The following is a 66191-nucleotide window of genomic DNA, read 5'->3' as shown; positions in this document are numbered from 1 at the left end:
CTCGTCCGCATGCTGCGAAACAGCCTGCGAGGCAGCCTGAGTGGCGCCACCTAGCCCCGATGCCTCCGTACGAAGTGCAAAGTGTGCCTTACAAAGCGCCACTTATCGCATCAGCCTGATTATCCCCGATCCCTGGTCCATTGGTCCATGACCCACGGCCCACGAGCCCACGGCCCACAGCCCACGACCCACGACCACGACCCACTAGTACTTATTTGGGATTAATTTAATTATTTAAATAAAAAACAATTCTCGGCTTGCCTATGGCAAGCCTCGAACACAGGACCTTTTGAAACACTAAAACTTTTACTTTCCCTTACGCTACTAAGGATTTCTGAATAATACGAGTAGTTAATAAATATATAGTTTGAAAACTCATTTTTGGGAAGCAGTTTTGACCAAAAAAATCTAACAATCCCTCACAAGTTTTTAAACTAATGTCGTGTAACGTTGTCGTTGTTTCAATCATTGTGCATAAGGTAGATGTCGCAAGAACTTGAATCCCCTTTAGACCAGCTGAATAAAAGATAAATGCATGGTGTCGCAGAGACTTGAATCAGCACATGTCTAAAAATCTAGTGATCACATAAGATCAACCTTATATGTAGTAGTTTTCACTTTGAACCACACTTGCCTTTGTCTTTGCCTTAGCCTTACATATTTATGGATCTATGCATGTCCTGGTTGTTAGATCTTATGTTTATGAGCCTACTATCTAATCTAGTTTTAATGATTAACAAACAATTCCTAACACCATTTATCGAGTGTTTGTATTTACTTGTTAGAAATCGTACACAAAGATCCTTTGTCGAAGGTTGGTTAGAATTGCGTCTTAACGACGATATCTTGGAGGTCAGAGAAAATTAGAATGAATCCATCGCAATTCAAGTCAAGATTCATCACCGCTTCATCCCGCTACCGAGATTGAGCTTCACGAAGATTATATTCTTGGTATAGTGTTTATAGGTTACGTGTTCACTTTCTGTGGTATATTTAGAGCTCAAACCATACACACACATTTTATTCGTTTTTATTGATTTACACATTTATTTCATACTTATCCCATTATACATCTTTTTTGGAAAATTACGTGTTTACAGATTAAAGACTTTATTATACTATTTTACATATTTTATAAATTCTATTAATCCACTCAAAAGAAGTTTTAAACTTGTTTGAAATCATTTTGTTAAAATCAAGTGTTTTGAGATTTCGTATTTTGACTGATTTTGCAAAATGATGAGTTTTCACAAACAGAAAATGATATTTGAAAAAATTCTTTTCTAACATGTTTGTTTTCATGTGAATAAACATTTTCCCAAGTTTTTTAATTTTTGGAATTTATTTACTATTTTTAAAACATATTTGAAAATCAGATTTCTAAAAAATTTTAGTGTCTGGATATCTGTCTTTCGGTCCACCGACATGGTCTGATTAGTCGACCAAAAATAGGTTATCCATCGACCGATGTGGTTCCACCAGTTGACCGATCAATGTGTTTCAGCGTCTGAGTTTTCAGACTTAATAATCGACCAATCACATGTGATCAGTCGACCGATAAGCATCCACTGGTCGACCGATGCGGTATCATCAGTCGATCGATTCTATTTCGCCAGATCAGCCAACGGTAATATTATCAGTCAACCGATCTCTACCTACCAGTCGACTGATCGGGGATTTTCTGCATAACGGCTAGTTTTGGTTGATTCTTTTGAGAGGCTATAAATAGCCCTCAACACTTGGTTTTTTAATAAAAATTTTCACAAGGTTTTAAACTATGTTTACACTAGTTTAAATCTAAGTTTGGGTGTGTTTATTTATGTGAAGAAATTTTCACAAAGAGGGGAATCAAAATTTCATTTTTGAGTAGTTCAACCTCAAAATCATCATCTACAACTCTTTGTCTTTTAGAGAAGTTTTTCTAACTCTTTCTTCTAGAGTTCAACCTCAAAATCATCATCTACAACTCTTTGTCTTTTAGAGAAGTTTTTCTAACTCTTTCTTCTAGCTAATCTTATATTTTGATTCTCATATTTTCTTTCTTCTAGCTAATCTTATATTTTGATTCTCATATTTTTATGCTAGATTGAATTGAGTTTAATTTTTTATTGTTCATTGTTTACACACACAACCATTTGAGCTTAAGTATTTCACATTTAGTATACTTGGGTTGGAGGAGTGTATCTTTAAGTGAACTTCAATTTTGTTCTCATTTGTATTGGAGAACAAATTCATTTATTTGAGCTTATTATTATTAAGAACACGTTATAATACACAAGGACACTTAAAAGAGTGTTTGGGAGAAGAACGGGGTCAATTCTAAGAGGAGTGACTTGGTTGTAAAAGTCTAAGGAGAGGTAATAATTTCAAGCACTTGAGGAAGGTGACACGGGTCGGCCAACACTTAGAGGAGTGTATTGTGTGATTATCAATGTATGATTTGCAAATGTTATCGGTGAGCGATAAAAATCAAATTGTGTACTTACTTGTATTGTGATTAGTGAAGAATCTTCTCGAGGTTGAGGAGCGGAGACGTATGTCAATGGTTGACCAAACTCCGTGATCATATTATTTGTTTGTATTTGGCATTGGCGCACTTATTCTTGTGTATGTTTTCATATCGCCTATTGCCTCATGTTTATATCGCTATTTGTTTAATTCTATATCCTTGCATATATCTCTTGTATACATCATATTGCTAGGATATTGTTAGTAAGTTTTAAATTAGCATCGATATCGGATTAGATTAGCAAATATCCTATTCATCCCCCCCTCTAGGGTACTTTCCTTGTTTTTTCTAAGGCTCTAGGCATCTTTCCACAAGACACCATAGGAAACGACCAAATCTCTACCTAGGCATAGGTTAGTTCTTTAAACATGTTTCCTACTAAACATCCTGCACCCGAGATGCTTTTAAATCATTAAGGCTTTGGAGTCATCCTCTCTCATGATAGGATTCTAGGTGAGTCCTTTAGGCGTGTTTCCTATCTAACACCTCGCATCTGAAATGTTTGGACTTATTAAGGCTTAACAACCATCCCCTTTGTATGATTGGATCATCGGTGAGTCCTTTAGGCATATTACCTATCCAACAGCCTATATCCGAAATGCTTTGGACCCATTAAGACTTAATAACCATCCTCTTTACCATCATAGGATTTCACTTGCAAATCTTACTTGACTTTTGAACCAATCTGTTGACCCTATAGTTTTGATGATGATTTGTCAAACAATTTATCGCTAATATATCCTCTAGTTTTTGTGTTTATGTTTCTCTTTTTAGGTATTTCAACACACGTCAATCAAGCGTTAAAGATTCAAGTTCATATGTGCGCATTTACCTAGGTATACGTTTGGTTTACTTACATATATTGTATGATTATATCTAAGCTAAATATATGTACACTTAACACGGTTTTTGACGTTTTCTATCATATAAATGATTTTTCATCAAATGTTATTACAATAACTTTTATCTCATGTTTACAGCTCTTTCATACTTCATTATATACATATAATATATGCACAATATATATATACATGTTTACAAGCTCTATGTCAATTTTCATGTTCACGAAAAACATGTATTTTGAACACTTTTCAAAAACAGGGAGTTTTCACAAACGAAAATTGATTTTCCAAAAATTCCTTTTCAAACATGTTTGTTTTATCATTTAGAAACTTTCCCCAAAGTTTTACTATTTTTGGATTTGATTTCATATTTTTAATGAATTTTCAAAACAGCCTTAAAACCTGTCAATATGCTTCATGTCAGTTTTCGGTCGACCGGTGCGGTCGACCGCCAGTTGTATTTTCCTGAGCTCAGTTGTTTTGTGTTCGCGGTCGACCACACCGGTCGACCGAAGAACCTCAAGAAACTTTTCCGGTCGACCGAAATTTCCGTCGGTCGACCACCAGCTTTAAAATGTTATTTTCTGAGTTTTTGAGCTTCGCGATCGATCGGACCGGTCGATCGCCGAACTGTCAGAACTGTTCAAACGGCTAGTTTTTTCCAGCTGTTTTCAAACTGGTTTTTTGGTCTTTTACTTATTTTTTGCTGTTGTATTGGGTGCTATATATACCCCATTGCTGCTCTTCTTCTATAGATCCAAGAAATCCAAGTTTGTTGTTTAACAAAATATTAATTGTGTTTAAGAGCTGTTTAATAGTTGATTTCATCAATCCGTTTTCAAGAGAACTTTTTTGTACAACAAGAAGTGGCTTTCAAATCCCATTGGAATCATCTCTACTGTTCTTCTTGTTTGAGAAGTCTTCTAAACTCTTATATAGCTTGTTATTTCATTTTCATTTCATTTAGCTATATTTATTGAGTTTCATTCACTGTTATCACACACACTTATTGAGCTTAATATTTTCATACCATATAGTGTGGGTTGTGGAGTGTGATTTAGTGAGTGTGAGCTTCATTGTGTTCTCACTTGTTATTTGAGAACAAATCATTGTATTTAATTTTTATTTGTGAGAATCACTTGTAATACACTTGTACACCAAGAGAAGTGTGAGGCGAGACACGGGGTCGAATCCAATAGGAGTGGCGTCGATTGACGAACCTAGGGAGAGGTCGTAATCGAGTACTTGAGGAGGAGGACACGGGGTAGATTCCTACACTTAGTATGTAAAGTCTGATTGCATAGTGTTTGTGTAGTGTGAGAGGTTTCGATGATCTTTTAAACCGAGTGTGTAGAAGTTCCGGCTTCCAAACCGGATTGTGATAGTGGATATCTCCTCGAGGTGAGGAGCGGGGACGTAGGTCGTGGTGACCGAACCTCGTAAACATATCATGTGTTTGTGTTTTGCTTAACGTACATTTTATTCATCTTTATTGTTCATATCCGTATCATATTTCTTCTTGCAAGATCAAATTGATCAACATAATTTTAATTAGCTTTTAATTGGGATTAGATTAGCATAAGACCCTAATCACCCCCCCTCTAGGGTCTAACACAATCATCTTATCATTAGTAGCATAAGCTTTGAACTAATAACTTAATATAAATAATAAGTGCTTGTAAGACTCATCAAACTTTGAAAATCTTACTTGACTTTTGAACCAATTATCTTATCATTAGTAGCGTAAGTTTTGAACTAATAACTTGATATAAATGGTAAGTATTTGTAAGATTCACAAAACTTTGAGACCCATTCCAGCAGACATCCTTTTCACTATGTCCTTTTTCAAACCTTTAATCAAAGGATCAACCACATTCTCTGAAGACCGGACGTTAATCACAGAGATGACTCCTTAGCAAATGAGTTCTCTCAAATAGCCATGCTTTAGACGAATGGTTCACTTCTTTCCATTAAACATTAAGTTCACTGCCACAACACTCACCGCCTAATTATCACAATAGATAGTAATTGTGCCTTGCAATTCTATCAATAGAAAGTCTCGTAGAAAATAACTGAGCCACTCAGCTTCATCTCCTACAGCACAGAATGCGAAGAACTCAGATTCCATCGATGATTGTGTAATCATAGTCTACTTCTTAGACTTCCATGAGACAGCAGCTCCACTCATGGTGAAGACAAAACCTCCAGTAGATCTGCACTCATCTGATTCTGAGCACTAGGTCGCATCTGAATAGCCTTCGATTACAGCCGGATACCTAGTGTAGAATAGGCCCAAACCTATAGTTCCTTTCAAGTATCTCATCAATCTTTGGATAACATCCCAATAAAGCTTTGCATGATTACTTGTGAACCTACTAAGCATTCCTACAGTGAATGTTATGTCTGGCCTTGTGCAGCTCATTGTGTACATAAGACTCCTAATGATCTTTGAGCACTTTAGTTACTCTACTGGTCTTCTAGTGCTTGGTCGAAGCTTCTTGTTATAATCATACAGCATTGATAGTTCTGACAGATCGTAGTAGCCATATTTTCTTAGCATGCTCTCAACATAATGAGATTGAGACAATCCAATATCCTCTTTAGAGTATATGATTTTGATTTTGAGAATCATGTCTGTAGTTTCAAGGTTCTTCATGTTGAACTATGCTGAAAGAAAATTCTTGGTAGATGCTTCAAATCACTCCCAATGATGAGTATATCATCCACATAGAGGCAAATAACCACCACCTTTCCTTCAGTGACCTTGATATATAGGATCTTGTCAGATTGACTGACTTGATACATATTGTTGCGAAGAACCCTATCGAATTCTCATGCCAGAGTATCGGTGACTTCTTAAGTCCATATAGAGACTTAACAAGTTTACAAACTTTACCAGCTGGGGCATCAAGTCCTTTTGGTTTCTCTATGTAGATCGCTTCTGTAAAATCTCTATTGAGAAAGGAAGTCTTCACATCCATCTGATGGATGACAAACCTTTTTATCGCTGCCCATACGATAAGCATTCTGATGGTAGTGATCCTATAAACTAATGTATAGATATCAAAAAAATCTATTCATTCTCTCTGAGAGAATCTTTTCACCATTAGTCTTTCTTTTTTACTTCTCAATAGTATCATCAGGATGAAGCTTCTTCTTGAAGATCCACTTATAGCTGATAGGCCTTCAGGTACATCCACTAGCTCCCAAGTATGATTTTGGATCAATGAATCCATCTCATCATCTATAGCTTCTTTTCACAGAAGAACGTCTGTTAATTGCATTGCTTCTTAGAAAGTCTGTGGATTTCCTTCCGCATTATAGGTGATGAAGTCATCTCTAAAATCTTTCTGTCTCCTGACACACTTGGAAGATGGTTCGGTAACTCCTTCATCATTGACACTTTTAATTTCTCGCAAAACTGGCTCCTCTGGTGCATCTGATATACCAACATTCTCTGGTATATCTTTGAGCGAGAATTCTACATCCTGAGCTTCAATGAGCTCTGGTGCATCTGATGTACTAGCATTCTCTGGTGTATCTTTGAGCAATAAACCTTTATCCTTGATAAACTTATCCTCAAAGAATTTTGCATCCCGAGCTTCAATGACGGAGTTGGTTCCAAGGTCTAAGAATCTGTAAGAATCGCTATCTTCAGTAAAGCCAAGAAACACACACTTGTTTACCTTTGGTCCGAGCTTAGGCCTTCTGATATTTGAAACTCGAACATATGCGAGACACCCACACACTTTGAGACTATCCAATGAATCTGGATATCCTAAATATAACTGATGAGGAGTACCATCAGTTTTGGAATATGGTACTCTATTCAGAATCTAGTTTACCATTAGCAAAGCCTCTCCCCAATAGCAGGTAGGTAGACCAGATGTGATTAGCATCAAATTTACCATCTTAGTCAATGTGTGATTCTTCCTTTCTTCAATCCCATTAGATTACGAAGAATACGGAGCAGTGATTTCAGCAACGATTCCATGCTCCTTGAAGTATACTTCTGACTCCTTAGATCGGTACTCTCCTCCTCTACCGCTCCTGAGTCTTTTCACCTGAAGTCCAAGCTGCTTCTCTACACAAGTGTGAAACTCGACGAACTTGTTGAAAGCTTCATCTTTAGATTTCAACAGGTAGACGTGGCAGAAGCGAGAATGGTCATCAATAAATGTGATGAAGTACTTCATGCCACCTCGAGTGACAAAGCTCTTGAAGTCACAAGTATCTGAATGAATCAGACCCAACAGGTTGATGCTCCTGATGACACTTAGAAAAGGCTTCCTTGTCATATTATCTTATGCGTAGACTTCACACTTCTTAGGTTTGTTATCCCCATATTTTAGAAGTAATCCTAACTTCTCCATGCTAAACAATTTTTTATAATTTACATGTCCCAGCCTATTATGCCATAACACAGAGGAGTAAGCAGAAGAGGATATTTTATTTATAACTGAGTTGGGTATAATAGTACTGATCTTATACATGTCATCAGTATGATATGCATTTTCAAAATATATTTTCTTAAATGATAACACAACCTTTCCTCATTGGAAATCTAGCTTCATACCCGCATCACACAGTAGGATTCCAGAGACTAAGTTTTTGGTAATTGAGGGAACATATTACACATTCTTCAATATGAGAGTCTTCCCTGAAGAGAGAGTCAACACCATAGTCCTAGTTCTAAGAATAGGAACTACAGAAAGAATAGCTATTAATACGTTCTATTTGGTAGCAACATAAAAAGAGAACAAATCTTTGTTGGAGCAGACATGGCAAGTATCACCTGTATCTAACCACCAACTAGAGATGTTGCTAGGAGTTATCTCCAAAACAAGCATAGCCACATAATTGTTAAGTTGATTAACATCGTGTGTTATCTCCTTCTTTGGTGCTTTGCAGTCCTTGGCAAAATGTCCTTCCTTCCCACAGTTGAAGCATTTTCCGCTCATCTTGAACTCTTTCTTCTAAACGTTCAGGTTCTTCGGATTCTGGTTATTCTTTTTGTTAAAATACTTCTTCTTCTTCTTCTTGGAAGAAGAACTACTACCTTTCTCAAAGTTAGCAACCACCATTTTAGCAGGCGCCTTCTACTTAACAATGAGCTCAGTCTTTGTGCGAATCTGAATCTCGTCCTTGATCCAAATGAACCTCTTCAAATTAGATAGAGTCACCTATCTTTTTCTTCTAAAAATGTTAGTGGAAGATGACATCTAAGATGTAGGAAGCTTGTTGATAATTGTACCAGAAATGAAGGTTTGACAAAGATTAATTTTTTCATCCTTCAGCTTCATAACAAGCTTTTCAAGCTCTTTGACTTGAGGCAAAACCTCAGTGTCATCTTCGAACTTGAAGTCCATAAACTTATCAATGAGGTGAGACTTAGACAGCATCTTCTCATCCTTGTACTAATCTTCCAGAGCATTCTAGATTTTCTTTGCAGAGAGCTTGTTGGTGTAAGCATCTGCTAGATGATCGACCAGGCAGTTAAGAAGATAACTCATGTAGAAATGATCATCTTTAGCCCAAGAGGCTTTAGACTCAGAAATCTTCTTCAGTGTCGGGTTTCTCCTCAGAAACCACATAGTAGATTTTCATGAGTTACATCCTGAATATCACTTTCCGATACTATGTGTTAAAGTTTGATCCGTCAAAGTTCTCTAACTTAAGACAATCCATTCCAAGAGTCCTCGTAGAGATCAAAAATATTACTTTAAGGTTGTTAGTGCCTGTGGCTAAATCAGTGAGAAATGAAAGCAACTAAAGTGCTGTATTTTAAAACTTTTTCAAGTTAGCTGTTGTGCATTTGTGAAATGTTGTACTTAAAGTAACTTTTGGCCTACTATGGTGTAAGGATCCCAAGGCCAAACTGCTTCCAGGAATAGAGGTACAGTATAATGGTGTCCACCAACCAAGTACTGTCAATATCTCTTTGATCTATAAGACCTTTCGGTCAAGGCAACGATCACCTTGATCTGTTAAAATCTTTCGGTTCAAAATCTTTCGGTTCAGGCAAATATCTATCGATCTGTAAAAACCTTTCGGTTCAGGCAAAGATCTTTCAATCTGTAAAATCCTTTCGGTTCAGGGCTATGTTCCTTCGGACATAGACTAAAGCTTGCACACTTTCAAACTCTGCAGCAACAGCACAACAGCTCGAACACTTCAGTGTTTTTTTTCGTATGTCCCAAGAGCTACCCCGATGGGCACTATTTATAGGCCTCTAAGACCATCTCCAACCCCGCGTTATTTTGAGGCAAAACGTCATTTTGCCGCTCCGATTCCTCTCCAACCCAGCGGCATTTGTCGCGCTATTTTAGCGGGGCGTCGCGCTGTTCATCACCGCATTACTGTTCATTTATTATTATTATTATTATTTTGTTTAACCTCATACTTTTATGTATTTACAATTTATCCTTCAGCTTCATAACAAGCTTTTCAAGCTCTTTGACTTGAGGCAAAACCTCAGTGTCATCTTCGAACTTGAAGTCCATAAACTTATCAATGAGGTGAGACTTAGACAGCATCTTCTCATCCTTGTACTAATCTTCCAGAGCATTCTAGATTTTCTTTGCAGAGAGCTTGTTGGTGTAAGCATCTGCTAGATGATCGACCAGGCAGTTAAGAAGATAACTCATGTAGAAATGATCATCTTTAGCCCAAGAGGCTTTAGACTCAGAAATCTTCTTCAGTGTCGGGTTTCTCCTCAGAAACCACATAGTAGATTTTCATGAGTTACATCCTGAATATCACTTTCCGATACTATGTGTTAAAGTTTGATCCGTCAAAGTTCTCTAACTTAAGACAATCCATTCCAAGAGTCCTCGTAGAGATCAAAAATATTACTTTAAGGTTGTTAGTGCCTGTGGCTAAATCAGTGAGAAATGAAAGCAACTAAAGTGCTGTATTTTAAAACTTTTTCAAGTTAGCTGTTGTGCATTTGTGAAATGTTGTACTTAAAGTAACTTTTGGCCTACTATGGTGTAAGGATCCCAAGGCCAAACTGCTTCCAGGAATAGAGGTACAGTATAATGGTGTCCACCAACCAAGTACTGTCAATATCTCTTTGATCTATAAGACCTTTCGGTCAAGGCAACGATCACCTTGATCTGTTAAAATCTTTCGGTTCAAAATCTTTCGGTTCAGGCAAATATCTATCGATCTGTAAAAACCTTTCGGTTCAGGCAAAGATCTTTCAATCTGTAAAATCCTTTCGGTTCAGGGCTATGTTCCTTCGGACATAGACTAAAGCTTGCACACTTTCAAACTCTGCAGCAACAGCACAACAGCTCGAACACTTCAGTGTTTTTTTTCGTATGTCCCAAGAGCTACCCCGATGGGCACTATTTATAGGCCTCTAAGACCATCTCCAACCCCGCGTTATTTTGAGGCAAAACGTCATTTTGCCGCTCCGATTCCTCTCCAACCCAGCGGCATTTGTCGCGCTATTTTAGCGGGGCGTCGCGCTGTTCATCACCGCATTACTGTTCATTTATTATTATTATTATTATTTTGTTTAACCTCATACTTTTATGTATTTACAATTTGACCCTAATTGTTTTATTAAATGTATAAAACAATCCCAATAATATTTAAATTTTATAATTTTACCCCAATTGTATAATTTGGACAAAATAAATTATTTTTTAAAATTAAAAATAATGCTAAAATTTAAAAGACATTATTATTAATTATAATATTAAAATCTAGATATTAAGTAAAGTCCCATGAAATATAAAGAGCAATCCCAATACATAATTCAAATATAATTTACATATCTGAAATACATAACATATAAAAACTGACACGCATAATATAAAACTTCATTAAAATAAAACATAAAATACAAACTAAACATAGAACATTTCCTGAGATGGATAAGCAACTCTCAATAATCTGGTAGATCGGGGCCAGAGTGTCTAATATCATTGAAATAATTGCCAAAATTAGAAGCAGACCCTTGTTCTTATTGATTTCTTTTTTGTATTATTTTAATCTGTTGAGCTCGAACGTACTCACGCACGTTTGGATCAGCAATGGAATTCAAATCTTTCATTATAATTTTCCATTCATCTCTATCTTTTTTCATGGCTATCTTTTCTCGTTCGATATCAAACGCTACTTGCCTGTCCAAGCTCGCCTTGTCTAACCTGTCTATAAGTCGATTGTTGGAGGTCTCGATGGAGTCCACTACACTTGACTCATGATCATCATTTTTCCTTTTCAATTTAGCTTTTTTTACCCCAATAGGTCGTTCAGATGGAGTAAATGATGACAGTCCAGGAGATGTTGATATAGGAGATTCCGGAGTGGGATTATCTGATTGTGACGAGTCGAAGTTCACACTTTGGGATTGTCTTCGACCAACTTGTCTTGCTGTGGGGACATCATCTTTAAATTTTTCGAAATTTTTAACCATATTCCAGACATGATCAAATTTGAAACCTTTTTTGTACTTTGGTTCTTGCATAAATAACATCTTTGCTCGAACTAACTGCAAATTATAGTGAACATCAAGTTATGTATTTCAACAATAATAATAAAATTCAAACGATAATTAATAGAATACTTACAATATCTTCATCTGAAGCACCACTTGGATTCAGATTCTCTACTTGTCTCAAGCACGCATTCAATTTCCTTACTTCATTACTTATGATTTCCATTCGAGAACGAATTGATCGGCTCGTACGCATCTCAAAATGCTGATCTCGAAGTTCATTGTATTTGTCCTCCACACGAGACCAAAATGCATCTCGAGACTGGTTTCTACCGATAATAGGGTCTTGAGAAATATCCAAGAATACTTGACAAAGGAGCACATCTTCAGTAACCGTGTATCCAGTTAATCGAACAGACATTTTTTTGTAAAAAGCGGTTGGTTTGGAGATCAGAAATACTTTGAAGAAATACTTCGAATTGGGTGGCTTGAAGTAGAAACCGTGAATGTTATTTATAGCCAATCCAAATTTGTTTTTTTTGTTTGAATTTGAATTTGAATTTGAATTTGAATTATAGTAGATTTTCATGAGTTACATCCTGAATATCACTTTCCGATACTATGTGTTAAAGTTTGATCCGTCAAAGTTCTCTAACTTAAGACAATCCATTCCAAGAGTCCTCGTAGAGATCAAAAATATTACTTTAAGGTTGTTAGTGCCTGTGGCTAAATCAGTGAGAAATGAAAGCAACTAAAGTGCTGTATTTTAAAACTTTTTCAAGTTAGCTGTTGTGCATTTGTGAAATGTTGTACTTAAAGTAACTTTTGGCCTACTATGGTGTAAGGATCCCAAGGCCAAACTGCTTCCAGGAATAGAGGTACAGTATAATGGTGTCCACCAACCAAGTACTGTCAATATCTCTTTGATCTATAAGACCTTTCGGTCAAGGCAACGATCACCTTGATCTGTTAAAATCTTTCGGTTCAAAATCTTTCGGTTCAGGCAAATATCTATCGATCTGTAAAAACCTTTCGGTTCAGGCAAAGATCTTTCAATCTGTAAAATCCTTTCGGTTCAGGGCTATGTTCCTTCGGACATAGACTAAAGCTTGCACACTTTCAAACTCTGCAGCAACAGCACAACAGCTCGAACACTTCAGTGTTTTTTTTCGTATGTCCCAAGAGCTACCCCGATGGGCACTATTTATAGGCCTCTAAGACCATCTCCAACCCCGCGTTATTTTGAGGCAAAACGTCATTTTGCCGCTCCGATTCCTCTCCAACCCAGCGGCATTTGTCGCGCTATTTTAGCGGGGCGTCGCGCTGTTCATCACCGCATTACTGTTCATTTATTATTATTATTATTATTTTGTTTAACCTCATACTTTTATGTATTTACAATTTGACCCTAATTGTTTTATTAAATGTATAAAACAATCCCAATAATATTTAAATTTTATAATTTTACCCCAATTGTATAATTTGGACAAAATAAATTATTTTTTAAAATTAAAAATAATGCTAAAATTTAAAAGACATTATTATTAATTATAATATTAAAATCTAGATATTAAGTAAAGTCCCATGAAATATAAAGAGCAATACCAATACATAATTCAAATATAATTTGCATATCTGAAATACATAACATATAAAAACTGACACGTATAATATAAAACTTCATTAAAATAAAACATAAAATACAAACTAAACATAGAACATTTCCTGAGATGGATAAGCAACTCTCAATAATCTGGTAGATCGGGGCCAGAGTGTCTAATATCATTGAAATAATTGCCAAAATTAGAAGCAAACCCTTGTTCTTGTTGATTTCTTTTTTGTATTATTTTAATCTGTTGAGCTCGAACGTACTCACGCACGTTTGGATCAGCAATGGAATTCAAATCTTTTATTATAATTTTCCATTCATCTCTATCTTTTTTCATGGCTATCTTTTCTCGTTCGATATCAAACGCTACTTGCTTGTCCAAGCTCGCATTGTCTAACCTGTCTATAAGTCGGTTGCTGGAGGTCTCGATGGAGTCCACTACACTTGACTCATGATCATCATTTTTCCTTTTCAATTTAGCTTTTTTTACCCCAATAGGTCGTTCAGATGGAGTAAATGATGACAGTCCAGGAGATGTTGATATAGGAGATTCCGGAGTGGGATTATCTGATTGTGACGAGTCGAAGTTCACACTTTGGGATTGTCTTCGACCAACTTGTCTTGCTGTGGGGACATCATCTTTAAATTTTTCGAAATTTTTAACCATATTCCAGACATGATCAAATTTGAAACCTTTTTTGTACTTTGGTTCTTGCATAAATAACATCTTTGCTCGAACTAACTGCAAATTATAGTGAACATCAAGTTATGTATTTCAACAATAATAATAAAATTCAAACGATAATTAATAGAATACTTACAATATCTTCATCTGAAGCACCACTTGGATTCAGATTCTCTACTTGTCTCAAGCACGCATTCAATTTCCTTACTTCATTACTTATGATTTCCATTCGAGAACGAATTGATCGGCTCATACGCAGTTATTTATAGCCAATCCAAATTTGTTTTTTTTGTTTGAATTTGAATTTGAATTTGAATTTGTCGGTGGTCAACATTTGAAATTGAATCATTTTGTACAAACTGATCAGCTTTACACATTATCCAACGTTGTCGGTGGGAATCAATTTTTGAAATCAAGTCAGCTTTACACATTGTCCAACGTATACACAGCTCAGCTCTCCTTGAATTGTGTGAAAGCTTTGTACGAGTGGGAATCAATTTTTGATATCAGGTCAGCTTTACATATTGTCCAACGTATACACAGCTCAGCTCTCCTTGAATTGTGTGAAAGCTTTGTACGAGTCGGAATCAATTTTTGAAATCAGATCAGCTTTACACATTGTCCAACGTATACACAGCTCAACTCTCCTTGAATTGTGTGAAAGCTTTGTACGAGTGGGAATCAATTTTTGAAATCAGGTCAGCTTTACACATTGTCCAACGTATACACAGCTCAGCTCTCCTTGAATTGTGTGAAAGCTTTGTACGAGTGGGAATCAATTTTTAAAATCAGGTCAGCTTTACACATTGTCCAACGTATACACAGCTCAGCTCTCCTTGAATTGTGTGAAAGCTTTGTACGAGTGGGAATCAATTTTTGAAATCAGGTCAGCTTTACACATTGTCCAACGTATACACAGCTCAGCTCTCCTTGAATTGTGTGAAAGCTTTGTACGAGTGGGAATCAATTTTTGAAATCAGGTCAGCTTTACACATTGTCCAACGTATACACAGCTCAGCTCTCCTTGAATTGTGTGAAAGCTTTGTACGAGTGGGAATCAATTTTTAAAATCAGGTCAGCTTTACACATTGTCCAACGTATACACAGCTCAGCTCTCCTTGAATTGTGTGAAAGCTTTGTACGAGTGGGAATCAATTTTTGAAATCAGGTCAGCTTTACACATTGTCCAACGTATACACAGCTCAGCTCTCCTTGAATTGTGTGAAAGCTTTGTACGAGTGGGAATCAATTTTTAAAATCAGGTCAGCTTTACACATTGTCCAACGTATACACAGCTCAGCTCTCCTTGAATTGTGTGAAAGCTTTGTACGAGTGGGAATCAATTTTTGAAATCAGGTCAGCTTTACACATTGTCCAACGTATACACAGCTCAGCTCTCCTTGAATTGTGTGAAAGCTTTGTACGAGTGGGAATCAATTTTTAAAATCAGGTCAGCTTTACACATTGTCCAACGTATACACAGCTCAGCTCTCCTTGAATTGTGTGAAAGCTTTGTACGAGTGGGAATCAATTTTTGAAATCAGGTCAGCTTTACACATTGTCCAACGTATACACAGCTCAGCTCTCCTTGAATTGTGTGAAAGCTTTGTACGAGTGGGAATCAATTTTTAAAATCAGGTCAGCTTTACACATTGTCCAACGTATACACAGCTCAGCTCTCCTTGAATTGTGTGAAAGCTTTGTACGAGTGGGAATCAATTTTTGAAATCAGGTCAGCTTTACACATTGTCCAACGTATACACAGCTCAGCTCTCCTTGAATTGTGTGAAAGCTTTGTACGAGTGGGAATCAATTTTTGAAATCAGGTCAGCTTTACACATTGTCCAACGTATACAGCTAAAAGCAAATTTGAATTTTGTGACAAATTGATAACAGCTGGAAAGCATTTCCTAAAATCAGCTCAACTTTACACATTGTTCAATGTATACAGCTAAGCAAAGTTTTATAAATAGCATACTAGATTAGGTACATCCACACAATTACTCGTTGTTGTGTTAAAATTATTATTCTCCATTTCTGCATACTTCAGTCATTCTTTTCTTACTTCAAAAATGAATTTCGATGTTGGAGGTCCATCATACTTATCATCATCTTCATCTTCGGATGATGATAATTTTCTGTCCAATATCATTGCAGAGATTGATGAAACCGAAGAAGTAATTTGTGAGTACATCAACAACAACATGATCCTCGTTAACAATTTACGTCAACACAACTACCAACCGATCCATGGTGGCTCGATTCCCGGTCATGCAGTGATCAACCGCGATCGAGAAAATGCGCATCAGAATTTGGTCATAGATTACTTTGCCGATAATCCACGTTTTGGAGAAGATATGTTTCGTCGTCGATATCGGATGTCAAGAAGTTTGTTCCTTCGTATTGTTGATGCAGTGAAAGATCATGACTATTACTTCCAACAACGAAGTGATGGACTTGGTAGAATGAGATTATCACCGTTACAGAAAGTAACAGCTATTTTTCGCATGTTGGCATACGGTCTACCAGCTGATGCTACGGACGAATACGTTAAAATAGGTGAGTCAACAGCAATTGAAAGTATGACAAAATTTTGTCGTGCTATGGTGGAAATATTCGCAGAGCGGTATCTACGAACACCTAACGCTAACGATATTGCTAGGCTACTCTATATTGGAAAAAACATGGGTTTCCAGGAATGTTAGGAAGTCTTGATTGTATGCATTGGAAATGGAAAAATTGTCCAACAGCATGGTCTGGGCAATACACAGGACGTAGTGGGTGTTTGCTGTGAAAGTTGCTGTTTTCATTGCTATCGAATCTATTACAACTTTAGTCGTTACAATAAACTCGAATAAAATAAAAGAAAAGTTGATCTTTTTATAAGATCTCCTTACACAATGAAAATAAAAAGTTTACAACTTTATCAAATAAACTCAGAGATCGTTTATCGGTCTTCTGCTTGCGTGGGTGTCTTTGCCTATGCCGGGGTTTATCCGTGGACCACCGTCGATCAGATCTGATTGCTGAAAAATTAGGCAGAGCTTCGTCTATCCGCGAAGAGATCGAGAAAACTGTAGCGCTTATCTCGATAAAAGCGAGATAATTGCTCTTCTTAGAATTACCACAACGGGATAATACTAAGGATTGGATGCGGGTGATGTAGATCTGATGAATCTCTCTCTCTTGCATTGAAGAACTAGATCTGATCTCTCCTCCTCCTCTCTTGAAATCTGTGCACTTTAAGTATTCAATCCGGCAAGGCTTCGCCGCGGCACCAGAATTCCAGCCCTAAAAAAAATGAGGCCTAAGGCTTGTATTTATAGGCTTGAGGGGTTGTGGAGCGGTTAAAACCACCTAAAGGACCCAAATCCGAGACACCCTAGGGTGTCTCCCAAAATCCGAGACACCCTAGGGTGTCTCCCAAAATCCGAGATAGTTTGTACTCTCTTTAGTATTTTGGCTCTAATTCTTTCATCCGAACTCGGATTTGAATTATTCAAGATGTATTGGAAAGCTGACAAAGAGAGCTACAACTTTCATGTTTTGAGTTTCTTCAGATTCTAACGGAATCATGGTCAAAACAGCTTAACAAGTTCCGAGACACCTTTGGGTGTCTCCAACTTATGTGGACACCCTGGGGTGTCTCCAACTTGTGCGGACACCCTGGGGTATCTCCAACTTGTGCGGACACCCTGGGGTGTCTCCAACTTGTGCGGACACCCTAGGGTGTCTCAAACTGGGTCGAGACACTCCGTTATGCCTATTTGTCCACTTCCGCTGTAAATTCTTCGTCCGAACTCGGATTTGAGTGATTCCAAGTGCGTTGGAAAGCCGACGAGGAGTTCTATAAGATCCAATGATTAGATCATCTGTGGAATCAACTGAGACACGAGGGGCGTGGCACCTTTTGTAGGCGACGCGGGGCTCTCGATCAATTCGTATCCTCGTTATTTTGAAACTCCGACGCTTCACGTAGTTCGTTGATTCACTTCAAGCATTTGCCAACGTCAATCGAGCTTCTGTGAACCGGATAGTGACGTTCATCGTCGTTCTTTAACACTGAGCTGTTTGTGGAGACCTATAGGCAATTTTCGATGCCTACAGTGGGTCACCAACTATTATCCTCGAAGCTGTGGCAGATTATGATCTTTGGATATGACACGCATATTTTGGTATGCCAGGCACCAATAATGATATCAATGTGCTAGAGTCATCTAATATTTTCTCTAACCTAGCTCAAGGTATTGCTCCTCCCGCTCACTATGTTATTCAAGGAAAAGAGTATAATATGGGTTATTATTTAGCTGATGGTATATATCCGAAATGGGCTACTATTGTACAAACAATCCAACAGCCACAAGGTAGGAAGAAAAAATATTTTGCCATGAAACAGGAAGCATGTAGAAAAGATGTAGAACGTGCGTTCGGAGTTCTCCAATCACGATTTGCAATCGTGGCAGGATCAGCACGTTTTTGGAAAAAACATGTATTACATGACATAATGACTGCATGCATTATTATGCACAATATGATAATCGAGGATGAACGTGATCTTTATGCACCAATTCAAGAAGTGAGGGAAGCACCAACACCAGAAGTTGATATGGTAGCAGATGAAACTACAAGATTTACTCAATTTATTACACGTTACGGAAAAATCAAGGATAAAGATGCCCATATTGCGCTTCGTAATGCATTGATAGATCATCTATGGGAGGAATACACTAATTCAGATAGTTAAGTGCATACTAAATTTGTAATTTTTACATTGTTGTTAATGTTTAATTATTTTCTTACATTTTATTTTCTGTTGTGTTCTTGAATGTAATATTTTGGCAATATTAATAATAGGTATATAATATTTTATTGTTTTATTAGTTTAATTTTTTAAATAATAAATCATTTTGTTTGGAAAATATGTGAAAAAATAAAATTTGATATGTGAGGTTAATTGTTGAAATAGTTAAAAATATAGGGAATAAAAAATAATCATATAAAAGTAGATAAAAAGAAAGATACTGAGAATATTCCTTTTTGGTGCAAAAAATGGTGCAATGGGTTGGAGATGAATTACTGTTAGATGTGACTTTTGCACCATTTTGGTGCAAAATTTGCACCATTTTGAGGCAAAGGGTTGGAGATGCCCTAAGGCTAGCTCAAGGGTCACCCGCAGTCAATTTGACTATTACAAATCATAATGATAATTATGATTGTAATAGCAAATAACTTAATTGATGTAACTGCTGTATGTAGTAATGCCTTACAAAGCGCCACTTAGCGTCTTGCAAAGTATCACTTTGCGCTTCAGCCCGATTAGCTTCGATCCTCGGCCCATTGGCCCACAGCCCATGGTTCATGAGCTCACGACCCATGACCCACGACCCACTAGTACTTATGAGGGATTAATTTAATTATTTAAATCAAAAACAATTCTCAGCTTGCCTACGGTAAACCTCGAATAAAGGACATTTTGAAATACCAAAATTTTTACTTTCTACTACGCTACTAAAGATTTCTAAAAAATACCAGTAGTTAGTAATATATAGTTTAAAAACTTATTTTTGGAAAATAATTTTGACCAAAAATTCAACTGCCTCTTCAATAGACCAAATGATCTCTCAACAACATTTCTTGAAGTCGAGTGCTTCATATTGAAATACTCCTCTAAGGAGTTGGGTTGATTTTGAGCACTCCGAACATTCCAATGATATCACTAGCCTCTAAATGGAGGGAGAAATCCTTTTCCATTTGTACAGCCAGCATCATCCAAGTAGTAGGTACCTATAAAAGATCAACCTCTAAATTGAAAATAATCTTTAATATTATTTCAAACTGATAAAATAATTGCATATAGTAGACATTATTAATCGTATTTCTCCTACCACGTAGGACTACCAATCCATTTCTCCTAGAAATTGCATCTCGAAATATTCTACCATCAGCTGCAGACCCTTGCCATCCCGACAACACATATGTAAATAACATATCATGAGTGCATGCACCAAGAACATTAATAGCTATTACACCTTTCGTTGACCGATACCTAAGCTGATCAGCTCTTGGCAAATTGATGGGTATATATGTGCCATCCAATGCTCCTAAACAGCCCTTAAATGAACAAAACAAATGGTGGATATGGAAAAACAATCTATCCTTCTAAAAAACATTAAGTTATGAATATAAAATAAAAGTATTACTTTGAACCATTTCCATCTCATGTCCGTACAGTTTTTCAAAACTGGCACGAGAGTTTTTAACAATATCCTCTGAAGTCTCACAATACATCCGATAACATTATTAAAATGTCGACTAACACTTTCCATAGATAAAAAATGGCTGAATTTGATGACTCTATTCTTAGTGTGATGTGCTATAATCTGCAAAGTAATTGCTACTTGCTCATCAACAACCATATGACAAGTTGACTTTAACTTTCCAACTGTTTTGAGCATGTTGCATAACTTAGCAAACATTGGTCTATTCATCCCAGTAATGATAGCCAGTCATTATTGTTGGGGGTACGAAATAATCAAATCGAAGCCTTGCCCTTCTGGACCTTGTGTTTGAGAGTAGAAAAGTAGGAAAAATCACAGCAAATTAAAGATAAAAACTTGCAGGAAAGTAAACAAGAAAGAACACACCAGATTTAATGAGGTTCAACAATCGTGTCTACGTCTGTTTTCGTCGAAAGTTGGTTTCATTGTGGAATTCATTATATCTTCGATCGATTACAATAAATTCAAAAGAAAATAGTCTTTTTATAAGACCTCTTTTACACAATAAAAGAAAAATTACAACTTTCTAGAAAATAACACAGAAATTGTTTATCGATTCATGTTTTGTGGGACTTTGCCTGTGCCGGGAGTGCTTTGACTCGTGGACCACCAAATCACCGATTGTGAAGGGGTTTAAAGATTCTTCCTTCGTTTATCGAAGTAGGAATTTGAAGCGAATATCTTATCGATGTAAGATGTTCACTCTTCCAAAGATCAAGTCTGAGCTTAGATCTCTAGGAATCACCAAACGTTGTTTATGAAAGGTGAAAACTCTCTCTCTCTTCCTCAAAATTATCAAAAGCCCAAGTCTCTATGCTCCAATCTGCTCTCTGTCCTTTGTTTCGTGTCTAGGGAGGTATTTATAGGGATAGGAGTGCACAACAGCGAAAATGGGGGCGAAATAACTGATCAATTGGATGCTCTTTGGGCGCGTCAGTCCACACTGCCGCGGCTATTGGCGCGCCAGTGTGGACTGGCGCGGCCAAAGAGGCCGTTACAGCCACGTTCCCATCGTGCTTGAAACTGTCCTCCCACGACTTTTAACCACTTTTATCGTGGTTTAACCACTTGTCCATGTCAGCACACGTTCTTTTTCAGATATGTCGCCACGTGGACCTTGAAAATCATCGTATAACTGCTTTTTTTAACCGCCGTGGCAGCTCCCTGTAGTTTGCACGTCACCATGGACTGACACGCAATAGGCGCGCCACCATAGGCTGCTGCGCCTTAGGCGTGTCACCATGGACTGCCGCGCCTAAGGCGCGTCACTATGGACTGGTTGTCGGTGTATTTTGTCGTTGGTGTGTACGTTGTTCTTCTATGTTGTTTTGCTTCCTTTGAATGATCCCCTTTGACTAAGAAAATAGCGTTTATCGTCTTCTCTTTGCCTCGAGCAGTATTTGGATGTCCGTAAGCATTTTTTGACACCTACAGATACCCCCTCCAAAGTATCTCAGACTCATTCCTTTAGAGAGGAGTCTGGGACACTTTGGATATGATAAATTTTACTTGCAATCTCTTCAATACTTTGTTGAGGAGATTACGTAGAAGAATCTATGAATAGCTTTAATTCCTGACTTCTTCATCTTTTAGTCTACTCAGTGCTTTGTAGAATAGCTAAAATTCTTCCGGTGCTGCGTTTATCGCCTGACCGTTGTTGAAGTCTTAAATTAGAGCTGGCGAAGGAATAGTTTATACTCATATACTTTATTGGAGTGTCCGAGAAATAATTTAACCTCATATACCCGTTGGGAGGTTCAAGGAGATGCAGTTTATACTCATATACTCATCGGAGTGTTCAAGTATGCATTCCAAATACAATGGAAGACGTATGTGTTCAAATACCCAAGGGATCATTATGTATGCACGGCGCTTTTGCGCGTCAGAGTTGACTGTGGTGCGCTAGCGCGCCAGCATCAACTGCTGCGCTCGAGCGCGCCAGCGTCGACTGCCGCGCACAGTTTTGGCCAGTTAGGTTTATAAGGCTGATGTTGGGCCTTTTCGGGTCATTTTTACCCGCTGTTTTGAGTTCGAAATCTTCTCAAATACCCTATAAAAAGATCCTCTGGTTTTTCCCTTCTTCACCTCTTCACATTTGGGCGATTTTTGTTTGAACAAGATCTAGGGTTTTGGGTTCTTCTTGGTTCTGAGCCTTTCCTTCGATCAAAACTTGGTTTTGTTCAACCTCTGGTAAAACCGCACCCATATGTTGTGTTTTAGGGTTCTATTTTGGTTTTTTTTGCTTGAGATCTCACCTAAAAACCCTAACTTTCCTTGTTCTTAAGCTGTTTCCACATGTCTCCCAAAAGAGCTCATGTTCCCAAGGGCAAATCTGCAGCCCAAGCGTCAGAAGAGATCGAGGCCACTGCTACGTAATTCGGGGGTAACCCTTTTCAACTCTTTCTCTGTTTAAAATTAATGCTTTTACTCGTACAACCTCGTTTGTCTTCTTTGAGAGGCATCCGGGAAGAGTTGACATCCTCCTTCGAGGGGATCGACGCTATAAAACACATATCTTGTTTAATCAAGACATGTACCACAGCCGAGATGCGAGTTTTCATCGAACTCGTGGCTTTTCGAAGCCAACGGCCGCTGCTCAGTTACCGCGGTAGCACGTGCTGCCACGGCCGAACGCGGTAGCATACACTGTCGCGGTAACGCGCGACAGTAAACACTGCCGCGGCTACTTAGAGCAGTGGGTTTTGCTCTTTTAGCCTCTTTTATTCAATTGCTTTCCAACTTTGTCTGCAGTCCACTTTCCTTCTGTGGCCTTTTCTGATAGAGAAGACCCAGGTCAGAGTGGTATTCTTCATGCTTCTTTCAACGGTAATTTTTTGGTCAGAGAGGACCGTCAGTTCAATGAGGGTCGTGATGATAATTTTCCCGAACTGGTTCGTGAAGGAAGTCGTCGTACTTTGCGTCAACTGTTGACCGACTCGCCTTTAACCTCAATTCGAGATTCCACCGAGCCATTAAAGAAGCCTGATTATTTGTTCGGGGATTCGATTGAAGATCCGGATAATCTTTGCTGTGGTCCTGAAGCTTGGTTAAATGAGCACGAAGGGGATTTTCTATTCCTTCCTCCATTCCCTCGACAGTATTCGATTCTGCAATTAAGGAATTTAACCGTTTCGAGGAAGATGTCGTGGCACTTGACAGATGATCATGAACGCCTCCATTGCGGGTTCATTGGTAAAGATATTAGTGCTCCTGGCTCCAGTGGTCGGCATATTATTCGTGGTCTTCATCCCGGGGTACTTGGACCAGATAGTGGACCTCAGAATGAACTGATGATAAAGGCTAACACTGTAAAGAATAGGCTTGCTCGGATCGGTAGAGAGTTCCCCCTCCCGAAGTTCAGATGTTATGGATGGGTCCACTCGCTCCCAGACAAATGGTGGTCTAGGATGACCAACTACGTACTCAATCATTGGGGTCAAGAATTAGCGAACTCGGGATTATACATTCCAATACGAGCTAGCATGCATGGTCTCCCTATAAGTGTAGATCACTTTCTCATTTTGTTCGAGTCTTATAATCCGGATACCAATACATTCTTCACTAAGTACGGGGAATTAGGGCTTCCGCTCCATGAAATGATGAAAGTATCAGGATTGCCACTGGGGAATACTCCTTACCAAGAATACTTTCCCGACAATCGTCAGCTTATGAGGATGAAGAAGGCTGGTTCCGTTGCTTACGACATTCTCTGGGAATTAACTTGTCATTACCAAACAGCAATAGCCAGGATCGAGGTAAAGAGTAAGAAGGCAGCTCAAGTCAGTCTGAAGCAGTTCGCCAATTACTTGTTCCAGAATCTCGAAAGCTCGACTGGTGAAGCCGTTTGCAAGTCACCTATCTTGACTCCTTCTCATGTTAACAAGTTAATTACGAAGATCAACGCTCAGTCTTATACGACCGGATCATCCGAATACGGTTTTCCGAGGGGGACAAAATTCAGAACTTTCTTGTGGGAAGCCACAAAGAGGATGAAACCTGAGACTCTCCTCTCCGGTTATCTGGCTATATGGTTAAAGAAGTGTGTAGTGCCGCATCAATCTTCGGATGCTCTTCCTCTCGAGGTTCTCTTTCCAGCTGTCTAATTCCATCGGAGGTAGGTTATCTTTACTCTCTGCCATGATTGCTGATATCCATATCGGTCTGCGCAATTTAGCCAACACTTTTACAAAAGTGGATGTTGAGCCTTCGAGTAAGATTCCTTTGTCAAGGGTTGAACTACCATACACGTATCTGATGGCGTGGTTGGTCCTCCACCGAACCGACATGATGTCAGCCCCCGACGTATCCGATCCAGAAATTCCGTTACTACAGCTTTTAGAAGGATGTAAGTGGTTAAATCCTTCTCGACAATGGCCTGACAGGGTGAGGCAGTTCAGGAATGCTAAGTGCTGGGAATTTTATAAATGTTTCCCTCGATTTTCTGGTGCATATAATGACATGCTCATTGATGAGGAAATGCCTGGGACCAACAGGACTTCTCTCAACATGGGCAGTTTTCATTGGCTCATGAACATTCAACCAGGCTACAATGTTTTCCGGTCAAGAAACATATGCAGAATCGAGCCTTACTTTTCTTGCCGATTTGTGTGATAATTCAGCTACGACCAACTATATGTCGGGAATCCCAATAACTGGCTAATGACCTGTGGAGGCCTTATTGATGGAGTGCGAGCCTGGTTTTGAAATGTTGTTGGCTGCACAGAAGCTCAATTTAGCTTGCCCGTTGCTGAGCCCGATCTTCACATGACTTTTCTTTACTGCCGGTGGATTTTAGCCGCCAACACGCCTGTTACAAAGAAAAAGATTTCTGAACTAGAAGCGGAAGCTGCAGTTCGAAGAATTATACCTTCCAGGAGAGGAAATGGTCCTGCTACATCTTCCCACAAAGGAAAGCAACTAGCTGATTCTGAAGAAAGTGATGAATTTGAAACATCTAGTGAGGAGGATAAGACTGAAGATGAAGCAGAAGCTAACATTCCTCTTTCTCCTGTAGCCCATAGGACTCGTCGGGCTTCTTCACCCCAATCACCAAGTGCTCCTTCAAAAGGTATACAAATGAAGGAAAAGAATATTCCTTTGTCGTCTTCCAACAAGATGACCGTCAGATGGCCCGCGCGGGAAGAAGAGGAAGAAGATGTCGCCCCACTCATCGGCAGAAAGAGATCCCGATCTCCTGTTGGCCTTCTTGTTTTGATGATGATTTACAAACAATTTACTACTAATGTTGTTTGTCTAGTGTTTGTGTATTCTTATGTATTGTAGACAAACAACGTTGTTGGAGGATGGATGGAATAGAGCTTCAACGATAAAATCCAATGGAGGTTGGCGGAATGTCGGTGAAGCTTATGCAATTTAAAGTTAAAGATCAAGTTCAAGCTTCATCCGTAACGTGTACCAAGTTGAGCTACAATGAAGATCAAGATTGCTTGGGTAATGTAGTTTAGGATTTATATTATGTGTGTTAAGTACTCTAAGCTCAATTATCTATACACACACATTTTATTGGTTTCCTTGTATATATATGTAGTCACATATATATACAACACAAGTTTTAGTTTTCATGTTTATAAATATGAAATTACATGTTTCATATTGTGATTTGGTTTATCTACTTAGATATGAAACAAATATATTTTCATATACATACTCATAGGTTTCATTTTCTATTGTATTTGTGAAAATATTGTATTCTTAGTTTGTAGACTTTAATATCAGTTTATACATGTTTTACTAAGTCTATAAAATCATTTTGTAAAGTTTTAAAAGTTGGTTTAGGTCAAAACATCAAACTCATGTGTTTATATTTTCATATTTTGGACTATTTTGCAAAATGATGATATTTAAAAGTTGGTTTAGGTCAAAACATCAAACTCATGTGTTTATTATCATGTCTACAATCATTCCCCAAAGTTTTACATTTTTTAGAATTTATTTGATATTTTTAAACAGCGTTTTAAAATCAGATATACAGTTTTTGAGTATCAGTTTTCGGTCGACCGAACCGGTCGACCGAACCTGAGTTCATATGTTCTCTGGGCGACAGAAAGTCTGTCGGTCGACCGGTCCGGTCGACCGATGAAAATTTTTGGTCGACCGATAAATTTTCCGGTCGACCGACGATGTTGTTTTCAGCTTCCAACGGCTAGTTTTTTGACCGTTGCCTTGGGGCTGTTTTGTCTTTTTGCTTGGGGTTTTTGGCTGAGTTGTGAGAGGGTATAAATACCCTATTGCTGATCTCTTCTAAAGTAGCTAAGAATTTTTTAAACAAGGGTTTGAAGAAGGGTTTAAGCTTGTTTAAGCTTGTTTAAGGGTTTGGTTTAAGCTGTTTTGGTTTTCACAAGTGGAGGAGATTATCTTTTTGCTAATTGAGTTAGATTTTATTTTACTCATTGTTACACACACACACATTGAGCTTATTGTATCTTTCATACATAGTATAGTTGGGTGGTGAGAGATTGTAACTTTGAGTGGTGCTTAATTGAGTTCTCACCTTGTATTAGAGAACAAATTATTTGTTGTTACATCGTGAGTGTTGTAGAGTTTTCGGTTAGCTAGAAAACCGTATTGTGAGGGTGGAGTGTAGCCACATTGTGAGAGTGTGAGTGGAGATCTCCTCGAGGTGAGGAGCGGAGACGTAGGTCGTGGGGACTGAACTCCGTGAGAGAAATTGTGAGGTGTAAACGTTATTCGGGTGAGCGTAGAAAACCCGGTTGTGATAGTGGATTTCTCCCCGGGAGTGGGGAGCGGAGACGTAGGACGGAAGGTCCGAACTCCGTGATCATATCGTGTGTTTGAGTTTGTCATTGGCGTTCTTTTACATTCATGCTTATTGTTTATATCGCCTTTGTCATTTGCTCTTAGTTCATATTATCCACTATCTTGTTTATCTTGTTTATGTTTATATCACCCTTAGTTTCATATCCTTGTATATAACTCATAGTATATCTTATTACTAGGATATATCCCTTGTTCATATTGCTTATCCTAGCTCACATATATTATTGTATTTCATACTTGCTAGGATAACTTGTTAATTAATTTTAATTGGCATACAATCAGATTAGATTAGCATAAGACCCTAATCACCCCCCCTCTAGGGTCTAACATGAACTACGCACAAAATTTCATCACGAAAGCTCTGAAGCTCCAAGAGATACTCGCTAATCAAAGAGGATTAAGAAGACTGCCCACCGACAACGCAAACTTTCCCCTCTATTCGAAGAGGAGTTCACCCAAGATCCCCCGGTTGATGTAGGAGGTGGAAATTCCTTCTCATTTCTTTCTATTATTTTATTATTTTTATAAAATCTTATTCATTCTTTTTCTGTAGTAGATGAGCAAGAAGAAGGAGAATTTCTGGCCGAACTCTCTTCCCCTGGCTTAATGAATGTTGATCAACCAAACTTCATTCAACAAGTACACAAAGCGATGGGTGAAGAGCCACTCTGTATGGACACCACCGCTCCTCCAGTTACTACATCGACCTCGTCAACCGCTGACACAAGTACAGATGTTTTCTCATTTGGGGGGCATTTCCGGGAAATAAGTGAATCAGAACATGTTCCTTTCCTACTAACTTGTGCGCTTTATCTTCTTTTAGTTAAACTAAAGGAGGTAGGTACGAGTAGTAGCACAGCTGATCCCGCCACTATCGTTGAAGGTAATTTTAGTTCTATTCGCTTTAGTTCTCTCATACCTTTTACGTATGTACCGATGGGTCTTTCTGCCCCCATAGATATTCCCGTTAATAAACCAAGAGGTCAGGAAACTACTCATGATGTGGAGGTCGGAGACTTCAATGAACATGATTTTAACCTCGATATTTCTGAAGATGACCATCAACGCATTTCCGATCTGCTGTCAGCTCAAGATCCGGTTGCCACCGCAGGACCAACTACTAGAGTTGGTTCCACTGAAGTAGGCACATCAGAGGGTATGTACTTTCGAACTTAGGTCTTCAATTAAGCTCTCATTTCTTATTTTAGTGACTAAATAAGAACTTTAGACGTAGGACCAACAAATGAAGTTGATGCGTCTACTATCATTGGTGCATGTGATCAACCTGAAGGCCTAGGTTTCCTGCTTTTGATAGGTCCCTCAGCTGGAGTTGAACCGTCAGTTATTGTTCCTCCGACTTCTGACGTTGTCGAAACTGAGTCTGTTGCGACTTCTGATCCAACCCCAGTTGTTCATGAAGTTAGAGGGTCGAAGGCTACCGTGGAAGAGCAACTTACTGCAACTTCTGCTCAAGTTGGTACGTCTTATCTTTAACGTGCTTCGTAGTTGGATTCATATTCGTAGAGCATTTATCCATCTTTTTCTCGTTTATAGAACTTGTTTCTCAAGGATTCATCGATCTAGATCCGAAGCCGTTGGAGGCTTCAAGTGAACAATCGTCTGATGTAGTGAGTCAACCGACGAGCGTTATTCCTGAACAAATCCTGGTTGTTATAGAGCCCGCTACAGCCTCGACAAGCCAAGGTAATTCAGTTGTGAAGTCTTCCAGTGAATGTAATATGTTTCCTTTCGTTGCTATGTGCGAGCGTACATGTCTTGTACTTATTTTATTTGTTCTCTTTATAGCTCTTTCTTCATCATTGTCCGATCATATCCGAGCTTTATTGGCGGATGAAGATCCGGACAAAACTTTCATTTGCGCTGACGTCCAAAATTTCGTCACTTTCTTAAACACCATGGTTGATCGAATTCTCCTTAAAGGTTCACCCTTCGAACATTTTAGGAAATCTCTCGATCGCCATGTATCAGGAATTAGAGAATACGGATGCGCTAAATTATCCGACTCGATCGAAGCTTATTTAGCTGCCTTTAAACAAAACATTGAACATTTGCAGAATCTTCGTGTTAATGGCGCACCTTCTTATATTGCTCCTCGAATGGACTTGAGATTGCAGGCATGGCGTGATTCTCAGAAATCCGCTGAATCTGAACTTCAGAGGTTGAAAACCCGCATTAATCAACTCAGGGTAAGCGTTGCCAAGAAGACACAGATCAAGGTCGACCTGTATCGTGACTTAGAATCGAGTCGAGCAGAGATAGCCCGGCTAGAAGAGCAACTTGCCAAAGCTAGGGATGCTCATGAAGTTTTAGAGTCCGATCTGGCGGAGGTAACTCAAGCTGAGGTGAATCTATTTCGGCAGCTGAATCTTCAAGACAAGATTTTTGCTGACAAGGAACAAGAGGTCACCAGAATTCAAAGCGTTGATGAAGAAAACTTTAAAGCTAACTTGATACCTGAGCTTGAACTGGCTTATGTGACAGAGCTCTCCCAATTAGAGGATCAAATCCGTCATTACAAACTATTGTAATTTTGAGAACATATATATATTTTTTTATGCAGTTTTGTTTGAACACTTTTGGTCGATGTAGTGAACTCTTTTTTTTTTGCTCATTGTAATTATGATTACTCATTCTGGTTTAGAATAAATAGCCATAATACTCATAGAATTTTTGGCAAATCCTCAACCATCAACAGATTTGATATGCCTTTACCGACTACCGTTTGAATCAGGCTAGTATGTGAATTATCTAAATCCGTTTCACATATAACGTTGGGCTAAAAGAATTAAACTCTTTTAGACTTTTAAACCACAATATTGAATATGTAGGCTACATGTGTTAGATGTAGGCTTATCTCTAGCAAGGGATAGAGATAACATCCCCCATGCGTGAATGACATGGATTTTGAAATGTAAGTAGGTTACATTTTCCATGCAGGAAAATGAACCCAAGATTATAAAGAAAGAATTGGGTATTCTATCTTTCAATCTCTTGTTTGTTGGTAGAGATGAACCCAAAATCGGAGATGAAGAATTTTATATTCTATCTCCTGGTCTCTTGTTTGTTGGTAGAGATAAACCCAAAATCGGAGAGGAAGAATTTTATATTCTATCTCCTGGTCTCTTGTTTGTTGGTAGAGATAAACCCAAAATTGGAGAGGAAGAATTTTATATTCTATCTCCTGGTGCAAAAGAAACTCAAAGTGGGATCTCCACTTAGAGAATCTGAATTGGTTTGAATAATCCTAACTGTCATAAGGTTTGACTATTCAACTCAAAAGTGGACCTTTCGTTCGCAAAATGAATCGAAAGGAGGTTTTGGCTATGGTCCTAACTGTAGTAAGGTTTGACTATTCAACTCAAAAGTGGACATTTCGTTCGCAAAATGAATCGAAAGGAGGTTTTGGCTATGGTCCTAACTATAGTAAGGTTTGACCAAGTAGGAGTTTTGAGGCGATCCTAACTGTAGGAAGGTTTGATCGCTCGATTTGTGGACCTCTCGTTCGTTGAAGGAATCGAGAAGGGATTTTGGTTGTGGTCCTAACTGTAGGAAGGTTTGACCAGGTAAAGAATGGGTGTGGAGTACAAATAGCAATGATTTTGTTGATTTGTACAAACTACTTAGTGGGAAATTTTTATATCAAACATAAGAATTTGACACAAAATGGTTCGGCGACTGATATGGACCAATAGCCTGAATTTTGACATTGTATCATAATTTCAGCATTGGGAATGTCAGAAAATAGATATAATGGGAGTTTGAAAGATTTTGATCCATGACGGATTCCGGTGGACCCTCCTTCGATCGATATGATCGGTGAGGGGTTTTGTGAGGAAAGATTAACTGTTTACATACTTGAATCTCATCTCACCAAAAGCTGTAAAAGAATTTTATGATAATCAAGAATGAATTATTCAAATGATCAATTTCTCATTTAGAACAATCAACTGATCTCGGGTTATCCCGGAATATCCTATACCGGATTCTCTAGGAACTTCCCGTTTTGCATAGGTTATCCTGACCATATTACCGATAATATTTCTTCAGGAACTTCCCATTTATTGGCATCATTAATTTGTTACCATCCTGGGTAATCAGGTGATACGCGCCGTTTGAATAGACTGTTTCTATTACAAACGGCCCTTCCCATTTGGGTTGGAATTTTCCTTTCTTCTTAGAATTGAGAATCATAGGTCTTCGAACGGCAAGCACTAGATCTCCTTCTTTAAAACTCCGTCGTCGGACCTTTTTATCGAAAGCTCGGGAAATTCTAGCCTGATAAAACTCAATCTGTTGTTGAGCTTCCAAACGCTTTTCATCTAACATCTCCAATTCCTCGAGACGTTTCTGATGATGTTCTTCCGTCGTCATTCCCGTTGCGAGAGCGATGCGGAGGGAAGAAATTTGTATTTCCAAAGGAAGGACGGCTTCGCACCCATATGTTAAGGAATATGGGGTTGCTCCAGTTGGCAAACGGACAGTTGTACGATAAGCCCACAGGGCTTCGCTGAGTTTGTCATCCCAATCTCGTTTATTGGTTTTCACCAGTTTTGCTAAAAACTTGATAATGGTTTTGTTAAAATCTTCGGCCAATCCGTTAGCTGTGGGATTATAAGCAGTTGATGAAACATCCTTAATCTCGAATTTGCCGCAAAATTTGATAAACGCATTGCTAACGAATTGAGGACCATTATCGTGCACTATTCGCCTTGGAACACCATACCGATATATGATATGGTGTTTAATAAATTTGACCACATCACTTGTCTTTACTTCTTTAAGTGGAACTGCTTCTGCCCATTTCGAGAAGTAATCGGTAATTGCTAAAATAAAATGGTCACCTTTAACTGATGGCGGGAAAATAGGACCTACAATGTCCATTCCCCAAGTTTCGAATGGCCATGATGTCGCTGACGGGTGTAGATGTTCTGGAGGTTGGTGCATATAATTTGCATGTAATTAACACACTTGACACCGTCGGGCATAATCTACTCCGTCTTTTACCATGGTAGGCCAATAGTATCCTATCCTTCGAAGTCGATCACAGAGTTTGGGACCGGGCTGATGTGCACCGCATGTCCCATCATGCGTCTCTTTGAGTGCTTGTTCTGCTTCCTTATTGAATAGACAACGGAGTAATAGACCACCGTACGACCGTCGATACAGCATTTGTGTCGCAGCGTTGTAGTAAAATCTCGGTGCTCTCCGCCGAATCGAATCCCTTTCTCTTACATCTTCAGGTAAGATATCATGTAGGACATAATCGATGATAGGGAAATGCCAATCTCGAACTTCGGGTTCAACTCCTGTTGAGTATGCTTCTTTGGCAATCGAATCGTAGATTGGAACAATAAGCTGGTGAGTTCTCACTATAATTAATTGTTCTGTTTCGGGAGGCTGAGCCAGAGATACCGACAATGCCGCCAATGCGTATGCGTATACATTTTGAAGACGTGGAACGTACTCGATGAAAAAATTCTTCAAACAAGCTTGCCATCTCGATGGCCACCTGGTGGTATGGAATCAGGTCTCAATTTCTGACTTCATACTCTCCTCGTATCTGATTAACTACCAATTGAGAATCCCCAAAAGCTTTAAGGTATTCGACCCCCAGCTCTTTGGAAAAATTAAATCCAATTATTAATGCATTGTACTCTGCCACGTTATTAGAGCATGGATCGGTCAATGAGTATGCTCTAGGTAAGACATGCTTTTCCGGGGAAACTAAAACGACCCCCACTCCCGAGGAAATTTTAGAACATCCGGGTGCGCTTGCCACGTTGGTTGCTCGGGAAGCCCCATCGAAGTATAACTGCCACACTTGTTGACGTGAGGTGATATTAACTTCGTGAGTTTCATCGGGCAGATCGTCGTACAACTCGACTACATCTTTCGTTGGGTTTTCCGCCAAAAGATCGCAAATAGCTCGTCCCTTAACTGATTTTTGTTGCTTGAAGTACAGATCATATTGCGATAATAGTAGAGCCCACCTGGCTAAACGCCAATTCATGGAGGCCGGTTGGGTCATGAATACTCGGATAGGGTTTATGTTGGAAATGACATAAATTGTCTGTCCAACTAAATAATGTCGCATTTTTTGGATTGCGAATACCAAGGCGAGGCATTCTTTCTCAATCATCGGATAACGAGACTCAGCTCCTACCAATGTACGACTCAGATAATACACATCTTGTTCGTGATCGTTATCGTCGTCTTGTGCGAGTAATGCACTTAACGAATGGCTCGTCGCTTTGACATAAATCAAAAACGGTCTGCCCGATTTCGGTGCAACGAGAATAGGTGGATTCGCCAGATATGTTTTAATATCTTCGAATGCCTTTTGGCATGCTTCATCCCAAATGAATGACACGCCTTTCTTTGTGAGTTTGGAGAACGGTTGACATTTTCGGATAGGTTTGATATAAACCGACGAATATATGCTAATCAACCTTGCAGCCCTCTGAGTTCTTTAAGATTTCTCGGGGGTTGTAGTTCATATATCGCCTTCACTTTATCAGGATCGATATGAATACATTTTGTGGTGACAATAAACCCAAGAAATTTACCGCTGGACATTCCAAGGAATGACTTAGTCGGATTCATTTTTAACTGATGAGTCCTCATAAGGTCGAACATCGTCTTCAAATCATTAATGTGGTTGCTTTTATCACGACTCTTAACGACCAGGTCATCAACGTAGCATTCGACGGTCTTTCGAAGGTGCTCTTGAAAGATCTTCGTCATTGCTCGTTGGTACATAGCACCAGTGTTCTTCAAACCGAAGGGCATAACAGTATAACAAAAGACACTCAGTGGTGTTCTGAATGTTGTATGCTTTTCATCGTCTGGGTGCATCTTGATCTGATTATACCCCAAAAATCCATCCATAAATGATATTCTCTCGAACCCGCATGTGTTGTCAATAATGACATATGTGATTGGTAGAGGATGTTGGCCTTCTTGTTTTGATGATGTTTAACAAACAATTTACCACTAATGTTGTTTGTCTAGTATTTGTGTTTTCTTATTTATTATAGACAAACAACATCGTTGGAGGATGGATGGAATCGAGCCTTAACGATCATATCAAATGGAGGTTGGCGGAATTGTGGAGTGAAGCAACGTCAATTCAAGTTAAAGATCCAATTACAAGCTTCTTCCGCAAAGTTTACCAAGTCATGCTCATTGAAGACCTTCATCAAGCTTGGGTATATTTAGTATAGGTTTATATTATGTGTGTTTAATACTCTAAGCTCAATATCATATACACACACGTATTTGGTTTCTATGTATATATATAGTTATATATATACATGCATGGTTTTGGGTTTTCATGTTTTGGACATACTTGCAAAATACATGAGTTTTCACAAATAGAAATTCAATTTGAGAAATTCTTTTTCTAACATGTTTGTTTTCATGTTTATAAACATTTTGCAAAGTTTTATCAAGTTTGGAATTGATTTGTTATGTTTAATGGAATTTACAAAATCATGTTTTTCGTTCGTGCATGTTCGTGCATATTTTACAAAACAGATGAGTTTTCATAAATGGAAAGTGATATTAAATAAATTCTTTCTTTGACATGTTTATCTACATGTTTAGAAACTTCTCTCAAACTTTTACTATTTTTGGAGTTGATTTACTGTGCCCAATTGATTTTACAAAATCGTGTATGTCTGCAGTTTTTCAGAAACTGTAAATCTGTGTTCAAACATTTATTTCTCTTAACTGGGAAATGATTTTTTAGAAATTCTTTCTCTAACATGTTATTCTATATGTCTATAACCTTCCTACAAAATTTCATAATTTTTGGAACTGTTTTACTCTTTTTAATTGATTTTACAAAACTGATACACACTACTACAGTACCAGCGGTCGACCGCCAAACTCTCTGTTAGTTACCGTTGCCCAACGGCTCTATTTTTCCTGATTCCGATTTTTTGAGGATTTGCCTTGTTTTTTGGGCTTTTCTTTGGCTTTGGGTTGTTGTCTTGAGTTCTTATAAATACCCATCATCCCTCAACACTTAGAACCATCCAAGAATGTTTTAAACAAGTTTTTAAACAAGGGTTTAAGTGTGTTTTTAGTGTTTGTTTGGTTTGAAGATTGTTTTCACAAGTGGAGGAGATCATCTTCTTGTTTGGGCTCCAATCTCCATCTCTCCATCTTGTCTTCTATTGAGAAGTTTTCTAAACTCTACTCTAGCTTTTATTTATTACTTGTTAATTATCATTTCTATTAAAGCTAGTTTTATATTGATTTTAGATTTGATTTTAATCTAATTGTTACACACACCCACATGAGCTTATTGTATTTGCATACATAGTATATTAGGGTTGTGAGAGATTGTAACATTGAGTTGTGCTTTATTGTGTTCTCATCTATTGTAGAAAATAAATTTATATTTGTTACATTGTGAGTGTTGTAAGGTTTTCGGTGAGCTAGAAACCGAGTGTGTTGTAAAGTTTTCGGTGAACTAGAAAACCGAGTGTGAGGAGTGAACGTTGTTTGGTGAGCATTGAAAACCGACACTGTGAGGTGTAAACGTTATTCGGGTGAACGTAGAAAACCCGGTTGATAGTGGATTTCTCCCCGGGAGTGGGGAGCGGAGACGTAGGACGGAAGGTCCGAACTCCGTGATCATATTATTTGTTTGAGTTTGTCTTTAGCGTATTTTCTTTTGCATTTATCTTATATCGCCATTTGTGCATTGCTCATTTATTTCATTCACTATCTTGTTTAGATTGTTTACCCCTTGTGTTAGTTTACATATCCTATACATATATCATATTGTATATCTCTTTGATAGGATATATCATCTTGTGTTAGTTTATATATCCTTGCATATATATATTCATCATATAGGATATATCTCATTGTTCATATTGCTTATCCTAGCTTATATAGTTGTTATATTTCATACTTGCTAGGATAACTTGTTAATTAGTTTTTTTATTGGCATATAATCAGATTAGATTAGCATAAGACCCTAATCACCCCCCCCCCCTCTAGGGTCTAACAGAGGAAAGTCATCTTTAGGACAAGCTGTATTTAGATCTCTAAAGTCAATACAGATTCTGATCTTTCCGTTCTTTTTAAGAACTAGAATGATATTGGCCAACCATTCAGGAGGTTGTTCTTCTTGGACAAAGCCCGAATCAATTAGTTTCTTGACTTCAGTTTCTATTGCCTCCATAATTTGCGGACGAAACCGTCTTTGTTGTTGCTTGACAGGTTTAACATCTGGTTTAATGTTAAGGTTGTGCATTGCTACATTTGGGTCGAGTCCCGGCATGTCTTCATAGTTCCAGGCGAAAACGTCGATATACTCTCTAATGAGGGCGATTAGTTCTTCTCTCTCATCCGGTGGAAGGTCACCGCTAATAAATATAGGTTTCAGATTACTTTCGTCACCCATATTAACTTGGACTACTCTATCCTCAGTAGGAGGTTCTCTTTGCTCAAATCGATCGCCGTATTGGATATTCATATAATGTATCCAGGGATCTTCCCAAGTGGGCAACTGATCGTCTCCTTCTATTGTGGAAGGATCAATTATCGTCATGTTTGACATTAGGGTTTTAAACCTTTCCCCAATGCTCACATCAGAATCCCAGGTTGAAGCATCGGATGAATGCCCACTCTTATTTATTAGTTGGCTAATGATCTGCTGGCAATATTCGTCATCAGATGACGAAGCATAACCTAGACCCCTTTTATGACTGTAATAATTATCTGGTTTTCCTTTTGGTACGTAGGCAGGACGGTGTGGAACCCTGACACCTTGACCAAAATGAAGACCTTCACCGAGCGAGAGGTCATAGCCTTGCCTCCTCATGTAGCTGTTTGCTTGTGAACTATACCGAGAGAAATGTCGCCCGGGTTCTTCTTCATCCGAATTAATGTTCAAGAAAAGATCTGGAGTAGGGGATGGTTCCCCTTTTCCAAAAACTATTTCTTTTTCACCCCCCGTCTTTGCGGGTAGTATCATAGTTGTTCCGAATGAACTTTGGATGTGTTTAGTTGTCGTACAAGACGAACGAAGTGGCATGTGTAGATTAGGGTCGTCATACAATTCCTGCATTACGTTATCGAGACAATGCGAGTACTCTAAATCATCATTTGTTATTTCATCGGCAAGTTTCCAGTTACAACTCTCATCCGACGAATTACCACCGTCAAGATCGATTACAAGAGGTTCAATGTCATTTAGCACAAGACCTTCACTATAATCGAACCCAGCTTCGGTATCAGCTTCTTCTCCGCTGTCCGTACCATGGGCCGATGGTTCGGTATCGGATTCAGCACCATAAAGAAGGGAATCAGTAAAATAATTTTCTAACCCCTTAAACGGTTGCTTATCCGCGACCACCGTCTTAACCTCGTTGTTAGTGTCGACATATTTCAGACACTGATAGAGGGTGGAGGGAACTATAAGGTTACTGTGAATCCATGAGCGACCCAATAGTAAGTTATAGGAAGTCTCTGCATCAATCACATAGCAGGTGACTTCAGACTTCAAGTCTCCAAGTTGACACTTCACTCGGATTTTTCCCAACGGCCTTGACCCACTTGTATTAAACCCGTAGATAACGGTTCCTGTGGAGGCTAGCTTGTTGGCGGGGATTCCGAGGTGGTACATCAGCCGAAGTGGCATGATGCTAACAGAGGAACCCGCATCAACTTGGATCCGGTTGACAATGCTCGAGCTAATATATCCGGTGAAATATAGAGGCCTATCATGTTTCGAATTCTTGACTTGCATATATTCTTTGGTGAAAGCGATGCAAGGGAATTTCGTGGCTATCAGATTGCAATGTTGAATCGATGACCCTGACTCCTCGGAAATCGGCTTAATCTGGGTAAGAAATACCTCAGAATCAGCTAATGCTTCTTGCAAAGCTTCTCTGGTATCCTTTGAAAGGCTCTGGGTAAGAAATACCTCAGAATCAGCTAATGCTTCTTGCAAAGCTTCTCTGGTATCCTTTGAAAGGCGCAGTAATTCGTATAGCGTTATTCTTACTGGGATATTGGCTAACTGAGCCATGACGTCAAAATGGTATGGAGTGTTCGAGCTTTCTGGTTTGTCTCGTCCAATCGGTCGATTGAAACGAGACTGCCTCGGAACTTGAACCTCTTTGTGTTGAGGTTCCTTCTCCTTTTTCTTATCAACTCTTTGAGGCTTTTCGGTTGCTACGGGTGGACTTGTAATCACCCCCAGCTCTATCAAAGTCTTAGTAGGTACCGCTTTCACTACTCCCTGCTCGGCTAATTGCTCGGATGCGCTTGGGTAGTTGAAACTGTATTCATTTTCGATTCTAGTAGCGAAAACTTCCTGCTCTCCCTCAGAGAGTGGTAAAGCTAAGATTTCTTCATCATTCTTCTTAGGAATTGCCGAGGCTCCGTAACAGGACTTCTCTTTTCCCTTGCCTTTTAACTTCTTCTTCGACGTGGATGTTATCCATTGCTCATCTTCAAGCAAATCCGGATGAACCCAAAGGATTTCGTCGTTGGGGGTCGTGTGTGACACAAGTCCTTTTTGGCGCTGTCCATGAGGGTTATCGTTGATGGTTTGCACTTTAACCTTGGATACTGGCTCGTCTTGAAACTAAGATAAAGGAACTGATCCAAAGCTGATAGACACTGCATTTGCGCCTACTTTCTTCTCTTTTGGTTTCGGCGTCAATACCCACATCAATTAAGGTTTGTATTTTGTCTTTTAAGACATAACATGCCTTAATGGGGTGGTGGACCCTTCTGTGATATACACAATACTTCGGGTCGTTAGTCTTCTTTGCTTCTTCTTGGTTTGTGACCGGTGGAAGTTTGATCTTGTTGTTGTCTAAAAGATATTTGAAGATAACTGGTACTTTATCATCCTTAAAAGAATACTCCTTCGGGAATCTGGGCTCTGAAGTCTTAGGTTGCCTCGGAGGTTGTTGATTCTGATTCGGTGCTAATTAGAAAGATGACTGCTGCGGTTGTTGTTGCGGCTGTTGTGATGTTTGATGAGCATCAACAGCTGCCGCGGACCCTCTTCCTCTGCCTCGAGGATTAAAGTTCTATTTTTGAGTATTAGCTGGTGGCTGACCTCTCTCCAAATTCTTTCTCTTAAGAAAACGTTCAGCTTGTTCACCTCTCACTTTCAACTCTTTCCAAGTTTTAGAGGGCACGACCCCCATGACTTCTAATACATCCAACGACAAGTTATTATGACATGTCTGTAGGATGAATTCCTCTGTGAGTGGATCTCAGCAGTTTACTGCTTTGTTCCGGAATCGTTTGACGAAGACATCAACCGACTCCCCATCTTTCTGCTTCTCGTCTAACAAGGTGCCAATAGAGACCTCAGTGTCGTCGTCGAAGAAATTGGTGAGGAACAATCCTTCCATATCTTCCCAGCTAGTGACGCTCCCGGGTTTAAGACGTCAGTACCAATCGAAGGCAGGCCTACGAAGGGTTCCTACGAATGACCATACCATCAAGGCTTCGTTTTCGGATATTGCGCCAAGATGCGACTTGAAATAGATCAAGTGCTAAGTGGGTGAACCCCTGCCATCAAAAGGAGTAAAGTTAATCAAATTAAATTTTGGGGGATAAGGAATCAGATCCCACTCCCTCGGGTACGGGTATGGAATGCCCGTTTTCTTCACTTCTTGGGCCGTCATCAGGGCATTGACTTTGCTCTCGAGATCTTGCATCTTCTTGTCTTCTTCTTCACTCTTCTTCAAGTAGATTTGAGGAGGTTGAGTAGATGACTTGACAGGACCGTTTCCAGAATTGTCTTTATCAGAGGGAGGATCAACAAAGATAGTCTCATCTTCCTTGTTATCAACCTCAGTTATACGTACAAGTATAGCGTTACGCTGGCTGGATTCTGCCTTTTGGCTCGATTCCGATTGGTGTTGTTGAGCCTGCAAATCTCGCATCTGCTGCATTGTCAACTCCATCTCGGTTTTGATTTTAGCTCTAATTTCCTCGCGTTGTTTAGCTAACACTTCCTATAGTATCTGTGCTAGTTGATCCGGTGTGATTGCAAATGATTCTCTGATTTGCCCAATACTGGATACGGTATCGTCCGAAGCGACAGCAGAACAAGTGTCTGACAGTTCCTCATCTGAAGATAAACCTTCGTGCATTCTCTTGTAATCTCGACGTCGGTTGGCTCTTAGTTATAACCGCGACATCCTTTGAGAGAGACCCCGCTCAACTCTCCCTCCCGGAGAGAAATCAGGGTCAGGATTGACTAATTGTTGCTTTTCTTTGCCGGTCATGTTAATAGTGACCTCAGGGAATTCATCTCGTTGAATCACAGATTTCCTCTTGTTGAAGCGCCTCATTCTGGGTTTTGGCGTTTCAGTGGAAAGTCTTTGAAATACGGAGACTCTTGTTGATTTAGTTTTAGAGCAACCGCATTCTGTCAATACTGCTTTAATGAGCCTCTCGCAAGCGCAATGAGACTCATTTTCTCGTGCAGTTCTTTTTCGTAAGTTATTATTTTGATAGTACAGCTCATCATTATTGTGATTTGAGCAACCTATCTTTTGCTTTTGAACCTTGTTAAAATGCACAGGACGACTAGTTGTCGCCTCTGAGCGATCCAAGGATGAATTCTTAAATCCACCCCCTTGCGGGCATGGAGTCTTCACAGGTCCTAAACGAGAGTGAATTGGTATTTTCTTGTTTCGGACTTGTTCAGTTCTAAAAGGCGAATATTTACGACCCCTTGAGTAGGAAACCACTAAGGGTTTATTTGCTGGGTTCGAGTGCTCTTTGATTGGAGCTTTGCCCCGGTTGTTAGGTGACAAACTGAGGAGATCCGCTATCGTGGCTTTAAATTTCGCCAGGTCAGGACTGACCCAAGGCTTCACTGGTGATGTAGCAGACATAGTCGTAGTAGTCGGACCAGGAGCGGACGCTGACGGAGTTAAAGAAGAGGTCTCGTTGACCTTCTCTTGACCGCGGCAAGGACGAGTGTCGCGGCTTGTGAGTGTCGCGGTTTGAAGAAGTGCCGCGGCAGCTATGACTGTCGCGGTTGAATGCTTTGCCGCGACAGTATGAGCTACCACGGTTGAATGCTTTGCCGCGGCAGTATGAACTGCCGCGATTGAAGATTGAATTTTTCCTCCGTATCTCTTGAGTATCTTTAGATTTGGGAACCCAAACTTTGCAGTTTTTTGGTGACTTTTCAAACACCATTTCTTCCTTCATTCTTTGTGTCTGTTGACGAAGGGCACGAGAATGAGCGGCCTTCATCTGACGCTTTTGTATACGTTCTTTAAGGGTCGAACGGGCTCTTTTGACGAGAGTCCATTCCTCCGTCGTAAGCTGTGCAGAAATGTGATTAGTTTGCCGTTGAGGCAACTGGACCACTTTATGCTTCCTCGACTCTAGGTCCGCATAGTAATGGACCCCGTCGGTCTGTTGTAAGGCCTTAGCCAATTGACGAGCACGGCGCTGACGCTGTCTCTGACGGGCTCTCTTCGTCAGCACTGGTAAGTTTTGATTCGATGACGCCTTAACTAGTGAAGGGTCATTAGGAGCAGATATGTTGCGAACAGAGTCCTTAGCAACAATTGGGTGAGAGTCTTCACATGTAGACTTCACTGAAGTTGAAGACTGGATAGCTTTCTTGGAAGATGAAACCTTCCTGTACTTACGAGGCGAGGAAGGTTTTGAGGATGAGGACGACAAGTACTCCTCGAATTTTGCCTGATCGAACTCATATTCGATCTCTTCGTTGATCACAATCTTGATCGGCTGCGACGCTATGGTCTCGGCAGCGAGACCGTTAGCTCCCACTGTGGTCGCCAGTTTGTTTTCGTCGAAAGTTGGTTTCATTGTGGAATTTATTATATCTTCGATCGATTACAATAAATTCAAAAAAAATAGTCTTTTTATAATACCTCTTTTACACAATAAAAGAAAAATTACAACTTTCTAAAAAATAACACAGAAATTATTTATCGATTCCTGTTTTGTGGAACTTTACCTGTGCCGGGAGTGCTTTGACTCGTGGACCACCAAATCACCGATTGTGAAGGGGTTTAAAGATTCTTCCTTCGTTTATCGAAGTAGGAATTTGAAGCGAATATCTTATCGATGTAAGATGTTCATTCTTCCAAAGATCAAGTCTGAGCTTAGATCTCTAAGAATCACCAAATGTTGTTTATGAAATGTGAAAACTCTCTCTCTCTTCCTCAAAATTATCAAAAGCCCAAGTCTCTATGCTCCAATCTGCTCTCTGTGCTTGGCTTCCCCTCTTTGTTTCGTGTCTAGGGAAGTATTTATAGGGATAGGAGTGCACAACAGTGAAAATGAAGGTGAAATAACTGATAGAACGGCTATTGGCGTGCCAGTGTGGACTGGCGCGACCAAAGAGGCCGTTACAGCCATGTTCCCATCGTGCTTGAAACTGTCCTCCCACGACTTTTAACCACTTTTTTCGTGGTTTAACCGCTTGTCCATATCAGCACATGTTCTTTTTCTGATATGCCGCCACGTGGACCTTGAAAATCATCGTATAACTATTTTTTTTAACCGCCGCGGCAGCTCCCTATAGTTTGCACGTCACCATGGACTAACGCGCAATAGGCGTGCCACCATAGGCTGCTGCACCTTAGGCGCATCACCATGGACTGCCGTGCCTAAGGCGCGTCACCATGGGCTGCTTGTCAGTGTATTTTGTCGTTGGTTTGTACGTTATTCTTCTATGTTGTTTCGCTTCCTTTGAATGATCCCCTCTGACTAAGAAAATGGCGTTTATCGTCTTCTCTTTGCCTCGAGCAGTATTTGGATGTCCGTAAGCATTTTTTGACACCTACAACGTCCTCGGGAGCCACACCACATAATTCTTTGATTAATATTGAAGAAGATTACAATGCCCATAAATAGGATCTAATCTTGCTGAGATCTCTCTGAAGAATTCTCTCAAAACCCTCTTTTCTTACGTCTAATCTCTTCTAAGGCGTTCTATATATATAGAAAACCTAAAACCAAAATAGACTAGGAATTCTAAAACTAAAAAACAAAATAGATTAGGAATCCTAATAACCTATACCAAAATAGATTAAGAATCATGTTACCAAAATAGATTAAGAATCCTGTTATCAAAACAGATTAGGAATCTGCTATCCAACAATTTGTTTGATTCCAGCTTTGAATCTACATCCCTTAGACTAACAATGTCCCACTTGGAGACCAAAGTACAATCAACGAGCTCACTCGAACTCTCCCTTCTTCGCAAGCATCCTCCTACACAGAAAAAATCCATTTTTTTAATCATAATCTACCCGACGATCCCGACGATCCTCCTGGTATGGCTCCGTCTTCATCTCCTATGCGTGAGGGCCAACTGAAGTTGCGCATAACTCTAGTTTGTCAATGGTCACTGCTTTCGTCAACATATTCGCAAGATTTTGACTCTCCAAAATCTTCTCTAGATGTAACTTCCCATCCTCAATCAGCGAGCGTATAAAATAGTATCGTACGTCGATGTGTTTTATTATGGCATGATATACTGGATTCTTAGCAAGATATATAGCGCTCTAGCTATCATAATAAAGAACTTCTCTCCCTTTCTTCAGATCAAACTCTTCTAGACACATGTCAACCAAATTATCTCCTTGCTTGCTTCAGTCACCGCGACATACTCAGCTTCAGTTGTAGACAAAGTTACAATCTTCTGTAGACGTGAAACCCAACTCACTGCTGTCGACGCCAAGGTATAAACATACCCCGTGGTGCTCCGCCTCATATCATGATCACCGACAAAGTCTGCATCCATGTATCCCTATAGTACCAACTCCTTCCTCCTGAAATATAATAGCTTATCCGTAGTCCCTCTCAAGTAGCACAATATCCACTCCACGGCCTCCTAATGCTGCTTCCCTGGATTGCTTGCAAACCTGCTCACAACTCCTACTGTATGGGTAATATTCGGCCTCGGGTAAACCATCACATACATGAGACTACCAATGGCCGAAGAATATGGCACCCTGCTCATATGCTCTCTATCTGCTTCTATCTTAGGCAATTGCTCTTCAGATAGCTTGAATTGGCTTATAAGGGGCATGCTAACAACCTTAGTATTCTGCATGTTGAACCTCTGAAGTACCTTCTCGATGTATTCATCTTGACTCAACCTTAACGCCCCTTCAACTTTATTTCTACTGATTCGCATCCCTAGAATTTGCTTCGCTACACCCAGATCCTTCTTAGCAAACTCCTTTGCCAACTGCTTCTTCAAATTGTTTATCTCCTCTAAACTCGGTCCTACAACTAACATATCATCAACATACAATAATAATATGATAAAACTAGACCCAAACATCTTGAAGTAGCAATAATGATCCTAAATGCATCTTCTGTAACCATTGTTCTACAGAAAGTTATAGAACTTCTTGTACCACTGTCTCAGGGCCTGTTTCAATCCGTACAAGCTCTTCTTGAGCTTACACCATCTCTTCTTTTATCTCTTCAATGAAGCCAACATGTTACTTCATGTAGATTTCTTCATCCAAGTCACCATGAAGAAAGGCAGTCTTCACATCTAACTGCTCAAGGTAGAGATCTTCTACAGCTATTAGGCTCTTCTTGAGCTTTACAATGGGGGAAAATATATCTGTATAGTCCACTCCTTCCCACTGTTAGAACCCCTTCACGACTAATCTAGCATTGTATCTCTTGCTTTCATCGCTCTTCTGCTTAACCCGATAGACCCATTTATTATGTAAGGCTATAGACCCATTTATTATGTAAGGCTTTCTTCTGTGCAGGTAGCTGGACTAACTCCCATGTCTTATTAGTGTGTAGAGAATCCATCTCCTCTTGCATCGCATGATCTCACTGCTGAGATTCACTCACTTGCATAGCCTCCTCATAGCACTCTGGTTCTCCACTATCTATCAAAAGTAAATAATCAAGCGATGAGAGATATCTGGGATTCGGTTTAGGTATCCTGGATGACCTCCTAAGCTCCACACACTGGGTAGTCATCTTTGCACCTGGAGCCTCCTCTGTTCTTCGATCAGAATTGACTTTGTCGCCCCCATCTGGAAGTTCCTCCAAATTCATGTACTCGGATCCACTTGTATCCGTAGTACTGCTTCCACTGCTTTGGCTATCATTTGCACCGTGTAAACCATCGCATACATGAGACTTCCAATGACTGAAGAATATGACACATTGCTCATATGCTCTCTATCTGTATCTATCATAAGCAATTGCTCTTCAGATAGCTTGAATTGGCTTCCAAGGGGCGTGCTAACAACCTTAGCATTCTGCATGTTGAACCTCTGAAGTCTTTCTCGACGTATTCATCTTGACTCAACCTCAACGTCCCTTCAACTTTATTTCTACTGATTCACATCCCTAGAATCTACTTCGTTGCACCCAGATCCTTCATAGCAAACTCCTTTACCAACTGCTTCTTCAAATTGTTTATCTCCTCTAAGCTCGGTCCTACAACTAACATATCATCAACATACAATAATAATATGATAAAACTAGACCCAAATCTCTTGAAGTAGCAATAATGATCCTAAATGCATCTTCTGTAACCATTGTTCTGCAGAAAGTTATCGAACTTCTTGTACCACTGTCTCGGGGCCTGTTTCAATACGTACAAGCTCTTCTTGAGCTTACACACCATCTCTTCCTTTACCTCTTCAATGAAGCCAACAGGTTGCTTCATGTAGATTTTTTCATCCAAGTCACCATGAAGAACGGCATTCTTCACATCTAACTACTCAATGTAGAGATCTTCTACAGCTACTAGGCTCAACACCACTCTGATGGTTGTGAGCTTCACAATGGAGGAAAATATATTTGTATAGTCCACTATTTCTCATTGTTAAAACCCCTTCACGACTAATCAGCCTTATATCTCTTGCTTCCATCACTCTCATGCTTGACCCGATAGACCCATTTATTATGCAAGGCTTTCTTCTGTGCAGGTAGCTGGACTAACTCCCATGTCTCATTAGTGTGTAGAGAATCCATCTCCTCTTGCATCGCATGATCCCACTGCTGAGATTCACTCACTTGCATAGCCTCCTCATAGCACTATGGTTCTCCACTATCTGTCAAAAGTAAATAATCAAGTGATGAGAGATATCTGGGATTCGGTTTAGGTACCCTGGATGACCTCCTAAGCTCCACGCCCTGGGTAGTCATCTCTGCACCTGGAGCCTCCTCTGTTCTTCGATCAGAATGACTTTGTCGCCCCTATCTATAAGTTCCTCCAAATTCATGTACTCGGATCCACTTGTATTCGTAGTGCTGCTTCCATTGCTTTGGCTATCATTGGCATTGTCATAGTTCTTGTATATCACCTCCTCATTGAATATCACATCCCTGCTTGTGATGATTTTCCCTTTCTTCTCATCCCAAAGATAATACTCGAACTCATCAATATTGTATCCAATGAATGTGGATTTTTGTGACTTAGCCTCTAGCTTGTCCCTAACATGATCACTGATATGAACATATGCCACACAACCAAATACTTACAAATGTTAGAGATTGATCTTCTTACCACTCCAAACCTCCTCTGGAATCTCGTAATCCAATAGAATTGATAGCCCATGATTAATCAAGTAAGTTGCCGTATGCACCGCATACGTCCAAAATGTCTTAAGCAGACTTGCATGTAATTGCATGCTCCTGGTACACTCCGTCAATATCCTGTTCATCCTCTCTGTAATGCCATTTTGTTGTAGCGTCCCTGGAGTAGTCATCTCCAAACGAATTCCATTTATAGCACAAAACCTCTTGAACTCCTCCAGCTCGTATTCTCCATCGTTGTCTAATCTCAGACACTTCACCTTCAGATCTGTCTCGTTCTTCACCATGGCCTTCCACTTCTTGAAGATCCCGAATACCTATGACTTGTGCTTCATGAAGTATACACACACCTTCCTAGAGTGATCATTAATAAAGGTGATATTGTATGTCGAACCGCTAAGAGAAGATACGCTAGATAGACCCCATACGTCAGTATGAACTAACTTTAGCTTTTGAGCTTTAGGTGACCTTCCACCCTTCTGGAAACTAATTCTCTTATGCTTCCTAAAGATGTAGTCCTCGCAAACACCGACGTCCACAGAATTAATGACGGTTAGCTTCCCCTGTGAATGTAGAATCTTCATCCTCTTCTTGCTCATGTGTCCTAATATTTAGTGCTATAGATCCGTACTCTATTTACCAGCTACAATTGCGAGGGTGTCACTCGCATGTGAGGTGAGGTAGAGAGTTCATATTTTGTTGCCTCGGGCAACAATCATAGTACCGTTTGAGATCCTCCACGAATTTCCGGTGAATGTTAAAACATAGCCTTCTGTTCTAAGCTGGCCAACCGAAATAAGATTTCTCTTTAGCTTCGGTACGTGCCTCACGTTCTTCATATTCCACTTAGAGACCTTTAACTATATTTGCACATCTCCTCTTCCAACAACACTACATGGTCCATTATCCCCCAAGTATACTTTTCCAAAGTCCCCTGCTACATAGTTATGAAGAAGCTTCCTATTAGCAGTGGCGTTGAACAAGGCTCCTGAGTAGATGACCCAAGAATCAAAATTGCTATCCATAGCGAGGATCAATGCATCCTGTAAGAGATGAGCCTCATGCTCATTCGCATCCTTCTTTGCTCTTTACACGCTGAAGACATATGACCTTCCTGGCCGCAGTTCCAACATTTTCCTTTGATAGGCCTAACTTTCAAGTTCGACCTCTTCTTGGTTGACTTCAATCGATTCCTATTCTTATTTTTCCTTCTTCTGGCTTCTACCTTTCTACTCGAGATTTAGGACTGAACCTGAACCTTCTGATTCAGACAGTTTCCTTCTAACCTCCCCGGATAGAATCATGCTAACAACCTCGCTCAGCTTCAACTTGTCCTTCCCTACCGAATTGCTGATTACCATCACACAACCTACCCAACTATCCGACAACTACGATAGAATTAATCAAGCATGTACTTCGTCATCGAACGTGATGTCTACAGAGATGAGTTGATCAACAATCGTGTTGAACTCGCTGAGGTGTATTGTGAAGGAGCACCCTTCTGCCATCTTGAGATTAAAGAGTGTCTTGATGAGATGCACATTGTTTGCAGCAAACGGTTGCTAGTACATCTTCGCGAGTGCTTCCATAAGCCCCACCGTCGTCTTCTCCTTTAATATGTTGTGTGTGATTGTCTTGGTGAGTAACAACCGGATTTGTCCTAGAGCCTTCTTATCCAGTATCTCCCAATCCTCGTCTGACTCTTCTTTCTTCTTAATTTTCCTTAGCATTGCCCATCAATGGGCGATACAAGTCCTTCTGGTATAGATAGTCCTTCATCTGCGACTTCCAGTAGGCGAAGTATGAACCGTCGAACTTCTCGATCTTATATTTGCTTTCCTCTGCCATGGCTCTCTCACAATCCTTCTGAACGAAGCTCTGATACTAGTTATTAGGGATTCAAAACAACCAAATCGAACCCTTACCCTTCCGAACCTTGTGTTTGAGAGTAGGAAAAATCACAGCAAATAAAAGATAAAAACTTGTAGGAAAGTAAACAAGAAAGAACACACCAGATTTAACGAGGTTCGGAAATTGTACTTACGTCCTCGGGAGCCAAACCATACAATTCTTTGATTAATATTAAAGAAGATTACAATGCCCACAAATAGGATCTTATCTCTCTGAGATCTCTCTAAATAATTCTCTCAAAATTCTCTTTTTCTGATGTCTAATCTCTTCTAAGGTGTTCTATATATATATAAAACCTAAAACTAAAATAGACTAGGAATTCTAAAACCAAAATACAAAACAGATTAGGAATCCTAATAACCTGTTACCAAAACAGAGTAAGAATCTTGTTACCAAAACAGATTAAGAATCTTGTTACCAAAACAGATTAGGAAACCTGCTATCCAACAATTTGTTTGATTCCAATTTTGAATCTACATCCCTTAGACTAACAACTATCGCATTAAATACATGGTCAGAGTCTTCATTGCACCTTTGTCAGAGTGGTAATGACTCATCAGACTACGTCAGCATCATAACCCTCTGTCACAGACGTATTAAATACAAGAAAGACTCGGATCACCCACCACCGATGCATATAAAGTGTCGCCTGACTAAGCTAACTGCATGGACCTCATCGAAGTCACCCAAATACCCTTTTGGCTCACTAGAAATATGCAGATTAACATGTTATGCATGTGCAGAGTTTTCTATACTATACAACAATTAGCCATCAAAGGAGATTATGGGGCCCTAAGCGCTCCATAACTTATTCTAAATCTCACAACTCTAACTTCTGACATCAACAACCCTATTTTAAAGGTAGTTTTTATGAAAAAAAAAACTCTTTCACTTTCTCTTTTAGAAATATCTCCCATAAAACTCACTCACTGCATTATTGTTCATTTACTATTGTGAACTATACTACTAAATACCATTATCTAGAGTAGTTGGTTGATGTAGTAAATTGCATTGCACAAAGTTCATTGCAGTGCACATTTTGTGGTATTCTGGTAAGGTTTTAGCCCACATGATCATGACTATCTTAATTTATTGTGGTATTTATATTCTTATTCTATAAAGTGTTGTAATGGATTGAGGTAAGATCATATATAGATAGTTTCATTGATAGATGGAAATTTATCTTTTATAAAGTCTTATCTTTTAAGAATTCCAGTTATAGCAGAAGGGTTCTAATCTAGCTTATAAATTTAGTCATAATTCCTCCATTAGATTTAGAGGGTGTTTGGTTCACCCATTTTATAGAAAAGTTTTGGGGAAAAAAACATAACAATGGCATTTTTGGAAATAATAGATTTTTGTATATATCTATACACTACTAAAAAATGAGGCATCCTAGACGAAAAATTCCGTCTAGGATACACAGAATTCCGTCTAGGATGAGTATCCTAGACGGAATTCCGTCTAGAATACCCGTCTAGGAAGTTTCCATCTAGGATATAGTATTCTATACGAAAATTCCGTCTAAAATACATTCTAGACGGAATATTCTAGACGGAATTCAAAACCGCCTAGAATACATCCTAGACGGATTATTCTAGACGAAATTTCCATCTAGAATAATACATCCTAGACGAAAATTGATATTTTTTTTATTTTTTTATTTTTTAAAAAAAAGCATCCTAGACGGATTTTTAGCATCCTAGACGGAATTTCCGTCTAGGATGCTTGCTACAGTATTTTTTTTTGTGCGCGCTTGGTTAGGAATCTACTTTGTGCATTGAAGAACAAATGGATGATTCATCTACAACAATGATACATATAAGATGAGAGAACATATAGTTACATTTCATTTACAACATATATTTACATTTTAGTTACATATAGTTACATTTTAGTTACATATAGTTTAAGCCAGTCTGATGAGAGAACATATAATTACATTTCATTTACGACATATTTATACATTTCATTTACTCACATCATAGCCTTCTTCCTTAGCCTTCTCTACCAACTGATTGTATATGTCCTCATCCATCTTAGTTTGCCTACAAAATCTTCAAACATGGAAAATGAAACAAAATATCAAACACCCATCTACCTGTAAATCATAATGAACAAAGTATTGATATACTACAGAAAAAAATTAACTCAATGAAATGGAACAATTCACTTCGCTGGCAAAACAAATAGGGATCAACATAACATATCAAGAGTTGATATTATAGTTGTACAAAAAAATTAAGATGCTGTATACCTTCTGACCACCAATAGGCTTCACACAATGCACGCCGAAGAACTTTGTGACTAATGTGTTCTCGTATCGGCAAACATCCACCAATAGGCTTCACACAATGCACGCCGAAGAACTTTGTGACTAATGTGTTCTCGTATCGGCAAACATGTTGGTAGTAACTTGGTAGCATTCTAATACTTTGTGACTAATGTGTTCTCGTATCGGCAAACATGTTGGTAGTAACTTGGTAGCATTCTAATAAGTACTTAAAATAAATTATGAAGCAAATGAGTGCCATAATGCAAACTTAAGTGCATGCAATAAGTATTGGTCCGGAAAAAAAATCTCCAAGTCCTTCGGTTGTAAGAGTAATTTAATTTTAACAAAGTAATACCATGTAAAATAAATTTTTTAACTAAAAGAGATAATGAAACATAATGATTAGACCCATTTGAAGATGAGTGTGTATGTTAACATGACTCAGCAAAATTAATAACAAATCAACTTAATACCAACGTAATACCTTTTTTATGATAGTTATGCAAGTAAAATCCATCTCTTCCCTCCAGTTATGAAAGTAGTTTAAAGAAGAAGGGGGGTGGAGATCTTGTTATGTTGAAATCTCGTTCTTGTGCATACTGACTAAAGAACGAGTGTGCCGGAAAAATGGAACTTGCTTTGTAAGGCAGAAAATTTTGGTTAAATTGTAAATGATGATTGGACCAAGGACCTCTTGAAATATAATAATCAGGTACCATCTTAGATGAGCATTTCATAGAAAGCTATTAAATTAGCTACTTCAAACAAAAAATTCAGCTTCCTGATAAAGTGAAGGATATTTTGAGATTCAATCATCCATTAACTATTTGATAAAGCCAAGTAAATCATTCACATTAGAAGTGATGTAAAACGATACCACAGACATACAAAGATGTTTAGCAGTCACATGGTTCAGAAATCGGGAATGGATTTCACATTGTCAGCAACCTCAATTAAATTTATAACAAGGGAAATTTTAAGCTCAAAATGCAGGAGACGTGATTGTAGTTTGCAGGTTTTTTATTCTACTATTCTTATTATCAGCTCTCAGATGCCAATACTCATGGAAGCTAGTTATAACAAATGTCAGCAATAGAGTAGTTCTTGTTTCCTTTCTATGTTACATACTAGGGTCCCGCATAAGAACCTAGAAACCTTTCTTTTTATAGCCAATCCAGGACAAACTCGACGCATATAGCTGATTATGAAGTACCATAGAATCTATTAATGATCAAACGTAACACAGGCTTGTATCGCTTGTGTCATCCGAAACAAGAATTCTATTTCACTTTGCATGTCCTCATGAAGTAATATTTGAGCTAATGTATAAATAACTTCAACTACAGAGCAGTATAAACAATAACTGAAAACACTTTCTACTATTCCATCATAGATGCATTGAACCAAGGGTCAACATAAAACCAAAACTACAACACCCACTCAAGCATTCTGTCAAACAATTCATGGGCATCCAAAATCCCTCATACCGAATAAACCCATCTCAAAAACTGCATTCCTATAGCTATATTTTGGTCTAACTTGCTAATTTAATGTATAAGTAGCTATATTTGGGTTCAAGTCGCTAATTTTGTCTAAGTTGATATAAAGTTAAGCATTTTGGAAAACAAATCATGGGCATAAAAAAATCCCCAAACCAAACAGACCCATCTCAAATCTCACATACCTCAACCGAATGAACAGTTCCATAAGGCTTGAAGAGATTCGAAAGCCTGGGGAGATTACGGACGCAGGGCTTCGCCAACTTCTTCTTATATCCCTCTTTAGGGGTCAATGCCTTCTCTTGCTCTGCAACTGCTGAAGCTCTAAATGCAGTTCTTTTGGGGGGAGAGAGGGTGAAGAGACGGGAGAAGGAGAAGGGGGAGTGCAAGGATAATGAAGATGGGGGCGGTATGGTAGTCCTATGGAGCAACGAGAGGTTGGGGGAGAAAGAAGTTGACGGACGTGAGATTAGGGCGGCCATGGAGGAACAGGAGAAGGGATAAGAGAGGCGGTGGAGGGAGGAGTAGGAGTTGAGGATTTTGGGGGTGGGGAGGCGCTGAAAATTTTGATTTGGGGGGAAAAGAAGGGCGGCTGGGGTTTTTGTGTGAGATCTCTACATTCAGTTGTGTGAGATCTCTACATTCAGCTAAACTTTCAGTTACAATCATATCTGAGATTCAGTTACAACCATATATCTGTATATTGTTCATAGTATAAGGCTGAAATCAAGAGACTCTACCTGTATATAGTTACAAGAATCCGTGGCTATAATCAAGAGATTTAGCCTTATCATTGTACTCTACATCTCTATATATAGAAGATAATACAGAGAAAGGAATCAGAAAATTCCAACATATATTCCTCCTTCTATTTGTTTCTCTACATTGTATATTGTGCTTTTCTAACATGGTATCAGAGCAAATGGCTTCCGATGCAACATCAGAAATCCCTCTCAGCTCTTCCTCTATTCCAACAGTGAAGGCCATTAGGCAAGAGGTCTCCATCAAATTACTCTCCACAAACTACTTCCCCTGGCGCACACAAGTTCTTCCTGTTCTCCATTCTCATGGTCTTATTGGACTTGTGGACGAAACTCTTCCTCGACCTGATGATGAATCGTCAGAAGTAGCTCAATGGATCCGACTCGCTCAATTGGTGCTAGCATGGCCACAAATAGCCTCTCTGAATCGTCCGTCAATCAAGTTGGTACTTGTACGACCTCTGCAGAGATGTGGCGTACACTTGAGATCCTCTATGGCACTTTGACTCGCTCGCGGGTTCAACAACTTCGCTTCGAACTTCAGTCACTCTCAAAAGGTGCACACTCTATCTCTGATTTTGTGTCTCAGGCTAAATCTCTTGCTCAAATCCTTGCTAGCGCTGGCAAACCAGTTGATGAAGATGATCTTATCTCATGGATTCTGCGCAGCCTCGGGTCTGAATTCGATCCTATTGTTGCTGCTGTCAACATCTGACGAGAGCCTCTTTCAGTCGATGAGGTCATCGCTCTATTGCTAGATTTTGAGCTCCGCATCAAATCCACAAAGATAACCACTGATCCACCCGCGGCCATGTTTACTACTCGAGGTCGAGGGCGCACCAACTCTGGTGGTCGCTCGGCTCGTGGCAATGGAGGTCGTAGATCCTTCTCCTCTGGCAATGGTGGTCGTGGATCTTTCTCCCCTAGTGGTCGCGATAGTGTTAGCCATCTTCAATCCATGCCGGTGCGTGGTGGTCATCATGGACCTTCACGTGGAATGTCTCGTGGTGGTCGTGGCTCTAGTCGTCCTAATGCTTCACCGGTTGGAGATTCCTCTGGAGTCTACTGTTTTCGATGTGGTCACCCCTACCATAAAGCAAACAATTGTTTCGCTCCAGACTCTGTTGTAACTGATACAACTTAGGCCTTCACCGCCATGCATCTTGCTGATCAAAATGATCATGCATGGTACCTAGACACGGGCACCACAAACCACATGACAGCTGACCCAACTCAAGTTGAAGGTAAAACCTTTTATCACGGCTCAGATTCAGTCCTTGTTGGTAATGGTTCCACTCTCCCCATTACTCATCTTGGTCATTTGACTATACCTCATACTAAACTTCATCTATCTAATGTTCTTGTTGTACCTTCCATTAAGAAAAATTTGCTTAGTGTTTCTCAATACACCAAGGATAATAACTGTTGTTTTCTATTTTACCCTTGGGGTTTTGTTGTCAAGGATCTGAGGAGCGGTCGGATTCTATTGAAGGGTTCTAAACATGGTGGACTGTATCCCATTGGACTCGCTCTGTCTAAGTCTGTCTTTTCCTCTACTTTGCTTGCTAATAAGATGGACTCAATGACATGGCATGCTCGTTTAGGTCACCCTAGTTTTTCTTCTATGAATCAGTTGTCATCTATTTTAAATTATTCTACTCATTGTAATAAAGCTTGTTGTCATAGTTGTAAACTTGGCAAATCTTCCAAAATTCCCTTCACTCGTTGTACAAATTATACAGATCAGATTTTGTACACATTACATAGTGACGTGTGGGGACCTGCTCCATCTCTATCAATAGAAGGTTTTCGGTTCTACTTGATCATTATTGATGAATGTTCACGGTTCTCTTGGTACTTTCCTTTACGTCAAAAATCGAAAGTACCATCCATATTTATCCAATTTATAACTTTGATGCAAAATCAACTCAATAGTCATGTTAAGTTCGTCCAATCAGACTCTGGTGGTGAATATGTAAGTCACTAACTTCGTGATTTCTTTGCAATCCAAGGCATTATTCGTCTTTTCTCTTGCCCAGGAACCCCCGAACAAAATGGTCTTGCTGAACGCAAGCACCGTCATGTTGTAGAAACTGGTCTCACACTCTTAGCCCATAGCTCTCTTCCCCGTCATCTCTAGAATTATGCTTTTACCACTGCTGTTTACCTCATAAATCGTTTACCCTCTTCCTCTTTACATGGTCGAACCCCCTTCGAGACTATTTTTGGTCAAAAACCTGATTATGCTCATCTACGAGTATTTGGTTGTGCTTGTTTTCCACTCCTTGATCCCTTTGGTCGTGATAAACTGGCTTACAAGTCACTTGAATGCGTGTTTGTTGGTTACAGTGGAAAACATAAGGGTTATCGGTGCTTGGATACTTTATCTGGCAAAATTATATCTCACGGCATGTGTCCTTTGATGAAAATTCCTTTCCATTTGCAAGAATATCACAGGAAACATCCAGCACTGCCTCACCGGTGTTTCAAACCTAGCCGTTTCCAGATTAGACACTTCATTATTTGACAACAGATTCATCTCAAGTCAACAAAGGCCAAGTTCAATCCAGCTCTTCTTCCTAAGGAATCCAGGATCATGGAATTGCACCACATGAACCAGTTGATCATTGCTCCGCACTTCCTGGGCCTTCCACAAATGGTGGCGAACCTACTGCACCTGACCTTCCTGCACAAGGCTAAGTTCCTGCACCTGAACTTCCTGCACCAGAAACTGAGAATACTGCACCTATCAACTCGAATCAGACATCTCTGTTGCCGCCAGCATGGCCTACTCATGCTCCTATTAAGCGAGCTTGAGGTACTCGAGGTGGTCCTGGGGTAGCACCTTTTGATCCTAATCCACCACCATCAGTCTCTCATCACTCCATGATCACTCACTCTCGCGACGGGACCCGATGTCCAAAGGGCCTCTGTGCAACTCGCCATCTGATCCCTTTAGCACTTGCTTCCACCTTGCAGAATCATCCAGCAGAGCCATCTACATATAAGCAGGCGATAGCTGATCCTCACTGGAAACAGGCTATGACAGAGGAATATGATGCCCTTCAGCGTAACGGCACCTGGACTCTTGTACCCCTTACTGAAACAGGCTATGACAGAGGAATATGATGCCCTTCAGCGTAACGGCACCTGGACTCTTGTACCCCTTACTCCATCAATGAATATCAGAGGAATATGATGCCCTTCAGCGTAACGGCACCTGGACTCTTGTACCCCTTACTCCATCAATGAATATCATTAGCTGTAAGTGGGTCTACAAACTGAAACATCGTGCGAACGGCTCCATCGAACGCTACAAAGCCCGATTGGTCGCAAAAGGCTTCAATCAACGTGAGGGTTTCAACTTTGCTGAAACTTTCAGTCCCGTTGTCAAATCCAGTACTGTGCGACTCATTCTCTCCTTAGCACTCAAACATGGCTGGCCGCTCTGACAATTAGACGTCAAAAATGCTTTTTTACATGGGGATTTGTATGAAGTCGTCTACCTCCAACAACCACCAAGGTTCATTGATCCAGCCCGTCCAAACCATGTCTGTCACTTGCACAAGGCACTTTATGGTCTACGACAAGCTCCACAGGCATGGTACACTCGGTTTACCAATTTTCTTCAATAGTTTGGATTCATCAGCTGTCCTCATGATACTTCATTGTTTATGTGGAATCAAGGTAACTACACCATTCTCGTGTTACTATATGTGGATGATCTTATCATCACTGGAACCCATGATCACCTACTTTCTCGGCTCATTAGACGTCTTTCTTCAGAATTTGACATGAAGGATTTGGGAGCTCTTAATTTCTTCTTAGGCATGCAAGTTGTGCGAAATCATGATTCACTTATTCTTTCTCAAACTCAATATGCACTCACTCTTCTTCATCGGTTTGGTCTCTCTGGTGTTAAACCTATTAAAAGTCCTCTCGAAGTCAAACTTCAACTCTCATCTTCAGCCCCAGATCCTCTTCCTGATCCTACGATCTACCGACAGATGGTTGGCTCCCTTCAGTACTTAACGATGACACGTCCGGATCTTACTTATGCAGTCAATCATGTGTGCCAATTTATGCAAAAGCCATGCTCCTCTCATCTTGCTGCTGTCAAGAGGATCTTCCGCTACGTCAAAGGTACTCTATCCTTAGGCCTTATATTTTCTAAGGATGCTTCTCTTCAGATCCGTGCCTTTTTAGACGCAGACTGGGCCGGTTGTCCAGACAGTCGACATTCAACAACGGGATATGCAGTGTTCTTGGGGCAAAATCTTCTTTCTTGGGGATCTAAGAAACAATCTACTGTCTCTAGATCTAGTGCAGAGGCTGAGTATCGCGCATTGGCTTCCACAACTACTGAGGTTCTTTGGTTCTTACATATGCTTCGGTTTCTCAGATTTCACCTGTCCAATCCTCCATTAATTCTATGCGACAATATTAGCGCGATCTATATGTCCAAAAACCCGGTCTTCCACAGCAGGACTAAGCACTTTGACATCGATGTTCATTTCATACGTGCTCATGTCCTTCGAGGTGCAATCACTCTCTCTCATTTACCCGGCAAAGTTCAAGTCGCTGATGTCTTCACTAAATCTCTCCCTAGTCCTCTCTTTCTCTGGCTATGGGACAAGCTCTCCTTACGGGATAACCCGTCGTGAGCTTGAGGGGGGATGTGTGAGATCTCTACATTCAGTTGTGTGAGATCTCTACATTCAGCTAAACTTTCAGTTACAATCATATCTTAGATTCAGTTACAACCATATATCTGTATATTGTTCATAGTATAAGGCTGAAATCAATAGACTCTACATGTATATAGTTACAAGAATCCATGGCTATAATCAAGAGATTTAGCCTTATCATTGTACTCTACATCTCTATATATAGAAGATAATACAAAGAAAGGAATCATAAAATTCCAACATATATTCCTCCTTCTATTTGTTTCTCTACATTGCATACTGTGCTTTTCTAACAGTTTTGACACGTTAATTTTTTTTTTTTAATTTTCACATATCCTAGACGGAAATTTCCGTCTAGGATATGTGGAAATTAAAAAAAATAATAATAAAAATAAAACAACCGTCTAGGATACTATTCTAGATGGAAATTAGAATGTTTTATCCTAGACGGAATATTTTAGACGAAAATTTTCCGTCTAGTTTAATACATTCTAGACGGAAAAAATTCCGTCTAGGATATTCCGTCTAGGATGCACGGATTTCTACTAGTGATAAAATGTGTTTGGTTCAAAAAAATTTATAGAAATATTTTTTATAAGGTAGGAAGATGGGAGGTATTTTAGAAAAATCAACTTCCTCCCCAAGTTGGAGGAAATTGCCTAGAAACCTGACATTTTTATTAAAAAAATAATTAAGTACACCTAAGTCATTTCTCCACCCCTCAAGTGATTTCCTATGGGCATTATTGTTAGGAATCTATTTTCTATAAATTGATATTCAACCAAATAAAAAAACATCCTTTTTTCTATGAAGTTGGAAACTTTTTCATGTTTTGTACCAAACAAAGAAATAACAAAAAATAAGAGAAATAGTACCCTTTGAGTTCTACAAACCTTTCTTGTAATTTTTTATGGAAATGCAACGAAATCAAATTTTGGGCAATTTTTCTTTTCCTTTTTTTAATTATAGAAATCGAACCAAACAACCCCTTAGACTATTTGGTAAAGGCATAAGCTAAAAACGCTTTTTGTATTTTTTTTTACTTTTATTTGTTCTAACAATGACCTAATTTTTTAGTTTTTGTATGTGGTCAAATTATCTATAGTTTTGATCTAGATATCTAAGTTACATATCGTTCTAAATAACAATGATTAAAGGTATTTTTTATTTGATTTAATTTTCATGTGTGCTTTGTAACTATTCATTTAACCAATTCTTACATATGGTATCAACGCCAGCTCCGGCTATTATTTACTATTTTTTTAAGATCTTGGATCATCATAGTATTTATTTTCATGTTATCTGGCCTATAAAGTCGTCAAGTACAGTACAGAAAGCAAAGGTTATTTTGAGAATAACAAGTCTAAATTGATCCAATTAATTTGTCCTTTCGTTATTTTGCTTTCTATGCTGATGAAATCTCACATATTTTATTGACTTACATTGAAAGAATGATTTTCTTTTGTTTCTGTCTGACGTTGGCATATGGAATAATTTATTTTAGACTCATTCATTGCATGGCCAAAGCTTAGTGTATCAGTACGTGGAGAGTTAATAAAAGCAATGTAGTTTTTATTTCATTTTCTCCTATCACACTGAAGCTATCATACAGACTTTAATCGAGTATAGCGGCCGATTATATTAACTGTTCTCCAAGTGATAGTATCAGATATTTGAATGTTTTGCATATTAAAGTATGTTAATTGGATCACATTGCTTCTGCTTCTATTTGTATCCATCAAATTTTCGGTGCAAGATTAGTAGTCTTGATCTGTTTAGTTCTTATTTTGTGATCCTGTCAACATGATTATCAGTAATAAAAAATTATATTCATTGCAGTGTTAAAGAAAGTTACACATTTAAGATTCAAGTTTTATGTAGAACTAGTTTCGGTAACACTGGCGCTATCATGCTTCAGTGTAATATTAGAAATTATAGTTCCTTCCAAACTGAACGTACTAAAGTTCTATTGTGTAAGTTTCATATTTGTTCTACAGTTTGTTAAGATTGTCAAAATTTGCGAGACACTTTTACCTATTAAAGTTGTTAGGTCTCATGTTTATGAGCCTATTGTCTAATCTGGTTTTGATGATTAACTAACAATTCCTAATAACGTTTTTAGAGTACTTGCATTTGCTTGTTAGGTATCCTACACATGAGGTTGGTTGGAACTTGTGCCTTAACGTCGATATCTTGGAGGTTGGAAGGAAATTGGAATGAAGCCGTCACAATTCAAGTTAAAGATTAATATTGTGCTTCATCTCTACTACCAAGATGAGGATCGTCCAAGATCGAGCTTCATGCAAATCAAGCTTGGGTATAGTGTTTTAAGTTTTACTTTATGTGCTTATACTTAAAGCTCAATCCATACACGTGCACAATTATCTTTGTGGATAAGTTTAGCTTATACACTTAATGAAAATATTTTCAAGTGTTCAACAAACTCGTATTTTTGACCATTTTGCAAAACAGTGAGTTTTCACAAACGCAAAGTGCTATTTCAGAAATTTTTTCTCTAACATGTCTATTTTCATATTTATAAACGTTTTCCCAAGTTTTACTATTTTTGGAGTTGTTTCACTATTTTAAATTGAATTTAGAAATCAGCTCTTCAAAAGTCAAAAATCTGTGTATCAGTTTTCAGTCAACCGGCTGACTTAATCAGTCGTCCGATAGCATTCAGTCGACCGATTTTGTTTCTCAGTCGACTTGCCAGAATGAATTTTTACAACATTTCTTTTTACAGTCTATCAGTCGACTGACCATTTGAGTCAGTCGACCGAACACAGTGTTTTCAGTCGACCGAGTCATGACTGCCCATTTTCTTTATAGTAACGGCTAGTTTATAAGTTGACCGATATATTCAACTAGTTGACTGATCAGTCATTTTTGCTGTAATGGCTAGTTTTTGACAGTTTTGGTTGAGAGGCTATAAATAGCCCTCTTTTGCTGTAATGGCTAGTTTTTGACAGTTTTGGTTGAGAGGCTATAAATAGCCCTCAAGACTTAGTTTTTCACTAAGGAGTTTTATAAGTTTGTTTTGGCCATTTTTGGTCTGAGTTTTTGAGAAAGTTTCAGTGTGTTTATGTAAAAATGAGTTTTACAAAGAGAATGATCTTAATTTCGGTTTTGAGGCATTCAACCTCAAATCTCCATATCTATATCTCTTTGTTTTGGAGAAGTTTTCTAAACTCATTCTCTAGTTAATATATATTTTGATTATCATATATAAGCTAGATTTAATTGAGTTTGATTTCATTTTACTCATTGTTTACACACACAACCACTTGAGCTTTAGTATTTCACATATTGTATATTTGAGTTGTGAGGTTGTTTCATTGAGTGAGCTTACAAATTCATTCTCACTTGTTTAGAGAATAAAATCTTTATTTGAACTTATCGTTAAACACGTTGTAATACACAAGGACACTTAGAGAAGTGGTTAGAGAGAGACCAGGGTTAATTCTAAGAGGAGTAGGTTGGTAGTAAAGACTAGAAAGAGGTTGTAAATCCAAACACTTGAGGAAGGTAACACGGGTAGTCCAACACTTAGAGGAGTGTGGCTTGTGTGATTGTCAATGTGTGTATTGTAAAAAATTTCAGTGATCTTTGGAAACCGTATTGTGTAGTTATTTCGAGTTATAGTGGAGATCTCCTCGAGATGAAGAGCAAAGACGTAGGTCGAGGTTTGACCGAACTTCGTGATCATATCGTTTGTTTGTGATTGTCTTTTACGTACTATTTCTCTTCATATCTTGTGCTTGTTGTTTGCGATTGTTAATACTTTAAGCTCATATTAATCACACACACGTATTTGTTGATTTTATCAAAATATAATTGTTTTTATGAAAATATTATTTTATTAGTTTATAGACTTCAATATCACTTTATACATATTTTATTAAGTCTATAAAATCATTTTGTAAAGTTTCAAAACATGGTTTAGTCAAAATGTCAAAAACAAGTGTTGTTCATTTTCATGTTTTGGACTATTGTGTAAAATGAAGAGATTTCTCATTTGGAAGGTGCTTTTTGAAAACCAATTTTTATAACATGTTGTTTTTCATGTTTACAATCATATTCCAAAGTTTTACATTTTTCTGATTTTATTTGCTATTTTTAAAAGAGGTTTGAAAATTAGATTTTCTGTTTTAATCAGGCTGATACAGTGTTATCAGTCGAATGATGAATGTGTTCAGTCGACTGAAAAAATCGCCTGGAATGTCAAAAAAAAATCTGTTTTATTTCTGGTCGACTGACCAGTCGACTGATAAGGTCATCAGTCAACTGATAAGGTCGTCAGTCGACTGATGAGCTAGAAAATGCCTATAACGGTTAGCTCATCAGTCGACTGATGAAACCTGTCAGTCGACTGATGCTGTAACGACTAGTTTTTTATTTTCATTATTTTTATCTTTTTGCTAGGTTTTGTTGGTTTCTTCTTGGCTTTGGGGTTTCCTATAAATACCCTCATATATCCTCAGTTCTTAAATTAATCAAGAAGTTTTAAAAACAAGTTTACAAGAGTTTAGTTTGTTTTTAAAGTGTGTTTAAGAGCTTAGTTTGTGAAGAAATTTTCACAAGGGTAGGAGGAGATAATCTTTGGTGTTTGGGCATTCAACTCATCTCCCTCTCTCTCTTGATCTATAGAGAAGTTTTTCTTAAACTCAATCCTAGCTATTTTATACGTTTGAGTATAATTTCATAAGCTAGTTTTACATTGAGTTTATATTTGTTTTATCGCTTTGTTACACACACCCACTTGAGCTTTTAGTATTTTCATACATAGTATATTTGGGGTTGTGAGTTTATAACATTGAGTTGAGCTTAATTGAGTTCTCACCTTGTTTAGAGAACAATCATTTGTTGTATTGAGCCTAATTGTGAGGATTCACTTTGTATTACACAAATACACCAAGAGGAGTGTAGAGGTGAGAGACGTGGTCGGTCCTAAGAGGAGTGGGGTCGATGGTAATGCCTAGAGGGTAGGTCGTAATTCCGAGCACTTGAGAGAGACACGTGAGAGGCCAATACTTAAGGTGGGATTTGTGTAGTTACATTGTGAGATTATGAAACGTTGATCGGTGAGCGTTGAAAACCGATATTGTGTGGTGTAAATATTTTCAGGTGATCATTGAAAACTCGGTGTGATAGTGGATTTCACCCCGGGAGTGGGGAGTAGAGACGTAGGATGGATGGTCCGAACTCCATGGTCATTTGATTGTGGTTGAGTTTTCTTTGGTGTTCATTTATATTTGTGCTCATTGCTCATATCGTTATTGTCTCATTATTTAGTTTGTCCACTATATTGTTTATATTTATTTATTTTACCCTTTGTTTATATTGATTATCCTTGCATATAATTGTTGCATATCTTATTTACTAGGATAATTTGTTAATTAGTTTTAATTAGCATAAAATCGGATTAGATTAGCATAAATCCTATTCACCACCCCCCCCCCCCCCCTCTATGGTTCTTTCCTAGTGGCATTAGGGTGTTTTCACACGGTGCATCTAGTTTAAGCTATGCCATAGATATTGCTCCTTTATTCAATGATTTTCCTTATGCTCAATGGATGTTTAGATTTAAACTATTTGCTAGATCTAAACATGTCGATTTATGGGAAGTAATTGATTATGCTTATGTTGTGCCCATGATACGGGTGTATCTTCACTTCGGAAAAACAATCCTCATGGGAGCTTGAGGATAGGTGATTCTCATGATATCTTGAGAATAGAGGCGTGGTTGGAGCCATAGAGGACGGCGAAAGAAGTCAGAAGGAGTGAAACGCAGAAGATCAGGAAAACAGGGTCGGGTTCTGGCCGGTCGACGCAGGGTTTGCAGAAGCGCTCTGGCCGGTCGACCGGACCAGGATTGGCGGTCGACCGGATCGCGATATTTGGCTTTTCCTGGTTCGTTTTGGATTCTGTTTTGACAGGGATTCCTGATCCTTTTGGACTTGTTTATTTACAAGATTACCACCACGTTGTAATCCTTATAAATAGGGATTGTTTAGGGTTCTAAACAAGAAGGTTAGAGGCCAAGATGTAGTCCTAAATGGTTTTAGGTCTAAGTGAAATCCTGATCAAAAGGATTAGGGTTTAGATGAATCAGACAGGAGGTTGTTCTCAATTCTAGTGAGATTGTGAGAGAGGGATTGTAATCTTTTCATACTCATAATCTAGAAAAAGTATTTTCCTTCGCCATACTGAATTGTTCTTGTGTTTTGGTCATCCTCTTCTCAACCCACCTTTTGGTAATTCCGCGACCAAAGGGTGCTCGCACGGCGACTCGTATCAGCCCATATTGGAGAAATTCAAGTGGAGCAATGATGATAAAAAGATGTTTATTATGAACAAGTTATTGTTAGAACTTTTGCTCAAAGCTTTTGATCCATCTATTTCCAACAAATTTGCTTCTTTTGATAGTACTTATACATTGTGGAAATATATAGAGGCACATTATGGCAACTTGAAGAAAATCCAGCGCATTCCGGTGGATTCCACTTCAAGTGATATTGGAGCATCATCATGCACACGGTCACTAGGCGATTGCTCTAGTGAGGTATGCGAGTCCGAATCTGAAAATAAATATTCTATAGATGAACTCACATGTGCATATGAATGACTTATGAATGCTTACAACAAATTACATCATAATTTCATGAGTTTGCAAAGCAAGCATGTAGAATTAAAATCCGATCATGATTTGCTAGCATCAAAATTTGATATTATTGCTAAAGAAAATATAATTCTTAAAGATAACAATGATAAATTAAAATTAGATAATGCTAGCTTATCTAATCATAAGAAGGATGTCATGTTAGAAGTAGAAACTATTAGAAATGAACTTATCTCATTCAAAAATAACCATGTTTGTTCTACTTCTAATGTCAATACAAATGTGCCTAATAACGAATTGAATAATATGAAAAACCATATTTCATCTTTAGATTCAACTTTAAATACATGCATTGACAACCACTAGAAACTTGTGAACATGTGTGCTAAGCCACGTGCCACTATTTCCAAATCACACATTCACTATGCACACATGTATTGCAAAATTTGCAAATGCTCCATTTACGGTCGTAAAGACCATCTTGCTAAATTTTACTATAATGCACGAAAACCCACAAATTCTAATACTATTACTTCTTGTGCATCTCATCAAGTTTCTTCATCTCATACACACAATCATGCACCTATTGTTTCATCGTAAGCATGATGGTGTGTTTAAATATGAATTTTGTGGTATATTTCGACATTTAACAAAATTTTGTTTTGATTTGCGAAAAGATTCAAATTTGCAAAATGTTTTAAAAAGACCATGTTTGTTTAAAAATGATTTTTGTGCATAATTAAAAGGTCAACAAAAATAAATGCATTTACTTCGTTGCACCTATTGCAATAGGATGAGTCATTTGCGTAATTATTGTTATGACCGGACTCGTGCACTAAATGCGCCCAGGGTCATAACACAAGGACCTTGAATTATATTGATAGGGGTCATGTCCCTAATTTCTTCGGCACCAAGAGTGTTTGGGTGCTAAAACATATTTGATTTCAAAGAATAAATTTTAGCGTTTTTGTTTTTCATGCTTTTAAAAGATGGTTTTTGTTTAGATTTTTTTGTAAACAAATTGTGAATATTTTTACAAAAATTTAAAAGAATATATTTTCATCATATATAGAAAAGAACTTGATATATATATATATATATATATATAATATATATATATTCATTTTTGAATATAATATAAATGTTGTTTTAAGTTTTTCAATCATGGTTCATGTTTAAATGCATATGGATTCTGGTTGTCATCAGTTGACTGAACATTTTCATCAGTCGACCGATGTCTGATACTCAGTCGACCGATCACAAGATCAGTCGACTGACCAGTGAGTTTTCTTGAGCTTTCTTATTAGATTTTTGTCTTCAGAACCTGACCCGTTTACTACCCGATTTGGATCTTCCTTAATCCTAACCATTGGTTTCCTTCAGAATTCCTGGCCATAAAATTTTCTCTAATATATCAATAAATCCAAACCCTAACTTCACATACCTACCAGTCGACCTGTCCCAGGTGATACGAGTCGCCATGCGAGCCCTTTTGATCGTGAAAATATCAAATGTGGGTTTTAAGAAGAAGAACAGTAAAACACAAGAACAATTCGATATGACGAAGGAAAATACCTTCTCTAGATTATGAAGATCAATTATTACAAATCTCTCCTCATAATCTCTCTAGAATAAAGAACAAATCTCTCTATTCTCAAATCTCACGAGTTTCTGC

At 38.8% G+C, this 66191-nt stretch overlaps 4 protein-coding genes across 4 annotated transcripts; 2 read left to right on the top strand and 2 right to left on the bottom strand.

Annotated features, from left to right (window-relative positions):
* Positions 11327 to 12221, bottom strand: LOC109831158 (glutathione S-transferase T3-like). The gene is made up of 2 exons (XM_020398497.1): positions 11934 to 12221; positions 11327 to 11854 (listed from the first exon to the last, which is right to left on the bottom strand). Exons 1-2 carry the CDS (start codon positions 12219 to 12221, stop codon positions 11327 to 11329), a joined length of 816 nt encoding a protein of 271 aa, XP_020254086.1.
* LOC109831157 lies at positions 13546 to 14339 on the bottom strand. Its single transcript, XM_020398496.1, has 2 exons — positions 14231 to 14339; positions 13546 to 14151 (listed from the first exon to the last, which is right to left on the bottom strand). The coding sequence occupies exons 1-2, from the start codon at positions 14321 to 14323 to the stop codon at positions 13546 to 13548; spliced, it is 699 nt and encodes a 232-aa protein (XP_020254085.1). The 5' UTR covers positions 14324 to 14339.
* LOC109831156 lies at positions 16167 to 18838 on the top strand. The gene is made up of 2 exons (XM_020398495.1): positions 16167 to 16794; positions 18279 to 18838. The coding sequence occupies exons 1-2, from the start codon at positions 16167 to 16169 to the stop codon at positions 18836 to 18838; spliced, it is 1188 nt and encodes a 395-aa protein (XP_020254084.1).
* Positions 56756 to 57870, top strand: LOC109831155 (uncharacterized mitochondrial protein AtMg00810-like). Its single transcript, XM_020398494.1, has 2 exons — positions 56756 to 56810; positions 56894 to 57870. The coding sequence occupies exons 1-2, from the start codon at positions 56756 to 56758 to the stop codon at positions 57868 to 57870; spliced, it is 1032 nt and encodes a 343-aa protein (XP_020254083.1).

Source organism: Asparagus officinalis, chromosome 2, assembly GCF_001876935.1.
Source record: "Asparagus officinalis chromosome 2, Aspof.V1, whole genome shotgun sequence".
NCBI classification, from domain to species: domain Eukaryota; kingdom Viridiplantae; phylum Streptophyta; class Magnoliopsida; order Asparagales; family Asparagaceae; genus Asparagus; species Asparagus officinalis.
This window is presented reverse-complemented; position numbering and strand designations above follow the sequence as displayed.

Bases quoted from the DNA above. Each gene is read 5' to 3' on its own strand.
- LOC109831158 (XM_020398497.1), bottom strand. From the start codon at position 12,221: ATGTCTGTTCGATTAACTGGATACACGGTTACTGAAGATGTGCTCCTT. The intron at 11,855-11,933 runs GTAAGTATTCTA...TATAATTTGCAG, and splicing joins GTGCTTCAGATGAAGATATT to TTAGTTCGAGCAAAGATGTT.
- LOC109831157 (XM_020398496.1), bottom strand. From the start codon at position 14,323: ATGGAAATCATAAGTAATGAAGTAAGGAAATTGAATGCGTGCTTGAGA. The intron at 14,152-14,230 runs GTAAGTATTCTA...TATAATTTGCAG, and splicing joins GTGCTTCAGATGAAGATATT to TTAGTTCGAGCAAAGATGTT.
- LOC109831156 (XM_020398495.1), top strand. From the start codon at position 16,167: ATGAATTTCGATGTTGGAGGTCCATCATACTTATCATCATCTTCATCT. The intron at 16,795-18,278 runs GTTAGGAAGTCT...TTGGTATGCCAG, and splicing joins AAACATGGGTTTCCAGGAAT to GCACCAATAATGATATCAAT.
- LOC109831155 (XM_020398494.1), top strand. From the start codon at position 56,756: ATGTCTGTCACTTGCACAAGGCACTTTATGGTCTACGACAAGCTCCAC. The intron at 56,811-56,893 runs GTACACTCGGTT...TGTGGAATCAAG, and splicing joins CGACAAGCTCCACAGGCATG to GTAACTACACCATTCTCGTG.